A 67,776-nucleotide genomic window follows, 5' to 3' on the forward strand; every position below is an offset into this window, starting at 1 on the left:
ACTGATTTTTAAAACACATGTTAGTTGATATGTTGATCTTGTACATTGATGACACTGTTCATGTCGCATCTATTCCTGCAGACATGCAATATACCCTTGACATGTTTAGTTGATAGCTGGAAATTTACAACCAATACAGAGAAAATAACTATTATTGTAGCTGGTTAATAAAAGATCGCATCCACACATTTTATATATAAAAGTCTTTATTGATTCTATTAACGAATATTCATAATTCAACCTTGTATTTCACAATAATGGAACGTTCACTAATTAACTAAAAATCTAGTATCCATAGTTAATAAAGGTCTACAGTTACTTAAAAAGTGTATAGACAGTTTAGATTTGCCTATTGATTGTCAGCTGAAATAATTCGATCAGACCAGTGTACCGATTTTAATATATGTTCTTGAAATGTGTGGATTAATAAGATCCAATATAGTCCTAAGAATTATAATGAATGTCACAAATGTAACCCTCTATATATGGTATACGATATTTATTTATTTATACCACACACATTAAAAATAACATGGCATTTCAAGTGTTGGTATAAAGCAAATTGATATACCAATACTATTGGTATATCAAAGTGTGATCCGCCCATGGCACAATAATACGAATACATAAACATTCTTTCAACTTTAGGCCTTTAGATCAGTGATGAATGGCATACAACAAACTTGGCAGGCTACTCGTGATTGTTAACAGTCTGATGATAAACTATTGGGAGGTTAGTTAGCGGTCATGAAGAAAATGTGTCCAATCATATGTATTTTCTTTTATACAAAACTTGTTTTGATAATTCCTTTGACAATAAATGAACGAGAGAACTAATATCTATATTAAGTGGTGTCGGTTTAGCTACGTATGGGGAATTCAAAGTTTTGTATCAGTTAAATGGTTTCCTGTTGAAACTGGTATGTTGGCTAATTTTTCTCAACTTGAAGGGTATTCTTCACTCTGTCAGTCGCAAGAAATATGTGACAAAACCACTCCTCTCCAGTTCTAATTTTCGACATGAAAGACGAAAATGTATACCTAATCTTTAAATTTCCAGGACGAACTTTTATAAATGTAATCAAATAATGAATACATGTAACACACGACTCTCGACAAATATTTGCAGGTTCGTAAAATGTATTTTTCTAATTGTGTAACCGTTGTTAAGAAATATGATTTGATAGCACATGCGTTATTCATGTCCTTCTCTGATACACTTCATATATTGTAACGTTACAAACTCTTGTAATAAAATCTTGTCTTCTCTTGTCTTGGAGATGTATTGGACCTTAGCGATGAAGCTCAAGTAGATTGCTGGGGAAGTTTGAATGTGCCGTCTTTAAAAATGTACGTTTAGAGAGAGGACTCTACAAAAATTGGCTGCCATGCCCTACTCTGTTGATGGGATACAACGGTAAATTGCTTGGTTGTTTGTATTCTTGCGTAAACATGCTTGTGCTTAGCCTAGGTCATAACCAAAAGAGGTTACAGAAAGAACGAAGCTGTGGCCAAACGATACTATGTAGAAATGTCTGCTCTTCCATCTTGCAGTTTAAACATATACACGATTTAAACAGTGTTTGATTTTCCAGATAAGAGCTTTTGACGATGGCTTAGTTCCTTTAGTTTGACTGATATATTTATATCGAAGCAAAGGACTACCCCCCGCCAAATATATCGTAATACATTTGATCTAAAACCCCTCGGCTAGCCTCACGAACATAACTTTCCGGTAGCTCAGTAAACGGTTAAATAGATATAAATAGACCTATCAAATGATAGTGTGCGTACATATATAGGAACCATTTTGCCGGAGCGGATCCGTGTTGCCTAAGTGTGACAGATATTCTTTTGAACGTTGCTGAAGTAGGTGAGTTTTATTTTTTTCATGCTCATCATGCTGTAGAGGCCCAGCTTATAGATCGTCATTTGTCATTTCAACGTACTTTTTTTTCTGTCTGCGCAAGTACTGAAAATATGTTGCCTAAATTATTCTTTGTTGGGAAGTTTAACTATGCGTGGTTTGGGTCCCAGACAATATTGCGCTCCTACCCACCTTCCACTCAAGGACAATGCCGCTATGAAGTCCATGATAATTGAAACCAATCAACCAAAAAGCATCACGAAAACTTTGAGACTAGTGAACATGCTAGAAATTTGAATATTCTCGATTGCAAATAAAATAAGAACTCAACCCCCCCCCCCCCAAAAAAAAAAAAACAACAATATTTTATCAAAACTAAAAATAACGTAAAACTCGGCATTATTGTTTGGTTTTGCCAGTAACGTATCCTACTACTGTTTGCGCAATATATCATCTGCAAAAATTTGTCCCATTTATCAGGTAACACCCTCTTGCAAATGTAATAACAGATTTTGATTCAATTATAAACCGTATAGTGTTGAATTTCCTAGCAATAATGATTATCTGAAAGAATGACGTATACCTATATCACCATATTCCAACCCCTCCCCGAGATCAGAACGCGTCTTCCTAGTCTGAGCCGCGGCTGATGTTAAGAACTTGTCCCGGAACAAATTTTAGCTGTAAACATGCAACATTTATCCTTGTATGTGAAGTAAGTATATATTTGTAGGGTATATATCTCTATAGCTAAATGGTGTTAAAGTTTGGACCACCTCCAATCCTCAAAGTAAATGTTATACAACAAAGTGATTTATATGTAAAACAGTAGTATACCGTACAAATACATCTGTATTTCTTTAAATTCGGTTGAGTTATTTCGACAGAAAGTTATAACAGCATTGCAAGACATGTTATGGTTCGCACCTTATTATTTATTTTTTTCCCTTTTTTCCCTTCTAAATCTGGATACCGTTATCTATATAAAATATTTCATTATTGCTAGTATTGATATGTTGCTAGGATAATAAAACTGTGGATAGGCGGTATATTGTATTGCATATCTTTAGCATGCTGGTAAGGCCGGATGGTATGTTGTTATAAAAGCATATTTAAAGACTGTTGGACGGGGACCTAGGACAATAGAACAAAGTGTTTAGAAAACCTGTAGCCGAGGACCTTGGTTAGAGGTTAAGAGTTGTAAACTGTGCCCTAGGCTTTGAACGACCTGTATACTAGTTACCGGTGATTTTCGAATAATTGTGGGTAGTTTGCTGAAAACCTTGCAACAGTCCCTGGGCCTAGGATGTGTGTGGCCATAATAAAAGCCATTTACATCAATCAGAAGAAAATCGAACAAAGAAAGAGTAATGACAGTATATATGCATCACAGAATAAAGAAGATCGAGTATTAGACTTTAATACTTATAACTATCTTTAGTGTGGAGATTTAAGAAAAGTTAAACGGAATATTATATGCACTGTATCAACATGCTAACACCATTTCGTAACATAATCCTATTAACATATTTTGGGTGGATTCTACTTTGCTTTAATTACTACTTTATACATCATATAAATACATCAGCGCACTTTCATAGCACACTGTGACGAGTGCAATTTTGGCCAGTTTATTTTGTGTTGTTTAAGCCTTGGACTGTGAAAGGCGGTGAATAGTTTCGACAGTCTTGCAATAAATGTTGTATAATGAGGTAAATAAAGCGTCTATATCCTACTATCGACGGTGACGTAACTGACATAACAATCATGTCAAACTGATTGTTTACAAATTGCTTAAAAGTTATAATATACCAGTCTGAAGATCACTAGACTATTGTTATGACAGGCATGTACCCATTGTTATAATAAGAGGAAATCATTCAGTCGGATGTCAATACAAGGGTATGACATTCAGCAGACAGGGCCAGTAGACATCAAATACACGCACTCAACAAGCGAGAAAGAATTTAGCTGACATGGGAAATTACATACATTCAATGAGAAGACAATTACTCTCGAGAAGATCAGGTCGTCGGGGAGAGCGGGCGTGCTTTTTGTGCACTCTCAAGAAGGGCATGATTTCTACTGTTCCCAACTAGGAATGCTTGAATATGATATTTTCAAGTCCATCGGTGCAAAAGCACATAGGAAGCAATTGGCAATCAAGGCAACTCGTAAGAGCACAGTTTAGTAGAAAGAAAAGGGTATATTAGTGTTACACTTTTTTTTCCATTTCATAATTACTTTTTCAATTTTGTTGTTTAATCACATTTTGTGATCTCTCATGCAAACGTTTTTTCTTTCATTTTATTATATTCATTATTTACATTGATATCATGTGTTTGTTGCTTAACAATTTAAATTTCGTTTGTGGCAATCTGTGTTTTTGACACAGAATGCTTATTTTGAGTACATGTCACATAATTTGACGCAACAGCGTGAGACTATACGAGCGAAATTAACGTCGCTCTTAGGATTAGCTGATAAATAATTTGGACCACAGCCGAGATCCATTATACCAATTAATCCTTTTGTATTACTTAATTTTACAATTTTTGTAATTGTGTAGTATAGAGAATTTTGCCTTTTCTACTACAGTGTGTGAGATTTAGAAACATTTTGGGAATTTTTTCTACAGATATAATTATGGCCCAGGGACATAAAACTATGTCTAAAGGGGCAAGAATTGATCAGTACTTTTCAGTTAAAATAGAGAAAGGGGATGGGAGAGATATTTTAATAGCCTCTCACCCCAAAGGATGCCAACTGCTAGATTTCGGGGACGTTGCAGATTGCCCCCGACAATCAGACATAATCACCGCTTTCAAAGCGAAAGGATTACCCATAGATGAGATTGAGGGAATACAAAATGGAGGGATAAATAGATTTATTATCTACCCCGAAGAATACGACACCCCCTATTAGACATGGGGCAAATAGACATTAAGGGATTGGCAGCAAAGGTGTCAGAAGCCCCCCAAATTACCAGAGGGTTAGAGCCCAGAACAAGAGACGTAATGGTCTCGGGGGTCCCCTTGGAAGTTGATAACGAAGCTCTGATAGACAAAATAAAATAGAAATTCCAGATCAACATTAAAAATAAAAAAATGGTAACTGTGTGGGGATGCCAGAAAATAAAAACCGGGATAAGAATCATTACAGGTGCTTAAGAGGATGCAGCCATGCTCCCAACATTTTTCTATGTTTTGGGTTTCCTGCTACAAACGTGGTACAAGGGAGGCGAGTACGAGCGTCCCTGTACACAATGCAGGAAAACTGGGCATGCGCCCAGAAACTGTACAAATCCGTTAGTCCCAAGCACATATGCAAGTGCGGCGGCTGCAAATACAACAAAAACTGTTGATGAGGAAATAAATGGCGAAAATTTGATTGATTTCGCAAATACGGACATGATTGATTAGACAACCTCACACCTAAATGACAAAACAACCACACCTTATGGAAACACTCAGACACCCACAATAAATACGACCAGCAAAGATCTAGAGTTGGAAGATTTTGTCACCCCAAAAAAGACCTGCTGTCCAGAAACCCCGAAATACGAGGATGAAATATTGGGGAAAAACCCGTACTTTCTAATACAACTTGAGGATGAGATTATCCAAGAGAGTGAGGGGAAACAAGAAACGCTAACTGTTGACATATTGGGAACCAAACCCATGACATCAACATCGGCGCAGAAGCGCAAACACGCCACGTCGTTGCATGGCTCCTCCCCCGAAGGGGAGTTGAGCTATGTATACCAAATACAAAACAAAACCCAAGAAACAGTAATCCAGCCCGTAAGGGCTAGAATCATGAAAAAAAGGAAAGACAAAGACAAAGACCTTGAAGCTACGACAGAACAAGCAAATAACGACCATGGAACTGACACGGAAAACGAAAGCGAATACGAATCAGACATGGAAACCATAAATGACTCACAGCTTACAGAAAACAGCAACCAATCAAACGAGGCTCTGCGACCAATCCAGAGCCCACAAGAATACAAACATAATATAAATACAAGAAAATGAATACAATTAATTTCTATATAAAAGTGATGCGGCACATGGGAGTGAAGCAAAAATGGAAGAAACAAACTTCCGGATCGCTAATATCAACAGCAATGAGATAGACAAAGCGAAAGCAGACAAATTAGCCAAAGAAACAAACTTTGATGTAATAATAATACAAGAAACACATAATGGAATTACGCCAGAATTCAAATTTTTATTAGAAGACAAACTTAACGCAATAGTGATATGCAACAATTTTACAAATAATGATATGGGGGGGGGGGTTAGCAACAATAATACAAAATAAACAGGGAGTAAGCTGGGAAAGGTTTGATGAGGGGGAATTTTTTAAGGGACGGTTGCTACGTGTTAAAATGTTAAATTGGCATATAATAAATGTGTACATGCCAGCTAATAGAAATAAAAAACTAAATTTTATAGAAAACTTATCTAACTACCTACAACAATATTCGATGGAAAATCTAGTCATGGGGGAGATTTCAATTGGGTAGGGGACGAAATTGACAGAACAACTTACCTAACAACGAGTGACAAAATATACGGAACTGAAATTATAAATTTATTAAATAAACACAATTTACATGACAATTATAGAAAACTGAACATATTAAGAAGAGAATTTACCTTTAACTTTAAACAAAACCAGTCTAGCAGGATTGATATATTTTACGGGAATTTTTATGATCCATTAATATATATTAATACTACAATAACCAGCCCAAAACTATCAGACCATTTCATGGTCACTATGGACCTAAAAATGAGAAAAAAGAGAAAAATGGGGGCCAGGACTATGGAAACTAAATGGTAAGATTTTAAATGACAAAGAATATGTAGAAATAATAAAAAAAGAAATTGAAACCTTCAAAAATGAAGAAAACATTAATATAATAAATGATTGGGATGTTTTAAAAAACATAATAAAAAGAATATCTATTCAGCACTCAAATAGAAGGGTGGAAAAACAGAAAAAAGACAAACACGAACTCAAATTAGAACTAAGCAAAACAACAAACGACGATGAAATAAAAAACGACTGACAGTCAAAATTAAAATCATTGAAGAAGACGAAAATCAGGGGAGAAAACAAAGGGCGGGAAAATTTACAGAGATTTACAACAAGGCAACACATTTTTATAAACGAGAAGAATTTAGAAAAGGGGGTGATAACATTTTAAACAAAATCAAAATAAACAATGTAACCCATACTGTAAAAGAAGATATCCTAAATAATATTTCCCAATATTATAAAGAACTATACACCACACAGAACATAGACTTCAGCACAATCGACAGCTACTTAAAAAATGTCGACTGTGAGATGACATCAACAGTACATAGAGACCAATGTGATGACGTCATCTCAGATGAAGAAATCACAAAGAGTATAGCTACACTCATTTAAAGGAAATCGCCAGGTAAAGATGAACTCACCGTGGAATTTTACCAAAAGTTCCACGGTGAACTAACGCCGATCGTAAACGCTTTGTATAATAATATATTTTTAAGTAAAAATAAAATGACTTAATCTATGCGGGAGGGGGTTATCACAATTATATACAATGGGAAAAGGGGATAGAGACGAGATTAAAAACTGGAGGCCTATATCACTTTTAAACACGGACTATAAGATTTTAAGTAGGATTTTAACAAATAGAGTAAAGGGTGGGATAAACAAAATAATTAATGTAGATCAAACTTATGGGGGAAAAGGGAGGGATATACAAAACAATATTTTAAATATTAAAACTATAATTGACTACATAAATGAAACTGGTACGAAGGGTGCTATGGTACTATTCGACCAAGAGAAAGCTTTCGACCGATTAGAACAAAACTAAATACAGAATGTATTAAAAAAATTTGGTTTCGGACCAAATTTCCGGAAATGGACCTAAATCCTATACACTGGGATAACTTCATGTGTACAGGTAAACGGGAAATGCACGAAAGAATTTGAAATACAACGATCAGTGAGACAAGGATGTTCACTATCAATGCTACTATACGTAATGGCAATAGAAATCCCAAGTCACAAGATAAGAAACAACCCAGAAATACAAGGCATACAAATACCAAACCTAAAAAAAAGAATTAAAAATGCTCCAATATGCAGTTGATTGCACCAACTTTATAAGAGAAGGGAAATGCTATAAGCATCTAGTAGAAGAATTTGTAAAATTTGGTAAAGCGTCGGGTTCCAAAATAAACCACGACAAGACGGAAATCTTGAAAATAGGTAACTGGAGGGGCAACCACCCTGGATTACCTCCCCACCTACTGAGAGACACGGTAAAGGCTCTAGGGGTTTACTTTGGTAAAAAAGAAGCTGTAGAAAACTATAAACATATTATTAACAAAAGAAGAGAAAATGTGAAAATCTGGGCCATGGCGCGATTATGTATCATGGAGCGGGCCTAAGTGGCTAAGACTTATTTATACTCAAATATTAACTATATAATTAAATCCATAGATATGGATAATAAAATTTAAAAAGAAAATAGACAATGAAATAATAGATTATATATGGAATCATAAAATGCATTATATAAAAAAGAGACACTATATAGGGAGGAATCAGTATTACAGACCTAAGGGTCGAGTATCGCAATTGCGAGCCGATGCCATACCCATATCCCCACCTCTCAACCCACAACAGCCGTAATTCAAAGACAATTTTTAAATTATATTTCCAATATTTAAACAAAACAACATATAACCTTTTAAAAAACAAAAAAAGAGAAAAAGAAAGAAAGAATTCTTTAATTGAATGTTTTTGCAATTGTATTATTATTATTATTATTATTTTTATCATCATTATTTTTTGCTATTTATTTATTTATTATAATTTTTTTATTATTATGTTTTTTGTTAAAATTTTTTTTCTGAGAGAAAGACATATAGTAAGGGATACAGGGAAACTATATGGGGAGGTAAAAGGCGATGACATCATTGAGCTAAGTCACATGGCGCTACGCGAAGTGGACAGGCTCATGAAAGAGTCTTTGAAAGCACCCCATGTAGAACATAAAGAGACAAAACAGAGACACAAATGCATACTGGATAACATTTAGTTTAAAACCCTACTAACTTCTTCTATATTTTAAAAACCATACAGCTCCCGCACTTTATGTTTGACCACTACACAAAAATGTGGTCTCATAAACAATTTTGGATATTTCAATAAAGAATAATCAGATAAACTAAATAAAGGAGGCCTAACTCGACCTAGGAGAAACACATAGAGAATAAAGAAGAGTGGACCTTGGACAGAGCGTAACCTACCTATTAGCATCCTTAAAAACTATTACGAGAACGACACATATTATCACTGGAATAATACAATAGAAATTTTTTTTAAAAAAAAACAAAATCTAAATAGTACACCGTTCCATCGTCAAAATTCGAAAACCATAAAACAAATTAAAAGATAAATTATAACATATCATAACGGATCTTAAATTCAAATTAGGAAGAAATACAACTGGGAAAGAGTTATGATCTATACTTGCTGTCTCAAACATACAGAAAATATAGCATACACACAATATAGCACCACTACATATAGCAAACACTGAGACCTAGGCGACCTCTAGCAAAGGTTACAAAAATTTCAAGGGAAGGAAATTCGGGCAAGGTGAATAAAACCAGGCTCGGACGAACAACCCTTTAGATAACACTAAGGAAACATAAATACTCCATCAAAAATTCTAAAAACTAAATTTTTGATATAAAATTTTGTTTTTAAATAAAACATATAACACATCTGAGGGGGAAACACACAAACATAAAATACTTTATTTCTTTGGAAATGGGTGTATGCAACTGTCTGGTGCACAACCCCCCCCCAAACCCCCCCCCCCAAAAAAAAAACAGAAGATCTAAAAATCATTCGGTGTTATAAAAAAGCATTTAACACGTTGACATATGGTAGTAAATTAGGCTAGAAAATTTTAAATATTTAAATTTTGCAACATTTTCAAAAGTTGGATTTGACTTGAACTACTTTCAACCCATTTGACCAAAACGTCGGCATACATCCCCATTTGACCACAATGATGCCATATGTGACACATGTCGGACATGTGATGAATGGATCATTATTATCAATATATTTATAATTCCACTTTTTATGAACTGATTGCGTTTTCTATGTTTTGATTGGATGTAAACGGTCACGTGATACTGATCTGGAATTTTTTACACATCGATAAATTCTGCGGACTACTTTTGTTTTCCTGTTTCCAGATCATTTGATGTTAAGTTTTACCTGTATCAACGCCTTACACCCCCATATAAACAACAACAAGATCCAACACAACCATTCCTTTGATTTCCGATAAAAAATTGAAAAGCCACAGATTAAAATAGACCATTAGAAGTTAAAACAAGGCAATTCCACAGACCTTCATGCACTCCAACACTCACCCTTTTGTGGAAGAAGGCATATGGCAGGCTTTAGAAGCCAATCTTCGGAAAATATTGCATTTCACCTCGGCAACATGTTACAGCAGCGATTATTAAAGGTCAGGGTTATATGTCAAGGGATATCACTAAAAATGGACCCGATTTTGCTTTTGAAAGATCGAAATGCGTGGAACATAACAACGACGTTGCTATAACAACACGTGTCATATACAAGCGTAATTTTCGAAAAAAAAAGGAATATTCCTGATTTAACCGCAACAACCATTTTTTATCCTAAAGTAAATGGCCATATCAATATATCGATGGCATGACAAGCTATGACATGCCACCCCGTATCACTGTATAAAGAATAAATGAATCTTGGCTAGGGAAGATAGGGCTATGTATTATATCGCAGTTAAGAGGCTAATGAAAGAAAACTTCCATGTACATAAAAGTGCAGGTTTTGTTGGTTAAATCCGCTGATCTGATGTTAGACAGGAAGTAAATTGGAATTATAAGGATTAAATGATCATGGTTGGGTATTTATCGATGTGTACATTTTACCTAATCACTCACAAAGTTTACATAAAGTCCTTCGGACTTTATTTACATTGTGAGTGATTAGGTAAAATTTACACATCGATAAATACCCAACCATGATCATTTAATCCTATAGCGAAATTCGAAATTAACCAGTGAAAAATACAACTGTTAGATTGAAATAAATAATGTTATTCAATATGAAAGTGCTATTAAAATCAATTATTTTGTGATAAGATTTTTCGTTAAATTCCGTACGTTCATTACTGACTGAAACAATATATATATATATATATATATATATATATATATATATATATATATATATATATATATATATATATATCAATATCAGTGTTTCCCCCAAGGGTGTAAAATTGACGGTAAAAAGATACCTTGGTGTCAGAACTGGGGGTCAAATAAAAAATAGTGGCGGTCAAAAATGTACTGACAAGTTTTCATCTGACCCATACTTTTCAGCTTGAAATAGGATATTCCAACTTGTACAACATACTCTCTTTTTCTCGCTCGCTCTCTCTCTCTCTCTCTATACATATAAATACACCACCATGCACAATTAACACACAAATGCATCGTCCATTCAAAGAATAATGGTATTAGTTCGTTTTTCTTTTAAATTCGTACTTTTAACAATCTCCTTATAATCTTTATGAAGCACTATTATAGGCCAACACTTTACATAAAGGCCAACACAAAAAGTCAAAAAAGTCTTTTTAGCCAAATTTCAGTTAATTTACTGTCTGTCATAAAATGTGTACTATCATCGGTTTCATCGTACTCCATCCTAGAATACATTTATCCAAAAAATCAAGGACGGATAATGATTCATCTTCATTCTAATAAGTAACACTTGAACTTTAAGATCTTTTGTTTTTATAGCAGCAAAGTTAAAAACGAACTAAATCTGCAGTGAACTCCTGAAGTTTGTAATCCAAATAACGTATTTGTCTCAGCAAGTTTACTGATTTCTTTGCTGTGAAAGAATGTCTTGGGTTATAATGTGTTTTCCAGATATCTTGTGGCAAACGAGGGTAGATTTTGTTAAAATAGTTCTTAAACCTCTCACGAAAGGATTATTTACTTTTGCAGTTATACTAAAGACACACAAGTAATCCTAATTAATGTGCTGGAGTCCATTCAAAGGGATTACTTTCTACATTTTTTATTAGAGTTAGATCCACAATTACTCTTCTGTGTTCTGCTTCTTTCACTTTCTTCGATAAATGCTCACCGTTTTAATCTGGATATCACTTTCTAGTGCAACAAGCATTGAGACCTGATATCTTGCTGGACATAGAACACAATTAATTGTACTATATGTTCTTTTTATTTGTTTCTCAGTACTGACCTTTCCACTGTGTGACAATCAATGCAAATTATATGTTAATCTAAAATACCTTCAAAGATGACTTCATGGTGAAGTTCTTGTCAAAGGTTGACCTGCTCGTTTTTGAGATGCTGGACTGTCAACATAGCAGCATGTAAACAGAACATAGATTTCACTTCCAGATCATCACCAAAGCATTATTACTCACTGTGCACTGTCGCCAAAATACACACAGACAACAACACCCTGAGCTCATATTATCAAGAATAAACAGTTACCTTTAAATCCCTACCAAAAATGCATAAATTAAACTCTTCTATCACCATCAAAATGAGAGAGGAAAAAATGTTCTAAAACTAGACTAGAACTATCTTCGTGGGTACTGAACTGGAAGTATTAATTGTGACTTGATTCCTGCTGAGCTCGATGGAAATCGCGTGAGAGCTAGCGAGATTACGGGAAGCTACTCAGTCATAACAGTGCCTATGCTAGTCTGATTCCCTGTTTCGTATGCTCCCTGCGTTGCGCTCCGCTACACGAATAGAGGGGTGTAACGCAGGGAGCAAACAAAGCAGGGAACCAGCCAATGCCCATGCTCGAAATATACACGATGCCATCCCTCATCCAGAGCACTGGATATTAAATTATATATATCTATATATATCTATATATATATATATATATATATATATATATATATATATATATATATATATATATATATATATAATACAATCTTTAGAAGCGTCATGCTATTGTCTATGACTAAATGAAGTCACCCATAGATTATCTTAGGCATGAAGATATATATATATATATATATATATATATATATATATATATATGTGTGTGTGTGTGTGTGTGTGTGTGTGATTCTAATTTTAAACAAGAGAGAGATAGGTTACTTTACAAATCGCTTTAAACTAGCAAATATATGTGGATAAAGTGCAATTAGAACACACGACCAATTAAAAAATCGTGCAACTCTTTAGATATTTTCATCAAAAGAATCTTCCATTATTTACGTGTGTCAATTTCGACATGAATGGTATAAACGTGTATGTCTGAAATAGAAAACTGGTGTGATGTATTTAATTAATTGTTTGGCTATCCCATACAGAAATGAATAAATACATACTAGTTTTAAACATATGAAATGAAAAGAAGTAAAAAACAAACAATTAATTGTGCAGCAGACATAAGTTTTACATTGACAATGAATGAATTGTAATTATACTGAATATGTTTAAAGTACAGACAATATCCCAGTAAATGGAAATTCTAGTAAAAATACTGCCCTAAAGAGCATAGAGGGTATCATAACCTTCCAGTGAAAGCTGAATGAAAACAGAAACTATTTTGATTTTCTTTTCTTCTTCCTGAAATTGTTATTCTATCAAAGCTCATTCGAAATATTCATTCCAAAAGCAGAAAATATCTCAATGGTGGAGACGAGTGCTCCGTTTAGATGATTTGGATGGAAAAAGAGAAGAAAGTTATGTTTGAGGTATTTTAATTTAAACTCGTCGTAAATATACTAAATGTTAATAATTTAATCATTATTAAATTTTAACTATGTTTTCCTATGTAACAAAAAAAAACCCCAAACAACCGTTATATATCTGTTACTCTCATATATTGTGATTAATATAAAACATCTCATAAAACAAATGTGACTGCGGCTTTAACTGTGACTTTAGACCGTCTGCTTGCCGCATGTGTTTGTTTTGTTTTGCGTACTGATCTATTTCTAAAAATAAGATAGCATCTACTTGTAAATGCGTCTTATTACGGACACTGCTATTCTGCCAACTTTCACTCATCATTTAATTCAGTAAGGTTTATGCTTAAAATAGCTTTGTGAGTAGTGATGCTCACGTTGAAATATATATATAACTCTTAGTGTTAAGACAAGAGCCCGAAATTGTGGCTCGCAGTGATCTTGACTTTGCTCTTCATTCATTCGATTCGGTAATGTAATTAAACAAATTTTGCTAGCATTGTTGTTCCTTTGATTATTTCTGTTTTTACGATGGCATCTACATGCAGTCTACTGTATCCTGATTTATATTGATGTATTCATATTTGGCAAGAAAACTGACGTGGTGGCGTATCCCACTTTTCCCTGAATACTTTTTTTTTGGGGGGGGGGGGCACCAGACAGATCCCCCCATTTCCAAAAAAAAAAGAAAAGGTTGTTATGTGTTTGTCTCCCCCGAAGGTGTGTATGTTTGTATTTTTTTATAGTAGAATTTTGATCAAAAATTTCATTGAATTTTTGATGGGGTATTTAATCCCTAGTTTTATCTAAAGGGTTGTTCATCCGACACTGGGTTGTATCTCCGATGTCGAAATTCCTTTCCTTATGTGTTTGGTGATCTTTGCCAGAGATCCCTAAGTCCCGTGTATGCTATATGTATATGCTATGTGTATGTGTGTTATATGTTTATATCTTGGGACGGCCTTTATTGTCAAAATTCCCCATTTATCCTCTCTTGCATTCATATAATATTTATTTCATTAAATATTTAGACTGAGTTTTCGAAATTTGGCAGAGAAAACGGTGTGATATTTGTTTTTATAGCTATGCGCAAAAGCGATACTTTCACATTTTAAAAAGATGCAATCGTGGTTACTCTGAAGCCAATATTTAAATGAATAAATACAAAATTAAAACAGAAGTGGCTTTTATGGATAAAGTCTCATATTTCACATGAACTGGTCGGGTGCATTGCCTAGGTTAGGTGAAGTATGCTACTCCGGTCTAGAATGAGAGGGGTCACTTTACAAGTAACCACTCTCGCAACGGGCTTTTCTCTGTGAAATCTGTCGGCCAATGTTTAGATCGCACAATAGAAACCCGACATACTAGTCAAGGGTTTAACTTGAAGCTTCAGTGGATTGGTCGGTGTAGTACAACTAATAGAGATACGAGTGTCTGTGTTTGGATAGCGGATGTTGGGGATATGTTTCATTAACTTTGCGGCTGTATCGGCACTGATAACTCAAGTATAGAACACACAACTGAGTTGGGAAGCCCAGCACAGTAGTTCACTTTACAAGTAACCAGTCTAGCAACGGGCTTTTCTCTGTGAAATCTGTCGGCCAATGTTTAGATCGCACAATGGAAACCCGACATACTAGTCAAGGGTTTAACTTTCAGCCTCAGCGTATTGGTCGGTGTAGTACAAATAATAGAGATACGAGTGTCTGTGTTTGGATCGCGGATGTGGGGGATATCTTTCATTAACTTGGCGGCTGCATCGGCACTGATAACTCTAGTATAGTACAAACACACAACTGAGTTGGGAAGCCCTGCACAGTAGTTCCGGTCCACTCTGGTCAGATCACGCAAAGGTGTACAAACTATGTATTGAGTGAGTGGCGATTCAGTGGAACTTAATAACAACTAAATAATAAGGTACAATCTAGTTTCAAAATATTTTAAATCCGTTAATAAATAAATAAAATAAATGCCATTATACTTATGTGTTCTTAAGTATAAATTATCTTTGTTGTTGGCTTCTTCTTTTAAAACTGTATTTGCTTTTCTGTTGTTTTTCTCGTGACGAGATAAATGGTTATAACCTTCAATACCAAAATTCATTTTCAGAATTCTTTCTAACATTTGACATTGTACTATGTCTGCAATTAACATCGATGCTCTGATTATAAGGAGAGCACAAACCTAGAACTGATCCCTGTATTAAGATTAACAGCCTTTCGAATATACAGGCAAAATGGCTTCACTCATTGTTCTGCTCGCTGCTGTCCTTTCGTTGACTGCTCAACGTTTTCTCTTCAAAGGTATGTACAGAGTCAACGAAACGTTGACAGGCATGAGTAAATTGTATATTGACGGGACTGCAAATCTCCACAGTAATGCTGAGAATCTATTTTTCTTCCTGGAAATATGCGGTGAGGAGGTCAGAATGTATCCCTTTCTTTTAAATGTGACATTGAAAAACTAATAATTAGATTTATATATTTATTATATTAAACATTGCACAAAATGTGTTATCGGCACCAATAATACCCTTTAACGAAACTTTAAAGAAAAAGAGTAAGGGAAAATCGAGGTGCATTATTACAGTAGATACGTTTTACATATGCCCATCGTTTCAATGCATACTATTTTAAAATTTATTCATAAATTATTTACTCCTTCTTTACCTTTCATCATATTTTTCAGAGCCAAAATGGAACAATCTCAGAGGTTAGAACTATCTTATCAATTATTCTAACTATCAATTAATTGTAATAGTATTTGTCGGGTCTTCACAGGCTAATTAACATATTAACTAAGCAATTAGTATTAGTAAACAAATTAGCGTCAAAAATATCAATAATTGTCTTGGCAAATTTTCTGTCACACTTTGATAGATCATTATGTTTTAAGTGTTTGATTGTCTGCCCCAAAAGGGTTCGATCGCAATGTTTTTGAATAATGCTGTATGTCTTATGTGGTATAGCTAAGAAAAGATATCGATGTAATCGGTATAATTTCTGGGCAAGGTACATTAACAACACATAATGCTAAGTTAAACCATCGTTCATATAAGTGCATGTGTTGCATATTAGCAGGTATTATTATGTTTGCGTATTCTTTGTTGCGATATTTACAAAAATATTATACTTCTAACTATGACTTATACAATTCTCAAATTTATTGATGTATCTTTTTAGTAACGTGGGGAATGAATCCCTTCAAAAATTACGCGACCATGCCACGAACTCACATTTTCTCATAAAGGTCATGAATATATATGTAGTAGGAAAGTACGCAAGAAAACAGCGGACTACCATCCTTTGTTGGACAATGGCTGTATGAAAGGTTGTAGATATTACCACTTGTATGGGGAATTTTGACAGAAAATGCAGCGAGTAAAACTAATTTGCTAATACAGTATTAAAAAAAACTTTTGTAAATCATTAATCTCGTTATAACAATAACATCGTTGCAAAGGAAAAGATACTATTTTCAATCAAATGATACAAAGAGATTGTGAGAATTTTCATGGTTGGGATGGGTCTTCCAATATTTTATTTAAACTATTATAGAAGTCGCACCTAGGCTTGAGTTCTGTTGGAAGTTAAATTAGTGAAAGATAGATGCAAAACTCCGAGCCCTAGTCAGCAATGCCGACAGTTAGATGGCTAAATATACAAAAAGGTTGAAGGTCAATGAATAACAATTTAAGAGCAATTCAATAATCAAATGATTCAAATTCCCAATTACACTCATTCCCCTCGACCGTTTCATAGCATACTGCATCACTTAGTTAGCAGCGTGAGATCGCTTTCCACCTGTCCTTTTATTCTACCATCTGTAGTATTCTTTTCTCTCCTATATATCCCAATTCCGAATCCTCTTCCTACCCGACTTTCTCCAAATTCCTTCTCCCCCTCACATACCTCACTATACTCCTTCTCCTCTCATCCTCTACCTCCTCCTCTAGACTCCTTTTTATTAATCCTCCACCTTCTCTCCACCGACAAGACTTTCGTCGACTTCGCCTGTTTCAGCTAGTCCCACTTCCGTCTCCAACACTTGAAGACTCTGGACTCAATCGAACCCGAAGTTCTGTGTCCGCTAAAAGCTCCCTGTTAAAACACAGGAACGGTACATTATTTTTCCTTAGACCTCACATCTCTTGCACCACACATCGTATGATTCCATAACGGCTATTAAAATTCTTCGGTCACGCATTCATTCAGGTTGAGATAGCCATACATTCTAGTATCGTAAAACAAACTTCATAATACAGCACGGTATCAGTTACTTCTTATAAATACCAATACATTACATCAGATCAGTACATAATTCTAATCCCGTTATACTAAACAATATCTCAACAGTCAGACGCATTTCGTTACCTTACACTCATACAATGTACACATATATTCAGATATCCATGCTCTGATATATGCATACGTCTATACTACCTAATCTTACATATGTCAATCGTTTTCCAAATTTACAATTCAAGCATGTTTAAATAGCACATTTGTAAAGTCACTAGTTACTACGGAGTAAACTAATAGTGAATTACATAATTAATTCTGACCACAAGCTAACAATCTATATACTTCCTCCTCGCAACTAATAATTCTCTATAGACTGAAATCCATTTCTCAGTTACGCATGTAAATGAAACACTACAAAGGTAACTCTACATACTAAACGATGCGATTAAATAAGTATACATGCTGCACATAATTACAATTATGATACCGTAATATTCTGAAAATATCAAGCAACTAAATTACTGATCCTTTCGAAGCTTTTCTTTCCTTCGAATCTACCTCTAGGTTTTGCCGTCAAATTACTAGTGGCTCTCTTGTACTAATCCTATTACTCAGCATTCTGTCTAGGCGAAACTAACTTTTCATTAACAAGTTCGGAAAGTTATTCTTCATATCGGAAATGCAATCACATTCTGTTATCTCGATTCCGATTTGGATATCGCAGTGAACAGATCCAATCCAACTTAGCTGACAATGTCCCTCTCGACGTCTGTCAATTTTAGGACGGATAAAACCAACCCTAGTTCACCCCGCGGGCTTCCCTTTGATATTAGGACTTAGCTGTCATACATAGGTGTGATACGGCAAACCTTTGTCAAATGGTGCGAGCGGTCAACTTCGCCAAATCAAGTTTCGTGTCTCTGGCGGGTCATGGTAACATTGTGAACGAGTTTAACACATGGCCGCATTAATATTTCCAAGACAGTAGATTATAGCTTATACATGACTTCATAGTTGGGGCTTAGGAAACGTGACAGAGATAATGGAATGTGATAAATAATGTCGGCAAGAATGTTTCCAATCTCTTAAAGAAATAATCTGAGTGAAAAAGGATAGTGGCGACTGAGTAATCGCAGAAACAATACAAGGGGCGGATTTTGTCTTTATTGTCAGAACAACCCAATTACATCTGAAGAAATATTAACAGTTTTTAACAATGTAAAATTTATAAAGCAAATTCAGCTGATAATATATTGAATGATTATATAAAATCCTCTGCTGCTGAAATGCTAAATATGGTTGGACTAAGGGTGTTATTGTGCCAATTTATAAACATAAAGGCGACAAAACCATTCCATTAAATTATAGACATATTAACCCTTGGTCACGTTTTTACGGCTATGTTTAATTTAAGATTGTGTAAACTCCTTCATAATAATAAATTACTATTTGAGATACAAACTGGATTCATGAATGATTTTTGCACAATGGGCAATATCTGCATTATGTACAGCCTTATTGAATTTATTAGACATTTTAAAAATAAATTTATGTAAGTTTAACAATAACGGAAAATTCATTAATAACCTCAAAATCTAATAACCTTTCGAGACTTGAAAAGTGCCTTTGATAATGTATCCAGAGAAGGATTATGTCATTAATTTTGTTCCATAGACATCAAAGGACATATTTTTTAATAGTATACTGAATATTAATGATAATATCATAATGTGCGTATTTGTGAATAATGTTTGTATTTCCTGTGGACAAGATGAAAGTCAAGGAGGAAATACATCTCCATTACACCTTATTCCGAAATAATTTATAATCATTTTGGCTAGTAAGTGGGTGTAGAGGTTACGCTTTACGATCCAAACACACTGATTTTAAAAAAAATATTTGAGTTGATATGTTGATCTTATACACTGATGTCACTATTCGTGTCGCATCTATTCCTGCAGACATGAAATATTCCTTTGATATGTTTAGTTGAACGATGGAAATTTACAACCAATACAGAGCAAATAACTATTATTGTAGCTGGTTAATAAAAGATCGCATCCACACATTTACGATAAAAAGGTCTATATTGATTTTTTTAATGAGTGTATATAATTCAACCTTGTATTTCACAATAAAGGAAAATTCATTAATAACCTCAAAATCTAATATCCATATGTAAAGGTCTACAGTTAAAAGTGTATACATAGTTTAGATTTGCCTATTGATAGCCAGCTGAAACTATTCGATCAAGCCATTGTACCGATTTTAATATATGCTCGTGAAATTTGCGGATGAATAAGACCCGATATAGTCCTTAGAGGTATACTGAATGTAAAATGTAAGCATCTACAATGAAATTAGCAGTCAGCTCTTGACTATCAATAGCCTCATGATAAACTGTTGGGATAGGTTTGTTTCGGTCATGAAGAAAATGTGTCCAGTCATATATATGTATTATCTTTAACGCAAAACTGTTTTTGAAAATTCCTTTGAAAATAAATGAATGAAAGAACTAAAATCTATATTATGTTAGTTTAACTACGTATGGGGAAATCAATGTTTTGCATCAGTTAAATGGTTTAATTATGAAACTGGTAGGTTGGCTAATTTGTCTCAAGTCGAAGGGCATTCTTCACTCTGTCATTCGTAAGAAATAAGTGACAAAAACACTCCTGTCGATTCTAACTTTCGACGTGAAAGACAAGCATGTGTACCTAACCGTTACGTTTCCAGGACTAACTTTTATAAATGTAATCAAATAATGGATACAGGTAACATACGACTGCTGAATAATATTTTCCTCATAGTGTAACCCTTGTTAAGAAATATGCTTTGATAGCACATGCTTTATTCATGTCCTTTTCTTATACACTTCATATGTTTTATCGTTACAACCTCTTGTTATAAATTCTTGTCTTCTCTTGTCTTGGATATCTATTGCATCTGTTCGATGAAGGTCAGGTAGATTTCTGGCGAAGTTTGAATGTGCCATCTTTAAAACTGTACGTTTAGAGAGATGCATCTACTACAATTGGCTGCCAAACCCTACTCTGTTGATGCCATACAACGGCAGATTGCATGATTGTTTGTTTTCCTGCTGAGCCCAGGTCATATCCAAAAGAGATTACAGAGGATCAAACAACTGAGTAAATAAACTTGTATTATGACACGTTAAGGGTTTAAATAGGCGCGCTGTGACTGTGCACTTTTCGCACAAAGAACGAAGCTGTGGCGAAACGGTACTTTATGGTAGCCCATTTCATGCAGACTTCTGCGAACTTCGTAATTTGCTCGGAATTTTGATCACGTGGCGGGTGGGCAGCTGACCGTAATAGCCATTCGATAGGTGGTGGGCAAAATATGGCGGACGCATCTGCATCAGCATCAACTTCTCTAACTACTTCAACATCGTTTATCGAGTTGAAAAATGGATATTCAACAGCAATGCTGCCGCAAATATTGACGAAAGTTAGTATTGGAACCATCCTGTCTGATTTTCTGGAAACCAGGGTGGATTTTAAAGCCATACAAGAGAGTAGCTCTGAAGTGTTTACATCTGGACATGTGCATATAAGTAAGAAACGGATTATGTGGAAAAAGATTTTAAAAAATATCACAGATTTATCTCATTCAGATGGTATCAACAAAAAAAAAAAACGGAGTTAAATAATTGTTTAAAGTCACTCAAGATGAACAACTACTTATTCAAGAAAATACTCTTCTACAAAGCAGATTGATTGTTCTACGTTTAGACGATTGAGGATAACTGGCTCTATTGTTAGCCTTATTTGTAACTTCTTTTTGTACATGAAGCCCAATCCCAACACAATAAGTAGTGCAATATTAGAGCCATCTACGTTTTCCTCAGCAGGAATTAAATATGGATGAGATATGGAGCCAACAGTTCTCAATCGGTATGTTGCTGAGAAAGTTAAAGAGGGTTCAAACAGTTCTATTAAAATATTGGGTTTCATTATAGATAAGGATCATGGGTTCTTTGCAGCATTGCCTGATGGTGGTGTTGAAGAAAATAACTCTCTTGTTGGCATTGTGGAATGCAAAGTACCAGTAAAATGGAGCCACAAAACTGTTGGTGACAGTGCTAAAGAGCCTGAGTACCCATTAAAATCAGTAACAATAAGCCAACATGGAACTTCAAAGTTTTTGCGTTAAAACCTAATTATGCTTGGTATCACCAAATTCAGATGCAACTGTATGTATGTAGGTCATTTTCAAAGTATTGTGATTTGGCCTTGCTTCATCCAGAGTCTGGAAGTTTTCATTGTCAGAGATTCGAATTGAGTCAAGAATAGGTAGACAGATTCTTGCCAAAACGTAATACCTTTTTTGATGAGTATATGGCTGATAACATTTTACAAAAGTACAAGGGAAACAAATTGCTGCAAATCTACAGCTATTATGAAAATTCTTTATAGTCTCTTGTAATGTATCTTGCTCATTAAATTGTTTTACCAATCAAATGTGTTTTATCTGAAACGTGCATAATAGTACATATATACTTACACACACACACACACACACACACACCTAAAGCACTCTCCCTTATGGATCACTGCCATCTCACCTCTGTGTGGGTTCGAGTCTCAGATTTGGCCAATGTGAGTATGTGAGAAAGCTTGGCAGTAGCTTCTCGTGGATCGTGGTTCTTTCCGGGGATTTGCCCGGATTCTTCCTACACCATTAATACTGGCTGCCATGTAGAGCCTATCGTGTGCTGAAAATTGGTGTTAAACCCTACAACAAGAAGAACAATCTTTTAGCAAGTCAAACATGCCCAAGTGTTAAACTTCATAAGTAACTCTAAGCTTTTGTAACAAATGGAATGTTACAGATTTTACGAAAAGGCAGCCCACTATAAACATATAGCAGGCTAAGGGATAAAATAACTTTTCTATGATACAAATCCCCTCTCATTGTAACAAATGTTTGCTTAAGGCATGTTTGAATGCACATAATCACATACGCTATGATATCATTAATTTTAATTATGCTAGTTCTGCTATTGAGGTATACTAATAACAAATGATATAATAAAAAAATGTTTATTTTGAAATGCAGCTTTATTGTTGTCTTTTAAAACACAGACGAAACATGAGTCATTTTAACACTACCCTTTTGTCCCCAGAGCATTGAATAAAATGATATATGCCACTAGTGTAAACCAGATCAGCTTAGTTAAATACAGGCGTATCAGGATTCATATCAATCATCAATTTCTTCCGGTTGACTTTTCTCACTTTCAGAAACTTTGATCTGATTAAAGGTCCTAAATTTGTTAAAGAGCCACAGCTGTAATCGATTTCATTCATGAGAGGCATGTACAGTATTGAAATCTTTTTTCCTTCAAAAATGCAAATGTAGCCAGGGGAGCATTATAATTTTCAACAGTTAATCTTGATATAGTTATAAGCCTCCCTGAATTGTGGTCATGAGAATTAAATTGTTTGCTCTTTTCAGAGATAAATGGTTGTCTATAAAGAGTTATTCATTTTCTTTGAATTAAATCTTTTATTAAGAAACCTTTATCAACAATGAGACCATCGCCACGTTGCACGTTGTGTACTATATCACTTTGTCCAAAACTTTCCATATCAGATGAATTGCCACCAAACATATCTGAACAGTGAATTAAAGCTCCTTTTGGAGCAGACGTGTACATAGCTTTGACAGTATGACAATTTTTATAATTTGAAAACAAGTTTTCCAGCTATGGGACCTCTTCGGACCCGTTTGCTAAATTCTACACAATCTGCAATTGCAGCAAGATCTGGAAAATGCTGTTTGCTTGATAGTGACTTATGTTTTTGAATATTTTCCTTTGAAAGCCATATTTTAATAATCTTAAATTTGATATACATTCTTTTAATCCAGAATTTAAAATTTTTTGCCTGTAGACATATTAAAATCAGAGACAAGAACTGAATCTATACTCTATAGGATTTCGTTTCAATTTGTATAGTACAAGAAGTTGATTTTCTGAATCTGTGTGAGGAAAACGTTTGTCGGATCACCATAACCAGGGATAGTTTCACTTAATATATGAGAGCAACAACTCACTAAATATTTATGTAGTATTGTAAAAAGCTTGTAATCTTCAATACCATTATATCTTTTCAATTCTTTGTCTGAATTTTTTAAGTTCTCAATTTTTGAAATATTTACTTGACGTGACTTCTCACATGTTATCTTGGAATCTGTCTGAGTTGTCTTAATAGACTTGAGACAAAATGAAGATGGTGTTTCAGTTTGTGTCTCTGTACCTATACTAATGTCTGTACTCAAAAGTCTTTGCATTCCTATGGATACTTTGTTTTTCTTTGGTGTGTTTTGTGATGAAGTGTCACAGAATAATTTTCGTTTTCTTATTTGACATGCGGGCCATCGTGGAGTAAGTAAGAACTGTTGAGAAATGATCACGTCATCTGTAAAAATAAATAAAATGATTGCAAGTTGGTGGGGGACGTTTGTGTTTGCTTTTCAAATATTTGATAAGCGTTGCCTCCCCCCCCCCATATCTCCCAGTAATATCCTGGAAAATAATGATGAAAACACTATTTTATTTTAATGGAATAGTGTCTCTGATCTTTTACAATGGGGGATTATTAGAGGAAATATTTTCAAACACAGGAAAGAGAGGCTAGTGACATAAGCAGTTACAAGTCTATTAAATAAGAAAGAAAAAACGTTTAAAAGGCCATATAAATATCCTTTTTTTTGCAAAGAGAGACAGTGATCACCTAAAAAATAATGATTGTTTAATATTTAAGCATGTGTGTTCCAAAGAGAAATTATGGTTATAATTGTTTGGCATTTTTCAATCATTAAATGGAATGTGAAGACTTTTATACATTTATCAAATGGATGACTGTTCAACAGTGTTACCTTAAAAAAATAATCATATGCAAATTATGTGAATACAAACGTAATTGTTTTAAAATCAGCATGTCATTTTATATGTATAACAGGTAGAAAAAGTAATAGTAAAGTTACCATCATTTGCAGTCGTTTGAGGTTTGGTCATTGGAATGATGTCATCAGCAGCATCGAGTAGATTTGCTGTATCCTCTTTTCTGGTAACTCTGCCATTGCCGGTCCAAAGCCCGGGTGTAAAAGAAGGAGTGTTAAGCGTGGGGCTAGCAACTCGACCCTGAAAAACTCAGCTTGCTACAAAAACGTCAACAGAAGAAAAACCAGAAACTGAAAGCCTTAGTGAGGAAGGGTCTTCTTCTGGAAGCTTTATGTGGTGAAAGCCGCGAGCCCTGGGAAGCCATAAAGCAGACCACCCTTCTATCAAACAGGAGAATTAACATGGCAAAATGGAATGCGAGGCAATGTTTGAGGCAGGAAAAAAAAAACAGCACAGGTAGCAGCAGAGATGCGGAACTACAACATATTCCTATTGGACATTAGTGAGACAATGTGGACTCAATCTGGACAAAGACGACTGATGACAGAAGAGATGCTACTGTATTCAGGACATGAGGATCGCGCCTCATACTCAGGGGGTGGTGCTCTTGCTGTCAAAGCAAGCATATAATGCACTGATAGGATGGGAACGACATGGGCCCAGAATCCTCACGGTAACGTTTAAAACCAAGAAGGAGAAAATAAAGATGAACGTCATACAGTGCTACGCTCCAGCAAATGACGGGGAAGATAAAGATCAGGAGCAGTTTTTCAACAGACTACATACTATAGTAGAGAACTTCCCAGACAAAGACATCAGCATCGTCATGGGTGACCTCAATGCCAAAGTTGGGTCAGACAACACAGGGTATGAACAAGCCATGGGGATCCACGGCCTGGGCGAGATGAACGAAAATGGATAGAGATTCGCAGACCTTTTTGCACTGAACAACCTGGCCATTGGGCTACCATCTTTCCCCACAAGAGAATCCACAAAAGACATGGATATCACCATACCATGTGATAGAAACTCAGATTGACCGCATATGCATAGCCAAGAAGTTCAGAAGATCCCTGCAATATGTAAGGGTGAAGAGGGGAGCAGATGTGGCGTCTGACCACCACTTGGTTGTCGCAAGGCTGAAACTTAAGCTGAAGAAGAACTGGATGGACAAATAATTGAAGAAAAAATATAACATCAGCCTGTTGAAAGATGTAAAAAGTAAAGAAGAATACAGACTGACGCTGAACAACAACTACCAAGAAGTACATGGTCCCATGAAGCACCAGCGGAAAGAATCGATTTCAGCCGAAACATTGCACAAAGTCCAGGAGCGTAAACAGAAACAAACCCAGCAGTAAATAGCAGTAGGACAAGAACAAAAAAAGTAAAGGTACAAAAAGAGTACACTGACGCGAACAGAGGAGTTAAAAGAGCCATCAATATAGACAAGATAAACTATTTTGAAGGAATGGCAGCAGAGGCAGAAGAAGCGACCGGAAGTGGAAACATAAAAAAGCTGTATGACATCACCAAGAAGCTGTTTGGCAAGTACAACACAACAGAGAGACCTTTAAAGAACAAGCTGGGAAAGACAATAGCATGAACAGAACACCAAATTAAGAGATGGAAAGAACATTTTGAAGAACTGTTGAACAGGCCAGCCCCACTAAATCCCCCAGAAATCCATCCAGCCAACGCAAATCCCCCATAAGCTGTGTCAATCCCACCGGAGACCAGATCAGGAAAGCCATCACTCAGCTGGAGAACGACAAGGCAGCTAGACCTGATGGTGTCCCAGCAGAAGTCCACAGAGAAGACTTGGATGCTTCAGTCGAAATGCTATACCAGCTCTTGAAGAAGATCAGGGAGGAGGAAGTAATACCAACGGACTGGAAAGAGTGACACCTCATCAAGATTCCAAAGAAAGGTGACCTCGGCAACTGCTCAAACTACAGAGGAATCACATTCTTATCAGTACCAGAGAAAGTCTTCAACCTGGTCCTCTTGGAGAGGATGAAGGAGGCTACTGACCTACAGTTACGAGATGAGCAAGCGGGCTTCAGACAGAACAGATCGTGCACGGACTAAATAGCTACTCTTCGCATCATAGTCGAGCAATCGTTGGAGTGGAATTCTTCACTCTAGGTCAACTTTGTCGATTATGAGAAGGTATTCGACAGCATGGACCGAAATAGATTCTGGAAACTTCTTCTCCGCTACGGCATCCCAACCAAGGTGGTAAACCTGATCCAGAACACTTACAACCGAGTGTCCAGCAAAGTCATTGAATCAGGACAGCACACATACAGCCTGCTAGTGCAGACTGGCGCGAAGCAAGGCTGCTTACAGTCGCCATTTCTCTTCCTCCTCACCATCAACTGGATTATGAAGACGTCCACGAAACGGCGGAGAAATTAGATTCAGTGGACATTGTGTAGTCAACTTGAGAACCTGGACTTTGCCGATGACCTAGCACTCTTGTCCCATAGTCAGCAGCAAATGCAAGACAAGACCAACGTACTGGCAGCCACAACAGCACAGGCTGGCTTCAAGGTCCACAAAAACAAGACCAAGATCCTGATGATTAATTATCTCCGTAACAACTAAGTCACAATGGAAGGAAGTCCCCCGCAAGAGTTGGAGTCCTTCACGTACCTGGGCAGCATTATCAACCAGCAGGATGGCACAGACGCATATGTCAAAGCAAGGATCGGAAAGGCGAGAGCAGCTTTCATATAGCTCAAGAACATCTGGAGCTCCAAAGAAGTTTCCTTGACTGCCAAGATCAGACTGTTCAACTCCAACGTGAAGTCAGTCCTACTATATGGAGTAGAGACCTGGAAAACCACCAAGTCGACCGTAAAGAAAGTTCAGACTTTCATCATCAGGTGCCTAAGAAGAATTATCCAGACCCGCTGGCCAGACACCATCAGCAACACCAACCTGTGGCAGAGAACCTCCCAGCGTCCGGTAGAGGACAAGATCAAGAACAGAAGGTGGGGTTGGATAATACACACCCTACGTAAGCCTCCAACCAACATTACTAGGCAGGCATTGAAATGAAAGCCTCAAGGCAAACGGAGAAGGGGACGAAAAAGAAACACCTGGCGACGTGACCTTGAGCTGGGCATCACAAAGATGGGTCACACCTAGAGTCAGCTTGACAGGATGGCACAGGACAGAATCCTCTGACGATCTTTTGTGGGCGGTCTATATCCCGGCAGGGGTGACGGTCAAAATTAACCTCTATGCTGGTATCAGAGTATGCAATTGTTTGAGATTCAGTATTTGGATTAGGATCCTCTGGTATATTTCTTGTATTCTCTGTGCTGGTATCGGGATTGATTTGATGAACTGTAAAATATAATTATTCAATGTAAAAGGCATATAGAAAACGAGAGACACTTGTGTTTAAATTGTAACTACGATTATTTTAGCGATTGAAACTACATTATACATTGCAACATTTACTAGCACTTTGCTTATATTATATTGAAAAGTAAAGACATAGGATAGGTTGCAATAATCACAGTAGTAAAATAATGTATTCTATGTTATTATTTTAACAATTAACTGGTAATCAAAGATGAAGTCCGGACAGTGATGTCAGGCCACAACAAATCTGATTAGTAGTGACTAACAATCAAAAGTGTGAGAAATCAACTATAATGACATACATTTAGAAGGTGTGAACCATCAACTGACAAATATAAGAATAACACAAGACATAAACATTTCTCAGGTTTGATTCCACGTGTGATACAGTGAGCAGTAGTGGACCTGCAACAGCTCTTTGACTTTCAAAGTCTGAATTTAAAAAAGGACAGAAGAATTTTCTACACGTTATATAGATTAATAACGACACATTTAACTGTAGGTTTAAGGTAAGAATATGCCTAGGAGGGGGTTTCATTGTATCATGTTCCCAATATTAATAATTTAAAAATAGACTACTTTAACAATGAATTACTTAATTATATAAATTATTAAGATGGTTAACAGAAACTTTGAATATGACGTTATTAGACTAGACTGTACTGAATAAAGTCACGATATCAAAATAATTTACGATACTGAATTATACAAAATTCTTATTTTCCGTAGGACATATTTTGTATACCTTTTTCTTTACCATGACACCGTATTACATAAAAGCGTTTCATTGACCAACACAAGAATTTTTTTAGTATTAATATGTGGTATAACAAACCTGGAATATTTCTCGACCGTAAAGCAGTATATGTTCCTTCACCATCAGCACTAAAATGTAGCGAACACATTCTCGCATTCTTGAATGGTGACATTCGTTTTCCGGTCAATTCAAGTTCCGATTTTCCTGCCCGTATGAGCACTGTTTGCACAGCAAATGGTCTCTCGATGGCAGACGATAGAATTTAATGCCATATCATTGACTGGAACGATTTTTGCAACCTCTGATGATACAAGTAGCGGATATTTCTTCAACGTTTCATTTCTGAAATATTTCTAAACAACAATGGACGCCAGTTTGTTATGTACATGTGCCCACCAGCGTTTGATTGGCTGGAGTATAAAGTGACTCGGGAGGTTATTCGGATAATTACGGAGCAACTCGGTTAAATCCGGTATGAAATGGGCTTTCTGCTATTCTATCTTGCAATTTAATCATATACACGATTTTAAGAATGTTTGATTTTCCAAACAAGAGCTTAGTTCCATTAGTTTAATTGATATATGGAAGCAAAAGACTACCCACCGGCCAGAAATATCGTAATACATTTGATCTAAAAGCTCTCGGCTGACTTCGCGCACAGAGCTTTCAGGTAGCTCAGTAAACGGTTAAATATATATATATATATATATATATATATATATATATATATATATATATATATATATATATATATATATATATATATATATATATATATATATATAGACCTATCAAATGATAGCTGTGCGTATATATACATATATATCGCAACCATTTTGCCAGAGCGGATCCGTGTTGCCTAAGTGTGACAGATATTCTTTTCAACGTTGCTGAAGTGGGTGAGTTTTATTTTTTTCATGCTCATCATGCTGTAGAGGCCCAGCTTATAGATCGTCATTTGTCATTTCAACGTACTTTTGTTTCTGTCTGCGCGAGTACTGCAAATGTGTTGCCTAAAAATATTCTTCATTGGGAAGTTTAACTATGTGTAGTTCGGGTCCAGAACAACTTCGTGTTCCTAGCCTCCTTCCACTCAAGGACAATTGACTCTAAAGTCCACGAGGAGTGAAAACAATTAACCAGAAAGAATCCTGTGAAAATTTTGAGACTTGAGAACATGCTAGGATCTTGAATATTCTCGAGTACACATAAAATACGAACTTAAATAAAATACAAGATCTTATCAAAACTAAACATAGCGTGAAACTGGGCAGTATTGTGCGGTTTTGCCAGTAAGTTATCATAGCTACTGTAAATCACTAGTCTGCGCAATATGCCATCTAAAAAATTGTCGCAATTATCTGGTCACACCCCATTGCAAGTTTAATAACAAATTGTCTGAGCAATACATCATCTGAAAAATTGTCGCAATTATCTGGATGCACACTGCTATTTACTGCTGTCTTTATTCAATAATTCACCAAACAGTGTTTAATTTCCTAAGCCCACTTTGTAATTGGTAGCAATAATGATTCTTTGAAAAAATGACTTAAACATGTATCCCATTATTCCTGCCCTTCCCCGATATCAAAATGACACCTTCCTAGTCTGAGCTGCAGCAGATGTTAAGAACTTGTCCGGGAATTTTATTAGCTGTAAACATGCAACATTTATCCTTTTATGTGAAGTAAGTATATATCTGTAGGGTATATATCTCTATAGCTAAATGGCCGTCAAGGTCTAGCCACCACCTATCCTCAAAGTATGTGTTATCTGTAAAAGTGATTTTTATGTAAAACCGTAGTAAACCGTATAATATATGTTTTTCTTTAAATTCGGTTGCTATATTTCGGCAGAAAGTTATAACAGTATTGCAACGGATGTTAAATTCGCACCCTGTGTTTCATTTAATTCATTTTTGTATTCAGCTTAATCTGGAGACCGTTCTATATATAAAATATTTCATTATTGCTTGTATTCATATATTGTTAGGATAATTAAACTGTGGATAGCCAGTAGATTGTATCGCATATCTTAAGCATGCTGATGGGGCCGGATGGTATGTTGTTATACAAGCTTTTTGAAAGACCAGTCGACCGAGACCTAGGACAATAAAGGAAAGTTTTTTTAAAAATAGAAAACCTGTAGTTCAGGACCTAAGAGTTGTGATATGTGTTCTAGGCTTTGAACGACATGTATATTTGTTACCGGTGATTTTCGAATGATTGAGGGTAGTTTGCTGAAAACCTTACAGCAGGCCCCGGCCCTAGGATGTACGGGACCATAATGAAAGCCATTTACATCAAACAGAAGGAAATCGGACAACGAAAGAATAATCAAAGTATATATGAATTACAAAATAAAGATCGCAGTATTAAACTTTAATATTTATAATAATTTTTGTGTGTGGAGATGTAACAACAGTTAAACGGAATATTATATGCACTGTATCAACATACTAACACCATTTCGTTCCATATGCTGAATACACCATTGCATATTACACTAAGACGCATATTAATTTGTGTTAACCGACAGCACCATTAATTATGTTTTTGATCAACGCAATTGTAAACAGTGTGTTTGATTAACACAATTGTATTTAATACTTTAGCCATTACTATTTATGATATGGGTTATGTCAACCCCATTTTATTTGACTGTCGTTTTGAAGTAGCCGAGACTAACACATTACAATAATGCTTGAAGATATAATAGCAAAGTTGTGCAATGTAACCCAGGAAAATGCCTCTTGCAAAAGTAATTATCCTCGCACCAATACATTTTTATCAAGACTCACCAATTTCCGATTTCTTCAATGTTTGCATACTTATGATAGTGAAGAGAGTTATAAGTGTTACTTTATCACTTATAATACTATCTTAAACAAGAGTTATCTACCTTTAACCAAGAGTTTTCTGTCTTTAAACAAGATTTGTTTCCACCCCAAAATGAGTCCATTTTGTCGCAGAGTGTAAAATGCATAATGTATGAGTGACATAACTATAGTACATTTCAGAGAAGTACAACCAGTAATAACTTACTGGATTTATGTGGAAACAAATGTAAACATTACACTTGAAGCCTAATGTTTTGTCTTTCGGTTTTAATATTAGTGTTGTTCATGGCTGTCTCTTACTTTTAAAATACACATAAAAGAACGGGTCTTCAACAATGTTGATACTTTGAGTGTGTCACTTTCAGGACGGAAAGTTGTTGTATATTCATGTGAAAGGAATTTTACTGGATGAAGAAATTCCATATTTACAAGAATGTGTTTGTGACCGGATATTTGCATTAATTGAGTTGGAAGAGGAGACAATGGGACTTGCGTCACATAAGATACATTGACTGCTCTGAGCTATTTTACCGCGCAAAAATACTGTGGTTTTAAATAGGCTTAACGTTCTGTAAGTTGACAGACTATATTTGCATTCTTCGATGAGCAGAGACAACTATTTGCTTCTATAAGTTAACAATTAAACCACTTTTTTATATGGGGTGATTCTTTGTTACAGGATTACCGCCCACCCCTCGTTTCAGACACCCTATCAATGGACCAATGTCATTAATTTTATTTGTTGTTGTTTTTCCTGTTTGGGGTTAACGCTGTTTTTTTTTATAGTGCATTATCGTGCATAGTATAACAAGCCCCGATAGGGTAAATTCGCCCTATTCAGAAAGAGGTGACCTGTTTTCTGAATTACATCTGGTCAGTCAATTCGAAGAATGGCCGCCAAAATATTCATAGTAGTAGTATAAAGAAAAAGTTCTATAAGACGGGGAAAAGTAAATTTTCATACGATCGGAGCTAGTCAGTAAAGAGAACACTGCATAAGAATTTCATGAGTTTACTTGGATCAATCAGAATCACATTAGGTGATATAATAACGTGTGGAAAGACCTTCTATGAACACTGAGAAACAGCATTTTCCGTCAGGACTACAGAACGGTGTAAATCACTATGCTTATTACCCGACAAACAAACCAGTGATTGTAACATATTGCATCGGTAAGCGAGAGAAGGCCAATAACGTATGCGATTATGCTGCACAAAAATATATTACATAAAAATCAAAACAATTGTATAACCTTGCTTGTTCAGCATAACCTTAAATACATTGTCCATCATTTAAAGCACTGATAATGACCATTTATGTCCTCCAAACAACGTCTTGGTTTACAAGTCGATAAAAGTAATGTAAACCACTCTTTAAGAATCCGCCACATTTTTCTTAATTGTTTTTTCCCCGTCAATTTTGTCCCAGTCATCGTCAACTACAATGTTACACTTACGATTTACTATATCCAACAACGTTCAAGAGTCATATAATGACTTAGACAAAATCAAATTAACGACTAGATTATACAGACCAAGTGACATTACAAATATTTTGTTTTGTTTTAGACAGTGCGCCAAATTGAAGATATTCATTACCGATTATTTTAACGTATATCTCTAGTTGTGTTCTATTTATTCACGGATGTAGTGATTATTTTAGTTACATTTTGTATAGTGGTATAGGTTCCATTTTAAGATATTAAGAGTAAATAGACTGCATAGGATTAATAACTAGCTAGTGGGCAAATTCCTGATAAAAACATGATTTTACAGTTTTACACTAATTTCTTGTTGGGCAGGTCCTTCATGTGGGTTCTTAGAAGAATTAAGTTATTTCCCGCTTGATGCATTGGGGCAGGTTGTTCTTTTAAGATATGGAATATTTGCAAATTGTCACTTTGCCAGTATGGAGACTATTTAATGTTGTGCTTGGATACCATTTGAAAGGAAACATTATTCATTGGAAATTCAAAGTGTTCACTGGACCACAATATTATTCTGGGTCTATCGTGAATTATTCTAATGAGTTCTGGTCAATGCCATGGATTCAGGACAGAATTGTTGTTCCTTTTTAGGCATCATTGAGATTGGATATAACACTGGTCAACAGTGAAATCATTACTGACTTGAAAAGGCCCTAATCTGTAGTATTTTGGTGTGCCGAACACGAATATAACCGTGAAAAATTTGTATTGGCTCTCGTTTTGAAGATATTCATATACCTCATTTTCTATGTTTCACTGTGTAAATTTCTCCAGTAGGACTGCAGCAACATCCGGAATAATGATGTAACATTGCATAATACCATCATGCTCACATCATCCACAGTTGATTGCATCATTTTCTGATGCAATGCAATACTAATGCCATGCGGCTGCTGAAGTAAGTTGACGTCAGCAGTGTACTATACATGTATAGGCCTATTATACTAATGCCAGGCGGCTGCTGAAGCTGACGTAAGCAGTGTACTATATAAAGCCCAATCAGATAGGTTCAGCATTTAAAATATTTTAGACGTTGTGCGAGACAGTTCAAGCTACTGTTACATAAAACTTATTATTTTATCCATTTACGTACAATAAAGAACAGTAATGCCTCGAAAGTGTGTTAATACCGCGGACAATTTTTGCTATATTTGTGGGGAAGTGACATTTGCCAACCAGAAGAAAAGTATCAATTCTCAAGTGAAGAAGGCATATCATCTTTACTTCGGATGCAAGGTTGGTGACCAAGACGAAGCCTTGGGCTCCGCATATATGCTGTGCTACATGTACAACACAGCTTTCACAGTGGTTGAATTGCAAAAGGTCATCAATGCCGTTTGCAGTCCCAATGGTGTGGAGAGAGCCAAGCAACCACCTAAATGACTGTTACTTCTGCTTGGTTCCTCCTCTTTCCGGCGGAATAACGAAGCGAAAGAAGTCGAGAATAGTCTGCCCAAACATTCCGTCTGCAGTGAGACCAGTTCCACATGGTGAGGGACTTCCTATTCCAGAACCTCCAGCAGAATATTCTCTTGATTCATCTGACGAAGACAAAGGTGAGTCGACCTGTTCTTCTCCTGGTCCATCAGCATGCAGTGATCCAGATTTTCACTGTGGTGCATCATCAACCCCACACAGAATAACACAGGAAGAACTAAATGACCTGATTCGTGATTTGGACTTATCAAAGAACAAGGCAGAATTGCTAGGATCAAGACTCCAACAATGGAATCTTCTAGAAGAAGATGTCACAATTACTGCATATCGAAAGCGCCACCAGCAATTGGAGCCTTTCTTCAGAAAGGAAAGTAATCTGATATTCTGTTCCGATATTGAGGGCCTCATGAATGCCTTAAAAATCACTCATGACCCACAAGAATGGAGACTATTTGTGGACTCTTCGAAACTGAGTCTCAAGGCTGTGCTTTTGCACAATGGAAACATTCTTCCATCTATTCCAGTAGCGTATGCTGTCCACATGAAAGAGACATACGATAACTTAAGGCAGCTACTGAATTCCATTGAGTATAACAAGTACAGCTGGCACCTCTGTGGTGATTTGAAGGTAGTTGCCCTTTTAATGGGACTGCAGCAAGGATATACAAAATACATGTGTTTCTTATGCGAGTGGGATAGCCGAGCAAGGGAAATGCACTACATGAGGAAGGAATGGACTCACAGGCAGAATGTAGCCATTGGAGAGAAGAATATCCAACACCCAGCTCTGGTTGAGGCTCAGAAAATCTTGCTACCACCCCTTCACATCAAACTAGGTTTGATGAAGAACTTCGTGAAAGCCATTGACCGGACTTTGCCAGCATTCCAATACCTGCATGAAAAATTCCCTCGACTCAGCGAAGCAAAGATTAAAGAGGGAGTTTTTGTGGGTCCTCAGATTCGAGAGCTTTTCAAAGATGACCGGTTCAACAACTTGCTGGAAGGTGACGCGAAACAAGCATGGAATGCTTTTCGCCTAGTTTCTACAAACTTCCTCGGAAATGTTAGGGCAGAAAACTATAAGGAACTAGTAGAAGACATGTTGATGAAGTATAAGAAACTTGGCTGCAATATGTCTCTAAAGATTCACTTCCTTCATTCCCATTTGGATTTCTTTCCTAGCAACTGTGGTATTGTTAGTGATGAACACGGCGAACGTTTTCATCAAGATATCGCAACAATGGAACAAAGATACCAGGGAAAATGGTCCACTACAATGCTGGCTGACTACTGCTGGACACTCCTCAGAGATGCTCCCGAACAGCTGTACAAGAGACAGGCGAAGAAATCTAAGATGTAGTCAATGACTTGATTTTTTATAGGTAGGCTATTACAGTTGACCTTTTACTATTGGAATGCATTTCGTTATGTAAACATTAATTTCTTGCAGATTACAAAAAAACTAGAGCCAATTTTGCAATTTGACTGTCATATTCGTGTTCAGCACATAAAAATTGATAAGAATTGACTAATTTTATTTCAGTAACATGACTTTTGTAAAAATTTGTTGTCCAGTGTAACATGTGCTTATTGTCGCATGAGTGCATTGGTGTAGTTGATGTATTAATGTAAACTCGATCAGTCTTTGTAATGATGTTAATGGCCGTAGCTTATTACTGATACCTGTAAGTAAGTACACGTAAGCTTGATCAGTATCGAATGCAGTACAATGCAGTAGAATGTTATTCAATATAAACTTGATGTATGTAACTTGCTAAACTCTATATTAACACTATGAAGAACGTCAGTATAGCAACATATGGTTTGTAACTCTAAATTCAAATTGTAATACCTTTCCACTCCCATGTATATTACCTTTCCTGAGCACGCTGCTAAATGCATTAGTGTTTTCGTCTCTCGCTCTCTCTCTCTTTCCCTCATACATATATACTCATACATACATACATACATACATACATACACACACACATACATATACACACATACATACATGCATGCACGGAGTCTTATATAAATAAACATACTGTCATTTAAAGTAATTTTAAAAATGCTGTCTGTTGTGGATAATAGTGAGATGCCACAAACGTTGTGGGTGAGTGTGGTGGTGTTGGGATGGAAGTGAATGGAATGAATACGGTAGTCCTATCGACCTATACGACTAACAATATCAACTATATAATAAGAAACGTTATTTGAATTGCATTTAATGTCTTTCAAGCCAGTGAAGAAAGTAAACTGTTTCATAGCATGTTTTAAACATTGAAAGGGAAACAAACATCAAGAGTAATACGGAGATGGATTAAGTATAGTAGAGGTCGAAAAGCGATAGCGTTGTTAGCATTTACGTGAGAGCTCGACAGCAGTGACTCTGGTTTACGGTATATTTGTATTCCAAAAATCCTGATTGGGGATTTAATATGCGCCCTCACTTGCCAACTGCTATAAAAGGTTTACATTTTGAGAGGCAGGATCTCCGATTTACCGAAATAGAGGTACCGTTTTGCTAGTTTTTTTTTTCCTTCTCAAAGAAACAGCGTGTGTGTGTGTGTGTGTGTTTGTATTGTGTGGCTGTTTATAGTGATGCCTAGCACCTAGGCATCATCACACGGATACGTAGCATCATGTCCCACCCAGCCAAATTATCCTGACATCAGACCGACTAGTCCTTACGCTAACCTTGTAATACTGAGCGCCAAGCTTGTACCATTTTATAACTACTTGGAATGACTCGGCTGAGATTCAAACCCGCGACCTGACGCATCCGAGGCTGACGCTGTACCCACGTAATCCAACGAATCGGTCAGCAATCAAACAAAACAGTTTAAAATACTAGCTAACCAAACCGTAGGGTTAACACTTTTTTCCTCTATAAGAGAAGCTAGGACTATTATCTTGGGATTTTTAAGAATTAAAAAAATGTATTTAGTTTTCTTCACTGCCGCAGTTCTGAAGCGCCCGCCCATTAACAGCCTGTCTACTCTTATCGTCATGGTCGTAGTCTTTGTGTCGTCATCGTAATACTCCAACGGCAACCAGTTTCATCATAGTCAATATCAGAAAAGTGCACAGTTTATATTGTAAAGATTGTTTATATGTCCACGTGAGTGGATCTGCCGGTAAGGTCGAGAATTCCATCTTAAATCTTTGAAATATAATATTAGAAGTGTGTATAATATATTGTGTATTTAATCAAATACCATAAGAATGAAACTATGTTAAACGTTTTCTCTAAATACAAGAACGACTCAAAATAGAATTTGTTTCCTTTTGGGAGGGGGCGGGAGGACAATAAATGCACAACAGGTGTAAATAGGTGTGGGTAAAATCGGGATCAAGAAAGGAGGCTATTGACGGAGTGGGAGTGCAGCGCAATATTAAACGCCTCATCTTGATTTCTAAATGGATTTACAGCCTATTTCATTCTACGTAATGAAAAAATAGAAAACAATAAAAACATTAAAAATTAAACAAACATTTATTTGCTTCCCATGTCACATTGTTGATACATTTAGGAGTCCAATATTTATGAAGGGTGTAGAGTCACACTTCCCGCGATGGTGTTGTACATGGACTTAATTGTATTCTACTTTAGTTATTGTATTTTGTATCGTGTTGATCCAAATATTGACTTGGTTCTTAGATCTTTTAGTATTTTAAATTATTCAACACCCATTACAAGCTTTCGTAAAGTAGACTATCTCATTTGTTCTCCATGTTATTCTCGGAACTCTGAACATCCTAGTATGGCTATATCTTTGTCTTCTCTATCTGCTCTTCAAGTTATTGCCATAATGTTCGATCGTCAAGGTTATGAGGTTCTTTATCTTCTCAGTCCCTTTAATATGTTAAATGCTGGATTTGATTGGTCGTCCACACCAATGTATCATTCGGTGTTTGAATACAGGATGGACCCGAACTAACATCAGAGGGGCCCCGGGTGTCGGACTATCAGATTTCTTTAGCACTGCTGGTGTAAATAAAAGATCTGTGAATATATTGTTGCATTTTGTGGTCACTTAATCGGCATTCTACTTTCGTAACTTTTCCCAGGATTTAAAATATTCAACCGTATGTCTGGAACAGCGCCAACTTTTAGTCTTGGTCTAGCATTTGCATAACCTAGAGCTGCCATTTTTACAGGATTTCTCTCGTAATATTCCTTTGAGAAATTTAATGAGCACAGAGTGCTGTATGGTGTTGCTTTGAAATCGACTCGCTTGTAATAATGTATCTATAACTTCTTTATGTCTTTGTCTTTTTGGAAAAGAAAAACAAAATGTTGTCCACAAGCTTTTGTTATTGTGCTATTACACCCGTAAGGAACGCAAAACTGGCAACTCCCACTTGGTATGCTGAAATTGCTACTATGATGTCACATCCCGATAGTAACCGAATAGTCGCAGACATTTTGCATACGAGGTCACGGAAATTCAGTTCCTAGGAGATATGCCAATATTTAAATATGTGCATTACGGTCGCAGATGATACTTCACAATAAGGTTTTCTTCTATAGCGCTTGTATTATCAATCTATTTTCCATTGGTTTCTGGTCTCCTTTAAATATAATCTTGTTTACAATTGTTGAGTTATTGATTTGTAGTTGGTGTTTGAAAAACTTCCTTTGATGATTAAAATTATCGAATTTTGAAATCGAGCTGTCCTGTGATTTAATTTAAACCGAATGAATATATACTATCTCTCTATATTTCACTCTCTTTCTCTCTCTCATGTTCGCATCGCCGAATGGATGGGATATTTTCCGATCTTAATATATATATATATATATATATATATATATATATATATATATATATATATATATATATATATATATATATCCAAGCGTTTTTCAGCCTAACATCTCATTCTCGTTTTGTCTAACTTTTATGCTGTGGATACACACTCACGTATTTACACACGCAATCAATTCAATTATCGACAAAAAGGATTTTAAATAGAGTTTATGGTGTTATGAGTGGTGTACGTGGTGTGTGCTAGTATGTGAAATTAATTTCCATCTTTAAAACTGTTCACTATAGCAAGGCGCTTTGGGTAGTATGTATGGGGTGATGGATGGTAGAAATGATGAGATGGATAGTAGATCTGTTGAATTTCGTTCTAACCTTTCCTTTTAATTAAGCGTGGGGACACTAGGCAAGACGTTTTTGGATTGTTCATTTGGATTGTTGGGTGGCCGAGAGCTTTGTTGGATGGTCGAGAACTCTTCCCTGGTTAACGTAAGCAGATCCTTGTAAGTGTTTGGACAGTGGTCAAAATGTGGGTGATGGTATACATTTTTGGTCTGCTTTTATTGTAGTCAAAAACTTGTTATTGGATTGTATATGTGCATATTGTTGTATCTAAAACTTTTAACGGTACATTCCTATCGTGATATACAGATTGTGACTTTAAAAGAAACTTTTGAAATCAAACGCTGATTAAACTTCGTTTGCTTGCTCGTAGTCGTCTTAAAAGCGTAAACTCGTAACATGAGAAGAAATAAATAAATATATATATATATATATACCTCCGCTCACAGAAGATAAAATCGTTGCGTAAGTTGTAATGTATGATCTGTAATAAACGTAAGATGACTAAGCTACTATTCTAGCTGACATTCTATAAAAGACACTTTGCCGACATTGGAGAGATTGTTGATAAAACAAGTGTTGGTAATGAATGCAACAATTTACAAGTTATTCCATTGATACAGTAGGCAAATATATATTGATATTATAGGAGGGAAACTTTCAGTACGATTTCAAGATATATGCATGCCAGTTATCAGAGATTATAGTAAACATAACATACACTCAATAATCAACAGGCGATAAAATATATGGTGGACTTAAGAAATTAGATAAAAGTAAAATGGAACACAATTACTCTCGCGAAAATCTTACCATATTTTCACAGTGTTACAATAGCTCCATTTCCTTATCACAAAACCACATGGTAATAAATTTAAAAATATTAAAAAGTACGAAAGGTTTCTGGAAACGTTTAATTAGGCACTTACTGTTTTTACAACATCCCATTTTAACACAATGTCTGCATAAATGAGACATGCCAGACTATGCAATTCCGAATCATACATAGAGATGTAGTTGTTGTTGTTGTGGGGTTTAACGCCATTTTTCAGCACACGATAGGCTATACATGGCGGCCAGTATTAATGGTGGAGGAAGAACCAGGGGAAAGCCCCGGAAAGAACCACCGACCCACGAGAAGCTACTGGCAAGCTTTCTCACATACCCACATTGGCTGAATCTGAGACTCGAACCGGCGCAGACAGAGGTGAAATGGCAGTGATCCGTAACGGAGAGCGCTTTAGACCACTCGGCCACTCGGAGCCCCCCATAGAGATGTAGGTGTGACATTCAAAATTCATTAGTGAAAAATACAGCTTTTTTATCTTCTTGTCTTACTCGGGAATTTCCGTAATGACGTAAACTACATAGTTATACATCGATTACTTATTTTATATATATATATATATATATATATATATATATATATATATATATATATATATATATATATGGGTGTGTATTTGTGTCCGTGTTTGAGTCTGTGTGTGCAGATTGTGCTAGGAGCATGATTGATCTTAGTATAAAGTTAAGAATATGAACAGCTCGACGTGAAGGAAATATTTCATGAATTAGTCGCCTGTGCAGGCACTGGTACTTTGAGTGTAAATTACGAACATCTGGAGTTTGAGACGTCCTGCGGTTCAGTCTCTGTGTTCTCTGGGAAGATGACTTAAAGATGTACGAATTGTGTATTAAGTAGAAATTTTCTGGAAATTACTAACACAACTAAATTAGGTAGATCTAACTTCAAAACATTATTTTTGCGTTAATTGATTGTCATTATATTTATTCATTTTTAAGAATGCCTTTTGCTGTTGTTGGTTTATTTTGCTTTTATTCTTGCAAATACTTTCCTAACGAGATAACTGGTTACAAACGTTAACACTCCCATTTAATTTTCAGATTTATTATAGTATTTGTCTCTGCCTTATCTAAAGTTAACATCCATATTCTGATTTATAACGAGAACAGACACCTAGATCTGATACAATCGAGGATTCAAGCCGCTGGCCTTTACAAGGTAGAACTCTACATAACGAACACCCTATCTCTGATCTGCAGGCAAAATGGATTCAATCGTTGTCCTCATTATTGTTATTCTTCCTCTGAGTGCTGGAGGTATCGTGCTCAAAGGTAAGTTAAATCTGAGCAAGCGTTACTTTGCTTGGGTAAAATAGAGACTTGAAATGATTGCAAATCTTCACAGAAAGGCTAAGGGTTTATAATTCCTCGTTGACAGTTATAGTGAATAGGTAGTACTGAATCGATTTGTTTATGAAGTGACCCTTAATAACAAACAATATCTTAAGCTATACAAGTAGTGTCGTACACTGAAGTCATTATTACACATGTCCAGTGTTTCAATTTAAAATTGGTATAGTTTTATTCTTAATTGTTCATTTATTCATCCTCTCTACAAATTTCATATCTTTCAGGGACACAATGGGACAATCTCAGAGGTAAGAACTATCCTATAAAATATTCGAATGTTGAATAATAAAAGGTCTAAATAACAATTATCTTTATATTGTTTGGCAGGTCTTAATGTTTTAATTAATCTTAAAACTGATTAATAAGCCATTGGTTTATTCATTTTGATTTTTATGCTGGGAATCATTAAATTAGCGCCATTATTGAAAATCTAACACATTCATGATATTAGGGACAAACTATGTACGTTGCATTCGAGATTCTCGAAATACAAAATCTTCTGTAGGATAGCAGGTTTTATTATTTTTGCGTATTCTAGCGACACATTAGTATGCTACTAACATGTATTAACTTAACCCTCAGTGTTATTTATTTATTTATATCATTTAGTAACGTGGGGAATGGATCCATTCAACCCGAATAACTTCGCCTCCATGCCAAAAACAGAGCAGGACGCCATGTCTGAAGGATGGGTCATGAAGTCGGATTGCAGTGGTAGGCAATACAGTACGAATACATATCCTGGAAATGCAAACAATTTCACGATTTTATGTCCTCTTTTCGGTTGCTTTAGATGATATGCATGTAGACGAACTTTATTCCTAATATAACTAATTCCGTTTAGAAACTGTTACACAGTCATTACAGATAAATGTAGATTTATTCGTAATTTATAGGAATTATTTTTGGCTTCGTAAGACAATGCAACACGATAGGTATTTAGAGGATCAATACCTCCGAGAGTTCTCTGTCGACTTTAATATGAAATTTAAAGTTTCATCCTGCTCTTACTAATGATTTTTAGTGACTCTGATTTGTCAATTCATAATCCAGTAGACGCTTTTGAGGCAAAATTGTGTCGTGAATAACAACTATTAACTGTCTATGCAGAATTGTTTACAATATTAATCACCATATTGGTTATAACAAACACGTAAATTTAGTATGCACTTCGTTTAATGCTCAACTGAGAGCGAAACTTTGGGTAGTACTCTCGTCTTCAACTTTCATATTTAGTCAAACCAATGTATACGATTTGAGCTGAGCATGCTGGTTGTTGTGTTTTTGGGCAGAACTTTGATACTTGTATAGCGTAAACCTTACTTAGAATATGTTTATACTTCGCAATTTCAGCTTGGAGACATTTCGTTGGCAAGAGATATTGGAAAAACGATGACCCTTCCGTGATGTTGCTATACGATGTTAATGGCTATATAGGTGGGATACAGATAGGGGTAGGTGTAGATGGTGGGTTGTTGGTGGTTGTTTTAGGGTTTAACGCCAGTGGCGAACGAAAGCTAAATGAAGATTGAGGCTTAGAAAGGTTTTGGCGCCACGATCTCTGCTGCCCGTGGAATTGGTGCGCCAAGACCTCTGGCGCCCGGAGCAAAATACTTATCACCCTCCATCCCCCTTATGAACCTACTGGTCATAGCCATTTCATATCACACAACAGGCTATATATGGCAGCCAATGGTGGGTCTAGTCCAGGTTAACCCAGGAAAACCCAGTAAGAACCACCGATACACCAGAAGCGACTTTCTCACGTACCAGCATTGGCCAAGCCTGAGCCTGGAATCCACTAGGATATATATTACATGAAAACAATCCTATATTTCATATATATATATATATATATATATATATATATATATATATATATATATATATATATATATATATATATATGAAAACAATCCTATTTGGAATGTACTGGGTGAATGGAAGTATACACCCATATTCAATTTCATTCCAATTAGATATATCTTAAAAATATTGTTAATTAATGTTAAACAATCGTGAAACTGGTCTGAGATACGAAGTGGAGGTGTTTTTTGTTGCTTGTGACACGGGAAAGACGCATCCTGTCTGATGTTTTCATACATTGATCTGACAAATTGCTATATTAATAAAGGGTATTTTTTGTTGCTTGTGACATGGGAAAGACGCATCCTGTCTGATGTTTTCATACATTGATCTGACAAATTGCTATATTAATAAAGCTAATATGGTAACTGCCAAATTATTTACAGCAGAAACTATTAATATATTTAGTAAATAAGTAATATAATTATGTTGGGGATTGGATTGAGACAAGGAAACCTAGTCAAGGGATAATATATAGATAATATATATTATTTGTCTCCCCATAAGGATATGCCACGTGGAGAGACAAATAATGTTCCTCCGCGATTTTGATTTCCTTGTCTTGGTAAAAACAACGTGACCATTGTTATTACCTGGATTTCAGAAGTAATTTTTTAAAATAAAACTAAGCCGATTACTTTTAAAATTTCTTTTTATGCATTTGGTAACTAATCCATTGGACTTTTTCAGAAGCTGATCTTGTCACGTCTGACAAAGTTAATTTTCCCTTTTTTAATAACTGCTAACGATAGTTTTTTTAGACCAATTCATGCTGATTTTTCGATAAATTTGAATACTACATAGCTAATAGTTTATCAGAGTGTATGTTGAATATTAGGATCATTATCAAGGAGACTATGTTTACCATATTTTTATTATCATTTTTGAAACATACTATTCTTGAGATGAATGTTTTTCATAGATACTGGCTCTTAGTATGTGTCTTAGCTTTTAATATAATGTTGTTTATTTAAATATTATTCATTCCTGTTGTGTGAATAGAAAGCAGATTCGTTTGTATTGTGTGTTTAGTATTTGGATTTGGGTGAAATTATTTATTCAACTTAATTATGCATTGAAAATACAAAGTGGTCATAAATTATTATTCAACAGAGACATTAACTGGGAATAATAGTGAATTCAAACAAAGCCATCCTGGGTTATATTATTGTGACTCATTAAAAGAGTGTGGTCTCATCGCGACGTCAAGGGGACATCAACAACTTCAGCGGTGAATGTTATCTCAAAAACCATTTAGAAGTAAATATACCTTTTTCATTAGTACTGGTGATAGAACTTGCTAGCCTATTGGGAATTTAATTCTCAGTGCTGGAATTTCTTTTAAACATTTTATTTTTGTGTTCGAGTAAAACATTACTTATTAAATTTAAAAAACCTTTTCGGTTTTACTCTATTTTATATAACTTTGTATTGTCGAAGAATAGAAACCGAGTAGGTCTTTGGACTAAATGAAGACAAACACAATGTGAGAAAGATGGAAATTTATGAAATGAATTAATAAAGAAAAATATATGATGTAAAAATGCAATGATTCTCTCACGTTCTCAACATACGATTCAGTCAAATCACTCTTCACAACATTCACACATTGAAAATAAACCAAAATATGAAATCAATATGAAGTGCAGATCCAAGAAACCTCATGGACGGCAAATACGCTTCAAACAGTATTATACCAACAAGAGAGATTCACATAATCCCGAATATGAACTCCGAATAAGATTCTAAATAATATTATTAACAAAACTAAGATTCAAAATAATCTTATGAACATAAAAATGCAGTTGGAACAATAATTGAACCAAACGTATGCTTCTAGACCCCTTGTACAGTCGCACGATTCTTTGGGTTGGCCCACACTCTTATCGGCCGCTCGCACCCTTTATGGATCCACCACATGTACCGTCATACGTATACACAAGTACATAAAGCATGCAGCACCCTTTTGAATTTGCTACGTCTACGTCCGTGGCACAGACATACGTACATACATACATACATACGTATCGACAGCACGCAGCCTTTAATACTCTGGAAACTCTAGACATCTCTAAACAACTTTAGACAGCTTCAGACAGCTTGAATCAGCTTCAGACAGCTCTAGACATTTCTAGTAAACTCTAGTCAGCTCTAGTCTTAGTCACAGTCACAATCACAGCGACAGTCACAATCAGCTACAATAAAACCAAATTTGTCATAATATTAGTTTCTGTACAATCTCTAGATATATGCCAATACATTAAACTCTAATAGTGACTTGTAATTCAACGTTCAAATCTGCGTTGTTATAAATACATTATTACTCGATAAGACATTACAACCGAATAAGCTTCGCATATCAAATGAAATGTAAATTTAACACTTACCAATATGGCTGGAGAACAATGGAGAGCGTACACTCCTTGACGTGATCCAAAACGACCAGTGTCGGTTTTAGAAATTGATCTTACTTAAATCTATAGGAGAGTGATCAAAAGTCAGGTTAAAATACCCGTGCATATCATGTTATTAATGTCCCTTCGTCACAAGTACTGCCTTGCGACGTACATGTTAATACAGTCGCTTACCTGGAAAAAACACGTATTCACCTTAGATAACGTTGTACGCATGTACAGGGAGAAATAGTCAAATAGTTCTAAGGCAAAACCAAGTTATTTCTTTGCCTAATTCTGTGACATGTATACTACCATAATGTCGTAACGACTACTGGTCTGAATGAATCTTATGATAGTTAAGTTCCATCGCTGAAGTGAATAGTATAATGTTCAAACAAAAGGAAGGAGGTTTTAGTGGTATTCATAATTATATGAAAGCAATAAAATAGTTTAACCACTAGGACACATTTCGGTCCACATGACATATAACCCATCCAAAACTATCCAGAATATACTTTTCTGGAACTAATGTTGTTGTACTGGTTTATATTGATTAAATCCTAGAATGATTTGTGTATCAGTCTTTGTTCCAAAACACTTATATACTCATGTGGTGAAATTTCTTACCCTTGGCAGACTCAGATTCTTGTCACGTAAGTATATATTACTTATATCGGTTGATAAAATGGATATTTAATCGTGTTCCCAATGAATATTGATTTGTCCACTTCTCTAATATATCCTCCATCCCCATAACCCATATTCTATTCTATTCATCATAGTTTACATAGCGATTTACCTGATCGCAAAGAACGTGTTATCAAACAAACGTAAATGCTATTGGTTGGAAGAATGTCACAAAGTTGTTCCTATCATGCTTTCATGGATTGTGTAGCGTCCATCATCTGTGAAAGCATTAGATGTAAGCACTACATTTTACATCCCCCTCCCAGTTCGATCCTCACAATTCAGTAAATATGTCCCTTAAACGCCTAACGGTAATATTTTTGTTCCTTGATACACTTAAGTTCGTAATAGATTTTTATTAAAGTAAAACTAAATGTTGGATTCAGTTGTAGTAGCAACTTGTCATTTACATATAAAACATACAGTGTCATTTGGTTTTAAGTATTGTTGTTTTCAGTTGTGAAAATATATGTTTACAGATATCACTCAAATTTCGTAGATTGTTTACAAACTCTCTTTCAATTTTCATAAATTATATAATTTTGCACAGGAACATGTCAGCCGTTATCAGGAATTTGAACTAATACAAAATATAACACACTTTTTCTAAGCTCTTTTATACACCAATGATGTACATTTGTTATCGATTATTGTCAGTTTCGGTCCTTATCTTATAAACATCTGGCAAATACTATCTTAGAAAGCAATAATAATTTTAGCAAAGTTTGGTCATAATCCCAAGGTATGTATTTATGATCCGTATATGCAGGTCTATCGCACGGCAGATGGATGAAAAAGACAGAACGGCGTAAAAAAGGAAAGGAAAAAAGAAAACTAGGGATAAAGGGATATCGTTTTTGCTGATTCAGCGAAGTATCCCAATTTTATAAGAGATTGCATGGAAAAATTACTACATACAGAAAATTATTTTAGTTACATGGTAAATATACTATGACATCATTTTGCAGATGGAATGTCATTCATGAAAAGAATTAGTATCATGACGCATTTAAAAATATTGCATATATAATGTGTTTCACGCTTAAAGAGAACTTCGCCTATTCTTGAACAGCTGCATTATATTGTACCGTGATCAACATAATTGGTAAATATGTAGACATAATTAAATTCAGACTTGAATACTAAGTTGTCAAAGTATTATCTACTTTAGATTACAAAAGATGTGAAAACCTGGAGTGGTGAGGATTACCCATTTCAACAGCAAATCAACGCTCCATTCGTGGATGACGGTGATCTATATCTCATCACAGCCTATTTTACAGAGCCAGGTAGGTTACCTTTTTCCAATGCAATGTCATTTGGATACATGTATCCCTACATTTCTAAAAATTGTTGTAAGTACTTATGCGGTCTAATATTTAAAAATGCAGTATCCTACGAAGCAAACATTTACAAGAAAATATATTACCTTGTGAGGGTATGATTATTTGGAAGAAAGTTCTAAATTGAAGATATACACATATGTTCGGGAATATATTTTCCTATTTACAAGTGTGCAAAAACAAAACTGAAAATGAAAATAGGGTGACCTGTGCAACATTTCGAACGGATGTTCGATACACAAACTATCATAAATTATTTCAATCACGGAAATTTGTAAGCGTATTCTCATATATTTATTTATTTATTTTAATTATAAATTGTATTGTCTTCCTTGTTGGTACTACATAAGTACCAGAGTGGTGTAAACTAAGACTTTTATACCTGATTTACTCATATCTTTTCAATAACTAAAATATCCAATTGAGAACAGTCTCAACATAATTGATGCAAATGATTATGAACAACTCTATAATGCAGGGTAGAACTTTTTATAGGGATATTAAACAGCCATTTTGTGTTTTATTGTAATAATGCATGAATATGAAAGTAATACATATGCTTATAATCATTTGATTTAAGCGATTGTATTCTTTTCTTTTACTACTACTCATTATCAATATTCGTTTCGTTTATTATTTTCCCTCTTACCATACTTATGTGGAGATATTACAACAATTCCAGGGTATCACGCAGATATTTTAAAGTCTCTTCTGAAACAAATTCAGGATATAATCAGGATATTGCAATGACTAGACTGAAATAAATTCAGGATCTAACCAGGATAATGTAATTTCTCTACTCAAATAAATTCAGGATCTAAAAAGGATATTGCAATGACTCGACTGAAATAAAGTCAGGATCTAACCAGCAAATTGCAATGACTCTAATGAAATAAATTCAGGATATAACCAGAACATTGCCGTGATTCTACTGAAACAAATCCAGTATTAACCAAGATATTGCAATGACTCGACTGAAATAAATTAAGGATCTAACCAGGATATTGTAATTGCTATAGTGAAAAAATTCAGGATCTACAATGGACATCGCATTAAGTCTGCTGACATAAATTCAGAACCTAACCAGGATATTGCATTGATTCTGCTGAACTTAATTCAGGATCTAACAAAGGACATTGCACTGATTTTAGTAAAATAAATGTAGGATATCACCAATATATTGTAATTACTTTCATATTCAGTATAGCAATTACAATTCACACAATCAGTACAAAACCTAGGTGTTACTCTGGACAGTACTCTCGCATTGCACCAACATGTCATGAACATATGCAAGGCTGCGTATCTTGAGCTGAGACGCATCAGCTCAATTTGCAAATATCGTTCAGTTGATGCCACTAAAACACTTGTCTGTTCGTTAGTACTTTCAAGACTGGACTATTGTAACTCAATTCTGTCTGCTTCATCTCAATATCTGCTCCAGAAACTTCAAAAACTTTAAACCACAGCTGCTCGAATTTGTTTAACACGTTATATACCTACTTGAATTATTGTTATCGTCTTTGTACTGTCCTCAAAACAGAATTGCTTCTTAGGCAGATTAACTATAACGCCTTGATTACTTAATGTACGTTTGAAAGAAAACCGGATTCAAAATTAGGCGAGTGTTTATAGAGATAGGAGCGAACAGTTTCCTAATACTAAGTATTACATTTGCAAATCAAAATGTAGAGTTTCATTTTATTCCTCTCCCCCGAAGTTACGTAAGAGGTTATCTATCAGGTGATTGTCCTACTGATTTTATTTTAAGGTCACGACATTTATATTGGTTTCTGTTAGTAGTATTAATAACAAAGTGTTTGCAATCACTTGACTGATAAAAGGAAAGGCTTTCATTTTGTTGAATTATCTTTTTAAGGTTGAGAAATTAGATTCAGCTTAGACATTTTTGTGTATTTCAAATTAGAAGAAAAGAGCGATACGGATATAACTTGTTTTGATTCATTTCATTGTACATTCAGGGCAGACAAGAGGAAGAGGGGCAACCGGGGATATATCCAGTAAGGGGGCCCAGGTCGAACAACACCTTTTAATTTTATAAAAGAAATGTTTCGTTTGAAAAAGAACTAAGAGAAGCCCAGGTATGTTTTACCCCAGGGCCGGTGATCGCTCTCTACAGCCCTTTTTACGCTTCCCCATCAAAGGAGGAACAATTTCCTAAAAACAAACGAAGCGTTATAAACAATAATGTATAAAGAGGTTTTGTTTTTTGTTTCCTTTCTCAGAGCGGGGATCAGCCGCATTGTTTATAATACGAAGTGTGGGGGAAATCCTTGCTAAACTTAACACTATCCTAACAGCTTATATTTGTAATTGCTCTAATCTCTACCTTATGTTGAAATATTCACCCATCCCACTCAACATCCACATATTCTAACATAGACCTTTGTATATGCTGAAAAAGTTAATTCTAATGATTTTCTGCACAGATTTTATTTTATGGATCATAAATTATTTAACAATTTAGATTCTTTCGTAATCAAATTTGCAATATGCAGCTCCCAAGTGTATGCATTGTTAAGCTTACGGCAGAGCTTTGTCGCAGCAATGTCATATAGATTACACACTTACACACACATATATACAAACACACCCACACACACACATGCACAGAAGCTAACATAATGTAAAAACATCTTCCTTAATCGAATATTATTGAATCAGCGTTTCACGAACGTGTTTCAAATTTCAATGAGTCTATGGAAGGGTTTGCATCGAGACAAGGAAGGCCCAGTCAAAGGATGACGTTACTAATGTTACCACGCGACTGTTATTTCCTTGTCTTCGTAAAACACTGACATGGATTAATGTTCTCACCATATTCGTCCACTTCGTTTAAAAAATTTGTAATATAGTTAGAAGATTCAGCGCACTTATTGTTAACTAGATACTGTTATTGTCTTTCGATTTATATAATGATCATAGAGTCTTATACTAACATGCGAAAATATGAATAACTACCTATGTAGATCTAGCTGCACAAGCACAGTAACATAAGTTTATGATTGTTACGTGTTGGAAGTATTCCACTTATTTGTATCTGGATCAACGTGAATTTGTTTGTTAGTACCGTCACTGACATGCTTTTGTTCACGAGGACAGTGGGGGTGACCTGTCGACCGTACGCAAACATACAATAACGTATATTTCTACAGTATTATCACATTTAATCGATGGATGTGATATAAAGATAAATCAAGGAATTAATTAATTAATATATTTTACAAGGATAATTGTTAAATTTCACCGGTTTCAATTCGGAGAAAGTTACATGGCAAACAATGGTGAAAATGAACAATGGGAAGAAAACTTCCAAGTGTGTAATGGCTGTGAGGACATTCCTAATTCACGAGTTTCTTGGAAATATTCATTGTTTATCATAGAAGCATGGCAATACACTACATTGAAATCGTCTTGTGGAATAGCGTGTTGACTGGTGAATGAACCAAATTAATTAATAAGTGCCGGATATTTAATTTGCAGTGGCATTATTTTCTTTTGATTCAATTAGGGAGGATTGGTGGTGTTGCACAAATGTTCCATGCTGCTGCTGTAGTGGGGATTAACGCCATTTTTCAGTACATGATAGGTATTACATTAGACCACTATAACTGGCAGAGGGACAACCCGATAAAAACACTGGGAAAAGCTACCGACGAGCGGGAAGCTACATACAAAATTCCACATTGGCTGAGCCTGAGACTCGAATCCACTCAGACAGAGCTTAGACAACAGTGATCCGTAGCGGTGAGCGCTTTAGACCACTACGCCACCCGCGGCCCAGAAAATGTTGTGCGAACGCAGGTCTAACAACAATACAGTTCTGATTGTTGCCGTTTTTGCAGTAGCTTTTCAGGGAGTGGTATACTAGTGGTATATATTATGCTTGCATGTTTGAGCTCTAAGAAATAGCTAGACGTCGTGTACATGTGTGGGGCCCCGAGTGGCCGAGTGGTCTAGAGCGCTCTTCGTTACGGATCACTGCCATCTCACCTCTGTCTGCGGCGGTTCGAGTCTAAGATTCAGCCAGTGTGGGCATGTGAGAAAGCTTGCCAGTAGCTTCTCGTGGGTCGGTGGTTCTTTCCGGGGTTTTCCTGGTTCTTCCTCCACCATTAATACTGGCCGCCATGTATAGCCTACCGTGCTGAAAAATGGCGTTAAACCCCACAACAGCAACATGTACATGTGTGTCTCACTGTTTTCAACGTTATAGAGACCTTAAGCTGCTTAGAAACATGCATACCATCTATATCAAGCACAAAAACGCAACAATATGGTTAGTTCTTTCGAATAGTCGTTCATAGCGCGAGGACACCATTGCTGAGACAACCAGACTTGTACAAACATACTGATTTAAGAAAGGTAATTTTAACAAATCGGCTAGATTTCTTTATCGTAGTAAATATAAAGTACATAACAAATCAGGAAGTACACCAGAAAAAGACATATTTGCTTATATGTAAATTACCCATGACTATAGTAACATTTCATATTTTCGCAGCTATTGTCTCTACCGTCGGCCGAACACAGTCAGATATCAACACCCACGGTATAGGAGAGCATCTGTATATCCAAAACGGCACACTTCCCACTGACGTCATTACAGTACCTACACGTGAGAGTGAAATGGCATCTACTGGGTGGACGAAAGGAAAATGCTTCACATCTATGGGTTCGTCTGGGCCAATTCTTTTGTTGCGCGAGATGGTCTAGCGTCGTTATTTATAAAGATATCTCGGCGCACGAGGTGTCAAAATACGCGGAATAAGATTTCCTAACAGGAGATGTGGTTGTCATCTTTTATGCTCATTCAATATATTTTTTATAATTGACTCTATCACATTATATGTAAATACGTCATGAAATACAGAGTTATTCATGATAAGAAACAATATAAAGGGTCTACTCTGATTCTGCAAAAACATTTACTGCAATACCTGATAAAATAATAAAATATATGTTAAGCAAGATAAATACATATGATAGAGGAAAAGCTTAATGTAAATAAAGTCATTTAAATATTTATAAAAACTACTCAGATGATGATCAATTGAAACAAGTATAAGGGTGTGGAATACGTAAAAAGAACATATATCTTAGTGATGGGATATAAACGTCAATAAATAATCTTCGCGTGTTCTTTGGGTAATAAACGCTTGCCTTATTTCTAAATACCCATAATTTTTAAAAGAGCATACAATCAAAGAAAGAACATCACATATATAAAGAAATGCCCTTTCTGTAATAATATCCCCTATCATTACGCCTGGAGATACCAATGGCACAATAATGATGTAACTGTTGGTATTACATCTAGTGTAAATATAATAACCAATTACTCTGATATTGGTATATATCATTTGAAATATGTCTCCTTTCAAAAGAAACAAGATTCATGCAGCTCGATTTTGAACGTTATAATTCTCAGTGAATAAAATAATTTGAAATAGGTTCGATATATAATTTCCACTTGTTTCAGCTATTCAACGCAATAAGGAATATAGCGGAAAAAGTAGAGCATTAGATCATATGTGATACCTGTCTTAATAGGCCATGTACACAATCGCATATATAATAGATGGCATAAACATAGTATCCAAAACACCGCAAGAAAAATTGCTAATTATTTAATTTTAATGGAATAAAGTTTTGGCGCAGATCAAACCGTAAAAACAATATTTTATTACAGAATCATTCTAGAAAACATGAAACGGATAAAACATATTTTCTAACACGTTAGTAGCCTCTCAGAAACATAGTTCATAAAGAAAAATAAACAAAACAACGTTGAGAACAAACCCAACTATGTGTGCATTGCAGTTCATTATAAATATGATAAACATACCTTAAAAGTGGGTCCAGAATTGATCCCGAACTTAAAGTGCTACTACACTCATATCTTTTTTGTGTTTTGCTCTAGTATATGCTTTGTTCGCCTGAATCAATTTAGAAGTCATTGAATGAAATATATTTGAATCTGTTCAGTGGCAGCTCTACACGTTCCAAATTGGAAAGTATAGCGTAGTTGCTTGCAGCTTCGTATATGGGAAAATGTCTACAACTATACCTAATCATCAACATCAAAGGGCAACATGAATTGCACAATTATCTGAACAAAATTGTGCAGAGTAAATATTGAAAGCTATGATGTTGAACTCAAATTTTCATTGATAATATTTACTTATTACATTGCAGATGGCATCACATCAATACTTTAGAGCCTTAGGCAAATGCATTCTTGTGATATAAATTAAAGTGTGTGGCGATATTCTCCTTTAGTTTCTTAAATGTTAAGTTTCTTGTTTTGTATCCAAAATATATGTGATCCCTTTTCCGGCTTTCGCATTTAAGTCATGTTTAAAATGTAGCATGATTAAAACGGATAGATGTGTACCGGGTACTTGTGCCATTGATATAAGTCACACTTGATTATATATATGGTGATTACGCTAAAAGTCTAATATTCCGTCCCGAATTAGTTATACATATGGCTGCATTGTGTTTGCTGTGGGTAATTGCTACGCAATTTCCACCAGTGGTACCATGTAAGTATCTACCAGTCATATGTTAAGCTTTGTTCTGAGATACGCTAACGCTTGGTATTTTTTGACCATTGTACCTCTCAAGATTATCAATATTCGTTGAACTTAAAGAAAATTAACAACAGTACGGATTACGTATATTCGTTTGCTCGTTATGTTTAATAGTTAACAAAATGTGAATACAAGTCAAGACACTGACCTTATCGGGGACAGAAAGCAAAATAGTAAGAAAGAATATCCATGACAGGCTCCACTATGGGTTTAAAGCCTCTTCAATGACGCAAGATTTTAAACTATAATACTATTTTGTTAAGGCATACATAGGCATATTTATATTTCAAAACATCAATAGTGTCTTTAATTTATGAAATGTCTTTTTGTTCTTTCGGTTAGGTGTCTACTATTGGTACAACTTACGCGTTGACATGCCTTGCAGCGAATTGTTCCCTGTTTTCCTCCTGTACAACGAAGGAGAACTCATTGCGTTCGGCTGGGCTCTTCAAACGAATGTCGCAGGTGCCCAACGTCTTGAACACCAACCGACATCATCCTTCTCGGTGAGATAGAGATGTTCTTAGCAAACGATATATCTAAATCTCCACCAATTAGTTTCGGGTTTAACTGGAATCCTTATGCATTCCAAAAGCAGTTTTCAGGCGTGTAGATAACTAATGAATACAATATTTATGCTGGCATGGTAGTCTTTTACTTAATTATTTTCTTTCAGGATAGAAGCTTGAACTTACAATCTTTTATTGCCACTTTACTTTGAAAATTTGATTTGTTTTCTTTTTCGCCTCACCCTATGCCAGTGTATGCATCAAAACTGTGATGTATGGTAGATTTAAATACGTGCTGGTTTTCTCAGTCGACGCAGTCGTAACGATACGATGGTCGCGACCATAGTACTATTTAAAAAATCACCCGCCGTTTCCTGTTAGATATATGATTTTACAGAGGACGATGTTGAAAACAATATTTCAAGTTTTCATACATGTTGTATGTAAATACTGGTACATGGCTGCATGTATTATTCATGCAGACAAAAATAATTATCTTTCTCTTTATTTGTTTAATTTAGAATGTTTGTTTATCTACCAGGGCACAGTCTTTTGCTATAGGTAAAGGTATTTTTAGTCGAGGTCACTCCCACTATGCCAACTAAGTAAAACAATTTGACCAGTGAAGCGAATAAAATTACGGACCACAGATGAATCAGTTAAAATTATGCGATCTTGAACACAATCAAACAATTTTGGAAATGTAGCCTGCATACCGGCTTTAATTTTAATGTTACCATAAGTATCTGGTATTGAATTGTACTAGGGGGACAACTCGAGATTTATTTCGGCCACAAAATACTTGACAATAAAATCATCTTGAAAATAATATGGTCTTGTAATGAAACGTGCAAAACCCTTCAGCACAAAAACAGAAGCCAATCAAAAGCAATAAGACACCATTAAAGATTCCTCTCCAAAGAATTTGTTTGCGTGGATATTTTCTAACCATATGCATGCATCAATTTCACATTAGTTTAATATTCAGCTATCTCTGTAATGACCTTACCATAGATGTTACACATAATGTTTGGAAATATACTCGTAGGACTTATTTCTGTATAAATAAATCTTCTCCTGGTCTAATGATGTTTTGGGAAGAAAAACGAAGTTAACTATGCAAAGAAAACTTCCATGGAAAATATAAATGGATATATTGATTTTTGTACCCTGAAGCTTAGTCTTGTCTTATTTAACGCATATTGTATTTCATACTTTTTAGCTATTTATGAAGACCGTTCCTAGCTGTCTCGACTATCCGGGTACCCTGACAACCTTGCACATCTACATGAATACACGTTACTTTTTGAACAAGTGCTAATCAGAAAATATGTGGTCTGGTCATGCAAGTAATGTTCCACCTATTAAATAATGGCAATACACTTTATGACGGATACACTAAGCAGATGTGTTACAGTTAAATATATTGTATGACATCGTGTGCAGTGAAATATATAGCTGGCTCTCGTTGGAATCCAAACAAATTGATCATAAACATTGTTCTAACACATCTTTTCATGTAAATGCTAATATTTTGTAATTGATTCTAACTCTAGTCATATTTTTGTTTTTACGTTGGCAAAAGTCTTCTAGTTGTAAATAAATAGGGAACAGAAACACTGTTTGAAAAGACTTTTCAACTAAACCTTAACTTTATGTTCAAATGTGTTTCACTAAAGTTTGCTTTATGGTATGTTAGACTTCGAGCTAAACGTATTGACTCTCACTTCAAATGTGTATGGGAAAACTACTGTACAGTAGGGTAACCCTTATTCCTTTTTGCCAAGAATTACTCCATCACAGAAGCCGCCATGTTATCACGTATTCATAGTCCTTATGATTGATTCTAAATAAGATAACTCTTTGGGAATATTGTAATATACCATCTGGCAATGAATATTGATCTTAAGAAATGACGTTCATGATACTCATTATTTAACGTTTATCAAGATATACTTAAAGATCATCCTTGTTTATCTTGATGTTGCATACCTGATGTTTGTAGTGTCGAACGCACATTCACCTCTTCATGATATATGTGTTATGGATTACTAAATTATATTTGTTCATATGCGATTTTTTAAATCTCCGATATCTTATTTTGTAAAGAGCATAATAAATATATTCACCTACGTCATTCATTAAGAAATCTTCTAATATTGCAAACATTATTGTATTGAATTAGCTGTTTGTTTCATCGATTTACATCCAACACATTGAATATTTTCTAATGGCAACAAAGCTGACTGTTTTATTTTCTGACATTGTAGATCGTAACTACTGCAAAGTCAAAGCACCTAGAGTCTTTATCGGCTTGTAAACATTCAATACATTGCTGTATTTGTTCTTTAGTGTGTTGCAATTAGTGTTCACCCCATAAAATGGACTCCTTAAGTTTATTTATATTTTCTTTTAAACTAAAAGAAACCAGTATGTTCATATATTATACTTTCCTTGCAAATAAAATATCCTTTTCAGGTTTAGTCCTTCTGAAGCTTAAACTATGTATCGTCTCTGGCGCACATTTTTTAGTGTGAATGATACATGAGGGTTTTGAATAAAAATGTATTCACCAGATATATAGATATCTATTTCAAATGCGTTTGTTGCTTTTCTTCTCAAAGATCTCTTGATATTTATGTATGTTGTACAAATTGTTCTTTGTTGAAATGTACTACCCTACGTATATATTATAGTTTTTATTCCCAGGTAGATATACAAGTTCAAAATACGAGAGTGAATATCATTTGTGTTTCCTTTTAGACTTCATAATAAATGAATAACTGTACTATAGTACCGTTCTTTTTTTCTTTCAAAGTCTTTTATATTAATGGTTAAACATTTGAATTACAAAGTATTTACTTCTGGCTCCAAGTGATACACTTTACAATTGTCATCAACCTTTCTAAAGTTACATATAAAATCCCACCTGTTAGATGTTCATCTTTATATTACGTTAACGTTTTATACGAGCAATTTTACATTTTACAGTGATCTCTGTTTCTCGCAGACATTGGTTGACACATGAGCCATACCTTCAAGGTTTCTATTATATACAAGTAAAACGGTCAAGAACTTGATTTGCTATAGTAATCATTATCTGTAATATATCCTTCGCAATACATATAACGCACATGTCTAACTTTAGCATAATGGTTCTACATCACCCGTATCCTTCCTTTAAGTTCAGATTTAATTACTAAGTACAGATAATAGCATAGAATAAAATCCAATTCTACCGCAGTCATTGCAAGTTAGCAAAATGACTTAGTACTTGCGGAATATGATGATGTGATGGATCGAGTTTTCAATTCTTTATCCACGTATATCATATTTCTTGGAAACTATCGGATAACATGGAACATATCATTCTTACTCAGTTGTCGCACACGAAAATATTTTGCATACTGATCACACTCTTCATTAAATACTTTTTAAGGTAAGATTATCTATGTTGGCAATTTTGCATTTATAAACTTTTTTAATGAACCCATGTATTTTTATGGTGAAAGGTTTTTCTGAAACATATAGGTTCCCTGTTTCGGCTGTCATAGAATAAGCATGCAGTTTGCATCCTTTAGCCTTGTACACAATTCACCTTCTTAAGAGTGTATTAAACAAATATCTACCAAGAAATTGTATTCTTCTTTTAGGTATACTTTCTTTTCATAATTTCTAACTGTATGAAGTAAAGACTTTTAATGGGTTAAGTATCTGTGCCAGGGATGGGCGTCAAATAAAGTGTGCTAACCAGCCGGTTAACATTTGAGTTTGTTTAGCTGCTCTCGTATAGATATGAAAACTTTTTAAGCGTGTTTTGCTTGGAATGATGCGTCTATTTCACAATTTATGTGCATTAAGTGTATTTGAGAAAGCTTGAACACTACACTAGTAAACCAATATACAATACGGCATAATATGAACGGAAGGTACAAAAAGCTATTTGTGCTTTGGTGCTTCTAATGAAGTAAGTTAATCCGATCAATTTCGTTCTTTTTACGGAATTGCGCCAGGCAGATATTTAAAAGATTTGACCTTAGAGAAAACAAACACTCTATTTGAAATAATCAGGACAAAGCAAAGAGCAAGGGAAATGACCAAGATTTAGAAGCTGAATGTGCAGGAGAAACTGTGGTTTTGAATGTTGGAGCTGGGCACTTCCAGCTAATAACCTACAATCCATCATTTCATGCGACAAGACAAAACGCTTTTGGTGAAAACGTCTTTGCAATCAAATGCAAATAAAGCATTTAAAAGACTAACAAAAAAAAAAGGAAAATGTGATATGACCACCGTAAACTAGATTTATAGTATATTACTGATTATATCATTAAGACAACTAGGTCAAATCATGTTGATTTGTTTGTTGTTGTGGGGGGGGGGGGAATACATAATGTTAGTTCAGCTCAAAGAGGTTAAGGCTGGGTATTTTGTCGAAGGAAAACAATTGCAACGCTATATCCATATAATCAAGGAAGATGTGAAATAAATAACTGATGACTCAGTGGAAACTAGGAATTGGATGAACACATGCAATTCTTAGTTTTTCTGTTCTTTTGTTGCTTAGTTTCATGCGAGAGAAAGTGTGAAGAAACAAGCAACAACAACAACAAGAAAAACAACATCGAGGCTAGAGTTACAGCAAGGGACAAATATTTCAAAAGTGGAGATCTTCTGTAATTGGAATTTACTGAAGTAGATATTTGTAGTTTCAAATTATTACTACTTGCTTTGTAATATTTTCTTCAGTTTTTACTGTGATTATAAGTTTGTTTCATCTTACATATAGTAAGTTAAGTTAAACATATTGGACTGCATTAATGACACGAGTATTTATCATTATCTCTTCCCGTGTCAGGTCTGATTTGTGTTCGAAATGGAGGTAGCTCTTCGACTACTGCAGGACTTATCCTAATTATATTTTCCTACCTTTTATTTCAAGCAACTCAGATACTTGATTTAGATTTATTTTCCCTGTGCTTCTTAGAAAGACACGTTATAAGGTATATGCCAAGACCGAAATTAAATTGTACTTATTCGTTTCCTCCAAGTCTCATAAATAGCTGACTACAACGATCCAGGGAAAGCATATGAATCTTTAACATAAAAGGCTACGTAAACGCCGGATAGTAGAATGACTGCAGCGCCTCCCCCTACTCAGTCTGAAGCTGTCCAAGGCAAACTTAGTTCTGACAGAAAAGTATATCAATATGTAATTTCCTATTTTCGAGTATACCAGGAAGTTCACGTTTCTGGGCAGTGAGTACCCGATGTTTTATGTTCTGTCCATGTTTTGGTAATTTTTATTTCAATACTCTCAGTCTTTCTACCTGTGTTTGTTTCTCCACTTTTTCTCCATGCACCTTATCAGCTCTTCTACCCATCCTCTTTGTTTGACCAATTTGCCATTTTTTAATCTGTCTTTACTATCTTGCCTTGAATGGCCATCTTCTTCTTTCCCCTATGGTTGTGCACAGAAACACCAAGAAACCACACTTACATCTATCATCTGGTTATTTATGCACTTTGCTTTTGTACTAAATCTTACGTTGTAATTCATCATACATGATACTAAGATAGATACTAATGATAAGAAAAATATAGAGTTATGAAAGCAAATACGTAGATTGTTTTGATTAGTATACAGGATCCTAATCCTGATGACACAAATTTATACTGAGAAATCAAGAACGACATAAGAGCCTTCAACAGTGATGATATGGTCATTGAACACGATGTTACCGTTGCCATGGATTTAGAATCTGACACATATGACGTGTTTTAGTTATATGTACGCATCACAATTTGCTCCACATGTAGGTCTTTACTTTATAATAGTAATTAATATCTCATATAATTTTGTTAAGATATCATAAAAATGAAAGAAAGTGCAATGCTAATTCTTCTCAAATAGGAGTAACCAAACCAGCACTTTACTTAATGTATTTTGAAAGTTACATCCAATATAGCATGTTCTTCGATTAATCATTATAAATGATCAAACTCGAGTCTTTGAGGGAAGTTCCTATTTGGGAGATCGTATCTGGTCGTGTGCCTTGTGTAACCTATACCAATATAACACTCCTGTGCGTCTTCTTTAATTAACTTAGGAATACCTTTGGCTCTGTTGCATGTCCTTTCATCAGACATTGTCCTTTTTGAAGGCTTCCAAATGCATTAGATAAAACCGTTTGACAAAAATGTTATAAATTGCCAATGTTCACTATGGTTGGCTATTTTAGAGATGTTTGCACACAAAGTGATCTATTGTCCAAATCTATGTCCCTTCAATGTGTTGACACATTAGCCTAATTGCTAAAAAAAGCATTAAAATATTAAAGGTGTAGAACAAAATCATATAAGATATCTTATCTCACGGTATGCATATAACAGAGCAGTCAATCTTGATGGTTCTGGAATGCTGGTCAAGTCTGCACTTGATCTTATTCACCCGGCCATCGTATAACAAAGAATCAAAAAACAAATGAAAAATAAATTTCCTTTTGTCAAATGCCCCAAAGCCTCAGTGGGGACAAGGGAAATTTAAGATGGGAATGACAGTTGGGGGACGTTAGGAATTTAATATGTGAAGGGCAGATTGAGGATAATGGAAATTTAAGATGGGTGACGTCATGGGGCTTGTACTGACAAAATGATTTTTTGGGACAAAATGTTCATAGAGAGAAAAATCAACATACAAAAGCAAACAAATATTTATAAAATGCAGAAACAAAAATAGTTTTGGCAAGAGTAGGTAAGTCTTTTCTTCAAGGCATGCGAGTGGTTCTGAAAAGGGACGTTGCTGCTTTTAAAACTGAATACAGTTAATATAAGCAGCATTGCATTGGTTTTATGCTCTTCCTAGAACTCTTTCTGGCAGCAAGACCGTACATCAAGACTGTTCAGTCAGCTTTTCCACTCCACATACACCCTTCTCCTCAAAATAACCGTATATGTTATATTCATGTTATCCCATGATGATGTCACATATATGGGGTAGTCCGGGTCGAACAGCATACCCGAAATAAGTGTCGACGACTCAACGTTTATACAGATCTTGTCATGAGAGCAGGTGACTTCATGAGGCGCACCACTGGTATTCATAGTCTAAGGTCGTATAGATAAGGAGTGATATGTTTATTCAATCCAAAGCGGCATCACAAAATTCAGTCTGAGCGCTCAGTCTCTCTTGCAACCAGAAGTGAGTTGCGTGTGACTTTACATGCACTATATAGGCGTGCTAGCATCCGTGCGCAGTGAATCGATGCGACATAGTTTGTGCATTTTATTTTGAAAGCTCTAAACGTCAGTATCTTAGTGATATAGAGCGTCTAATTAATTGCATGCATATTTTACCTCTGGAGGTATGGTTTGAACCCCAAACGAGAGTGAATTTTGTTTTGAAACAGTCGGCGACAAAATACATTTGTAAGAAACACAACATCAACAACATCAACAACAAGAACCATTGATTCTGATGCACCGTTAGTAATCATAGTTAAGAAACAAAAGATGCTCTTGCAACTAATATGCAATAGGGTATTCTGTATTTCCAGATTGCACGAAAAAACTCTTTTGAAGTCTGTGTGTAAGCTTTGCGGGAAATCAAAGTCCGGTTTGATAGCTAGCATATCCCTGCATTGCACTTTAAGCAAGTCAACTTAAGCAATGCGGACAACACACAATATTAAAATTAGCACATTATTGTTTTATATTTTCTTTGAATTATGTAGTATCAATAATTTTTGTTTTTAGTTCTATATCTTTGCTTTTCGAAGTAATACCATTTGCAATATTAAATATGTAAATGCCTTTTGTTGTTAGTTCCATAGCTGTTCTAGTATTGTTTTTTGCAGGTTAAAGCTTATATATATAATTGATGACTACATTCTAAGTAGCGGGATCAAATCTTTAGATATATTGTAAGGGAAGTAAGCAACGTTAATTACATATTTATTTTACTAAGGTTGTATACCTTGAATTGTGTCATCACCTGATGTACAACAAACACAGCCATATCCTTGTTTATTTACTCATGCAGCATAAAAGGGGACTGTTTTGATTTTGGTTTTCTTGGCTTCAAAATCATGATTGCTTATACATGAAAGTCAATATATTTCCTACAGGAATAACCTGACAAGACACCGGTAAGAACCTCCGTCCCACAGGAAACATTTGGGAAGCTTTTTTGCATACCCACGTTGGGTAGAGGTACAATTTGTGAGTGTTTGTTAAAGGCTATCGCCTTGGACCACTCGGCAAAACAAAACGCCAGAAATTAAATATATACTCGAACAACCACATGAAAAGGTGAAATGGTTACACGTATTTCTACATAGCGAATATACATGTGATCAGAAGCGAATATAGGTTGAAGATCCATGATGTGAAATTGAGATCTTGGTCTTCGTAAGGGTATCGAGGATATCTATTAGTTTCATTTAAGTATGAAAAGTAGGGCCTTAGGCATAATAAGAATGAAATGATCGTGGCATGATATAAGAGTGCCGTCCTGGGAAGATAAGGATAGGAGAAGAAAAAGTTGTAAAAACGTAGAAAATTGAGATTTATTTCAACTGCCACATTTAATTCAGCGAAGAAATATTCAAAATGATCAAATGTTAATTTCTAGACCCCAAATAACTTTTCTAACACATGAATACGAACACACACGAGCAGATAGATAGATAGGTATATAGACAGACGGACATACCTACAGATATATAGATATATAAATAGGTATATAGACAGACAGACAGACAGATATATGGATAGATAGATATAAAGGCAGACAGACAGACATGCATACAGATAGATAGATATATAGATAGATAGATAGATATATAGATAGATATATAGATGGATGGATGGATGGATGGATAGATAGCTAGATAGATAGATAGATAGATTATTTATTCAGTGGATAGATACTGTCTGTATGAGTGACGAAACCGAACACTAGTTATATATGTTATTGTCTTTGAAGGTTTCTCTGAAACTGAGGAAGTTAGAAATATTCAGCAATGCTAGGTGGAAACAGAAATTTAGATAAAAATGTAAAGTAAATACAATCGTTGGGATCAACTTTATTACAATCAGTACAGTACAATATGAAACCAGGAAGCTGCTAAAATATCTATAAGATCTATGTCATGGATGTTCAGCCTACATTGATGACCATTAAGGAACATAATCAACACGGGTGCTTTTGTGGAGTAAAATCATTTGCGTTAATTTATACACGTTCTGAAAGTGTATTAGAACCGAATATGGTTAAAGGTTCAAGGATCAGCTAGGACGTGGCATGAAACTAACACCAAATAATTTAGCATTTAGGATTTACTCCTTCAGAAAAAGTGTTGCCAGCAATCTTGAATGTGTGACTCCTAAACTTTTATACGTGATATTTGTGCTATAGAAGTTTAATAATAATATATTAACCGTCGATAATTTGCTGTAACTTCTGTTATGCTTGCAATTTTTAATCAGTGTATTGGTTTTCATTTACGGATATACTGTTACTAGATGCTAACTGATTATGTCATCCTCTGTATATGAAGTGTTTTTATATTATTATTATTATTATTATTATTATTATTATCAGCATTATCAGCATTATAGAGGTCTTGTATGACAAAAGACATATCATATAGTGAAGCATTATAAGTATTTATTTTACTGATGGAAAAGATGAGATAACTTACTCGTAGCAACCAAAAATAAGATGTGCTATTAAAATTGTGCATGTTTTAGTTCCAGCAGGTTCTTTATAGCTGGATAGGTTGCTATTTGTATTACGTCGTTGCTAATTAAACTTACGTTTTCTGGTGTAAGGAAAAATTATAATGAGAATGCCATCTGTTTGGCCATTTGTTGGCAGTTAATTTATGACCATTGTCTGTAAATTGGAAAATCATGTATAGAATGAATATACTACCACCTTGCCATTAAATATTCAAATCTTTCCTATGGTTTGGAAGACGTTATTTATTATTATCTACTATTTATAGATTATTTCATATGTATGGGAAAATTTGAACAAGGTTTTTCGGATGGACACTGCACGAACTTGGTGGTGCAGTATATCCATCCAACAAAACTCGTTCATATTTTCGCATTCAAATGCAGCAACCGTTTTAGCATATACTCGTTTTCGTATTCTACCTAAGACTTAACTATATTAACAAAAATACACTACAAAAATCAAACCAACTGAATTTGCTGTTTCTCAGAATAAATACACAAGCGCAGATTCATCAACACAAAACAACAATATTAATGTGCACATTACTTTGTTCTGTCATTGAATGTTTAGAATCATAATGTGGGAAAAAATGAACTCTTTCAATTGTGCCTCCTTTGCTTACGATAGGCGGCATGCGCAACAGTAATTGTACTTGCTGATGCTGCACTTATTTAAGCGTCCACGTACTGTTTGTTCATACGATTTATAAGATCAATTGGGGCGAATGGATTATAAGTCGTTATTTTATTCCTTGCTATAACATCGCCGACGTATTTGTATTTGTTAAATCTGATGGAATTGCCATAGTTGTTTTCTTGTTCTATCCGATGTCTAGATTTCCCACCATAGTATCACCGGAATTTATTTCAAAATTGTCCTTGACAAACTTTACATTTGTTACAAAATCGTTAGCGGTCAACGATGTATTATCGAGCTGAATATTAAATATTCATTTTCCGCACGTATCTTTATTTCCAGCCATTCTTCCAACAATTAATGACAATTAGTTCTTATCGACCGCGCTAAGCACTGCAAAAATGACTATTTGTGCGTTAGTTATGTTAGCAGGAGGGTATTTTGTTTCAAGATGTATTATTGTTTTTCCGTTCATATTGATATTTCCAGTCATTTTTCCGCGTTTTAGCGAAAACTTGCTGTTATCAATCAACCTAATTTGAGCATGTACGTTTGTATGTTATCTGTGTTGATAGGTGGATATGTGTTTTCAAGGTCTAACACTTGCAGATCTGACATATTTAAGTTACTTGTCATTGTATTGTATCTCCAACTTTTTTAATGTAATTTGTGAATATGAATAAATAAGAGCTGCTTAGTGAGTATAACGAAAAACTCAAGAATGAACTATGCGTTGGTGACGATATATTTATCATAAATTAACATGAAGATATCATTCATGTTACCGAGCTAGATTTTGACTAGCATAAAGTAATTGCCTTTGATGACATCCCAGTCAGCAACAGGAGACGGATATGATAAAATCTTACTTGTCACTGTCGCCAAACAGAAAATATAATGCTGTCTATCTGGCACGAGGTTTTAATACGTATTTCGATTTATTAGGCGAAATTCAGATTATTTTGTATTATTCGCCGGACTCGACAACATCGACGTACACAATTATAGCACGAGAACAGTGTGGAGGTTTATTAAAAGATAATGTTGCTGAGAATTATCATGATGCTACTCACTGGCGCTAGTGTCGAATCAGTCTGCTGCTCAGGGTAATTATAATGTCTTTGTATTTGATAAACTAAGACCAGATGGAAATAACATGTTCAGATATGGAATAGACACGTTTTTTTTTGGAATGTGTAAAATAATCTAACATATAGTTATAAAACTGGATGCGAAACAAATAGATGTTCTAGAGAAAGTTGTTGCAACGAGAGCTGCATTTAAGACAAATGTTGAACAGGAAAGGCGAGGGCAACAACAGAGAGCAGAAGAAACTGCTAAACTGTTAAAACCAGTCAATGAAGCTGTATTTGGGAAACCACCAGATATTTATGAGGCATCACCTGAAGATATCGAAAAGTTAAAAAGAAGAATTACTTGGTAGATTCGAAGAAGGACAACAAAAAAACTGAGCAAATTGTTGAGCGAATAAGTGATCCGAATGTTGCAGAACAAAGAATTTGACTAAAAAGCAAATATTAATGATATTATTGATGATGGTCTGGGCAATATCTTTCAAACAATTTTTGATAAAGAGTATGATGAATTGTACAATTAAACTATTTCACCACATGCTATGGACACTACGATGACATGATTTTCTAGAGAGAAGATCATAGGGCATTTTTAATGAATTTATTTGGTGATATAAAAAAATAGAATAGTAATGAGGCTCTTATGAAAATGTATAGACCATCATGACCAGATTAAATTGAGAAAACGTTTAGGTTGAAAAGAAACGTTGTTATAGCTGATGCTCACAAAAAAGGATGAAGAAACGTTTAAGAAAAATTAGAGAGGCTAGTTTTAGCAA

General features: G+C 35.2%; 1 protein-coding gene and 1 pseudogene across 4 annotated transcripts; one reads left to right on the plus strand and one right to left on the minus strand.

Moving 5' to 3' along the window:
• The first annotated feature begins 1,798 nt into the window (after window positions 1-1,798).
• On the plus strand, window positions 1,799-58,310 carry LOC149799426 (uncharacterized). 4 transcript variants are annotated; one of them, XM_089958775.1, is made up of 9 exons: window positions 1,799-1,873; window positions 41,868-42,029; window positions 42,332-42,355; window positions 42,717-42,821; window positions 43,461-43,561; window positions 48,228-48,345; window positions 52,922-53,092; window positions 55,356-55,519; window positions 56,745-58,310. In XM_089958775.1, exons 2-9 carry the CDS (start codon window positions 41,963-41,965, stop codon window positions 56,841-56,843), a joined length of 849 nt encoding a protein of 282 aa, XP_089814901.1. In that variant the 5' UTR covers window positions 1,799-1,873; window positions 41,868-41,962; the 3' UTR covers window positions 56,844-58,310. The 4 variants fall into 4 exon arrangements, with proteins under 4 accessions (XP_089814901.1, XP_089814900.1, XP_089814902.1 ...); XM_089958774.1 differs by lacking the exon at window positions 1,799-1,873 and adding an exon at window positions 29,843-29,918; XM_089958776.1 differs by lacking the exon at window positions 1,799-1,873 and adding an exon at window positions 39,944-40,054.
• Window positions 23,149-24,998, minus strand: LOC149799427 (uncharacterized; annotated as a pseudogene).
• Window positions 58,311-67,776: the final 9,466 nt, after the last annotated feature.

The sequence above is a fragment of the Sinohyriopsis cumingii genome, chromosome 5, assembly GCF_028554795.1.
Source record: "Sinohyriopsis cumingii isolate HCF-2022 chromosome 5, ASM2855479v2, whole genome shotgun sequence".
NCBI lineage: Eukaryota > Metazoa > Mollusca > Bivalvia > Unionida > Unionidae > Sinohyriopsis > Sinohyriopsis cumingii.

Coding starts and splice junctions, on each gene's coding strand:
- LOC149799426 (XM_089958775.1), top strand. CDS start 41,963: ATGGATTCAATCGTTGTCCTCATTATTGTTATTCTTCCTCTGAGTGCT. Junction 53,093..55,355: donor AAAATGCTTCACATCTATGG/GTTCGTCTGGGC, acceptor TCTTTCGGTTAG/GTGTCTACTATTGGTACAAC. Junction 55,520..56,744: donor AACCGACATCATCCTTCTCG/GTGAGATAGAGA, acceptor CATACTTTTTAG/CTATTTATGAAGACCGTTCC.